Genomic DNA, 72,089 nt, shown 5'->3' on the forward strand with positions numbered 1-72,089 from the left:
ATTTGCTGTTGGCAATCACGTACTCCTAAAGGTTGCACCTTGGAAGGGTATGATCAGATTCGGCAAGAAAGGAAAGCTCGCGCCTCGTTATGTGGGACCCTTTAAGATACTGGAAAGGATCGACAAAGCGGCCTATAGACTCGAACTACCGGAAGAACTGAGTAATGTTCACCCGACTTTCCACGTTTTGAACCTCAGAAAATGCCTAGCCGACGAGGAGTTACATGTACCTCTTGAGGATCTACAAGTGGACGAAACATTACACTTCGTGGAAAAGCCTGTCGAGATCGCGGGACGAGAAACCAAGGTACCCAGACACTCACGCATTCCTATTGTGAAAGTTCGCTGGGAAGGCAAACGCGACGCCGAGTTCACCTGGGAACTTGAAAGTGACATGAAGGCGAAATACCCGCAACTGTTTGATACGTCTACTTCTTAAATTTCAAGACGAAATTTTCTCAACTAGGGGTGGCTGTAACACCCTTTTTTTCCGAAAGTCAAAGCCAACGCCAAGGTCAAAGTCAACGACCGACCGCGCGACTTGACTGGTAACCTATCTTGTTTTCTTGTTGAACGTTAGTTGTATTATGTGGAGTATTGTTAATAATCGTGGTTTAATCGACTTATATCTAACCGACATTAATCGATTTACGACTTTGAACGATAGGAAGTGATTGATAGGAAGTAACAATGCGATAAAGATAACCAACATTAATCTACCTAATTGCATGCTAATTAACTTGACGCTAATCGACATAATCGAATCGACATCGAATCGCAATACAAATCGCAGTGATCTACAGGTTCTGGATATTGTTTTAAGTGTGGGTGCTATTTATGTATTATCTGTGCATGTTATTTATGTTTGTGTGGTGATCAATCGAAACGACATCGAACATTCTATCACATCGAAATCTCAATCGAAACTCGAGACGATAAGTGTTTTGTTTAGGTTTATGTATTAGTTAGTTATTGTGTTATTCTATCGCACCGCTTACTCGAAACGCATCGCAATGCTCAACACGCGAATCGAAACGACAACGCGAAATGCCAAGCATCAGATCGAGTGACCGATCGATCGAGTGGCCGACCGATCGGATTGCCATCTGACCGGGTCGCCATCCGATCGGGTCACCAACCTGCCCTTGTGCACCCCTTTCCATTTCGGGAAACTCTATAAAAAGCCTCCTTGTCCTCTCATTTGAGTAGTGTCAGTCCTCTCTTACCCAAAATAGAAGTTTCAGCTCTCTTGCTCTGATTTCTCTTCAATCTTGTAAGTTTCTCCTCAAATCTTTGTATTTCTGTGATCTACACAACATTCCTCATCTTCTTCACCAAACAATCTTCATTTTTAACCATGAAATCCAGGGATTCGAGGTGTTCTAGGATGATGTCACCATGGAGTTCTTATGAACTTCAAGGATGATGTCATTCCTCTGAGAATAGCTCGGATCTGAACGATTTCCACATGAATAAACAATGTTTTCACACGAATCTAAACATTTTTAGAGATTGAAAGGATTGGAAGAAGGTTTCTAACTTTCTTTCAACTCTTTTATACTCAATGATGTCTAAACCGGTAGAGACGGAACTTGCTCTAACCTTCTACTCATGCTTAGTGTGTGTCGGTTCAAGATCTCCAACCTACCGAAGAGGCAACCGATTTCGGGTTGAACATGAACTACCGTCGAGGATAACTGACTGGTCAGGTTGGGGTGGTTCCCATCCGATCGGACAGCCTAGACTTGATGGGGTTCCTATTGTTCAATACGTTATCATACCGTCTCGATCAAAGTTTCAAACTTAACAAGTTTTCCAAACGAACCCGTCTCTTAACGGACAGTCGTCCGATCGGATTACCATTCGATCGGATAGCCATCTGATAGGATGACAAGTGGTAGAAGGCTTGAGGGAATGCTACTCGGACGGATCGTCATCTGCTCGAACCGCAATTCGATCGAATGACCTGAAAGGTAGAGATACTTCCTTGCTTTCAAATGCTACAACAAAAACTTCAAAAGTCAAGCCATCATACACAAACAGCTCATATCCAAACGAGTGACAATCCGAACGAGTGGTTGTCCGATCGGATGACCGCCCAAACGGATTGACAGCCGATCGTGTGACCATCCGACCGGATTGCCACCCGATCGGATTACCACCCGACACTTGGTAATTTGCATCGTTTAACACGTGGATTTCTGTCTACCTGTCTTAGCAACGATAGTACTATATGTTTGCACTCAGCACCTGTTTACTCGGGGGTTGTTAAGGAACCTTTACTTACATGAACACAGTGGTGAACATGTATTGCGAACTGCCCTACGCAGTCAACCCGCAGTCATTGGTATTAATAGTGTCATGTCGATAACTTACGTGCTTCACATTATACGTAGTATGTGCTGGTTATGCGTAAACGATTTCGAACTCTACTTATACTATTAAACTTGTATGCTCACCTTTACACTATGTGTATTGACTTTTACTTTAACGTATGTGACAGGTGTTTAGCATGCTAGGACTCAGGATTTGCTACGATGAAATCGAAGCTAGGAAAGAGTCTAGTAACAAATAAATAATTTAACTATTTGAAATCTAAGTTGTTGGATCAGTACTTGTTTATGAGACAATTATCTGTAATAACTGTTTTATGTGATATATTATGGTATGGGACATGATGTTTAAATATCCGGTAATTAACAGTTGTTGTGGATACTCATGAACAATCTGTTTCGCTCAGTGCCGCGACCCGATGATTCTGCCATCGGTTGGGTTGTGACACATGCAACATGTTAGATGGCCAATTGAGCGTGGCCCCATGCATGTATGGACACTGAAATCTTCCATTCATGTGTTTAGAATTTTGTAATTTTGAGGTTGCATCGCCATGTCAGGTTATGTATGGACCATTATATATATATATATAGTAGAAGTTGGGTGGAAAGTGTGTTTTTCCTAGAAAGTCTAGGAAGCAATAAGAACGCGACATGTGGCATTGAAGAATTTTAACTAAAAGGGCATTTATGTACTTTCACAAACTATTTTTATTTTAGGAAATTATCTTCAATAACTAACTATACATAAATTTCGGAATTTTTTGTTTTCGATTTCTGATCTCACGTAATATCAATCATTTCTTCGTTTTCTTGCTGGAATCTATCAGCATGTTCTTGGTACTGTGTTTTAACAGTTTGTTCTTGGTGATGTGTTTTAACAGCAAGCAGATTCATACAGCTGTGTTTTATTATTCAGATTCATACCGTTGTGTTTTAACAGCAAGCAGATTCATACAGTTGTGTTTTAGCATTCAGATTCATACATTTGTGTTTTAACAGCAAGCAGATTCATACAGTTGTGTTTTAGCATTCAGATTCAAACAGTTGTGTTTTAACAGCAAGCAGATTCATACAGTTGTGTTTTAGCATTCAGATTCATACAGGTGTGTTTTAACAGCAAGCAGATTCATACAAATGTGTTTTAACAGCAAGCAGATTCATACAGTTGTGTTTTAGCATTCAGATTCATACAACTGTGTTTTAACAGCAAGCAGATTCATACAAATGTGTTTTATCATTCAGATTCATACAGCTGTGTTTTAACAGCAAGCATATTCATACAAATGTGTTTTATCATTCAGATTCATACAGCTGTCAGCAATTCAGATTCATACAACTGTGTTTTAACAGCAAGCAGATTCATACAAATGTGTTTTACATCAGCAGATTTCGCCCCAGCTTTCGATCGGCTTCCGGTAACTATTCCGCTGCTATCTATCCTTTCCAAAGTTTCCTGCTTTTTGAATATCTTCCCTGCAACCAGCAAAATACCGTCAATTACAAACAAGAATCACCCGTAATCGCTTTGTAAAACACGCAGTACAATGAAAGCTTGATCTTACGTATATGGAACAAGGAAAATCTCTTATCTTCATCTATGATTTTAGGTATTTTTGGTACGATTTTGGGGGTTTCCAAATTTGGGTTTAGAGAGAGAAAGAGAGAGAGAGGGAAATTGGCGTGTATTAAGGAGATGTGATATCTCTGACGGTTATTTTTGATTGGTTTAAAACACACATAAGGACGAAATTGCCCCTACTCGATGTGCCATGATGGAGACGCCGAGAACATTATCAGGAAGACTATCTAGTTTGAGGATGTCAATTCCTACCGATGTGCCTCTCGGTTTTACTAAGTGTCAGCTTTCAAGACTTAATTGTAGCTGGGGCGTGAGTAATTAGCCCGCTATGCTAGTCTCCCGTTCTATTGCTGCTCAAATAATGATTAGTATTATTGCAATAATAAGGTAGAAAATTGCATTATGTGTATAGCATTGACATGTATACATAAGTTTTGCCAAAACGCGTCCTACTTAGACAAGGACTATTTTGTGTACAATTCGAAATGATCGAGCTTGGTTGTTTTTTAACATATCTCGCCCACGGCAATATTATACTACGACATAAATATTTATGTATTTTTGATCATTTTGAAGAAAATGACTTACGCGTGCCCTTTTAGATGGTGGAGATGATCTGTGCCACCAAATTTCAAGTATCGGCTCATGTTAGTCAACATAAATGCATGTCCATGCCGTGGAAGATGATGTGTATGTTGGGGAGGTTACCAAACACCCCTAGTCTTAGTTAAATGAACACATGCTCATATATGTTTAAATGTGATGCAATAGCGGTTGTACGATCTCGTGCTATAAAGCCTCGGCACATATAAAATGTGGTGTAATATAAAGAGGAAAGTATTGAACCATTATAAGTGACCTGGTTCCGTAAAAAGCTCTAGTAACATGGATTAATGCGACATGCCGGTGTATGTGCGACATACACGGGTGGAGCGGTGGTGATGTAGGCGCTACAGCGGTGGCGTGACTAAATGCGCCACAACCCCATTTATAATAATAGGCAAGAAGGTTGAAAGGTATATCTTTCTGCATGACAGCTGAGAATTTCCAACAGGTACTCTCGTGTTTTGTCGTATATTAAAATAAATTTATAAGTGTAACCAAAGTCGTGGCTTACGATGGTGCTCACCGGTGATGGCGCTGGCATGGAAGGTATCCGCCAGAGAAGGTAGGAGAGAACTAAAAAAATCGGCCGGAGTGGCGGGTAGAATGAAAGCTTCTGCCAGACGTGTGGGTGGATAAAAAGCGACCGCCTGAGTTGCGGGGCGGATAAAAGCATTCGCTAAGGTGGCATGGGTGAACCGAGAGTATCCGTCGGAGGTGGCGGAGTGGATAAGTAATCGTCCGGAAGTGACGCAGGTGGATAAAAACGTCTATTAGAAACGTTCCTGGGTGAATAAAAGCTTCCGCCGGTGGTGGCGGGTTGAATAAAAGCTTCAGCCGGTAGTGGCTGTTGAATAAAAGCTTTCACCGGTAGCAGCGGGTTGGATAAAAGCTTCCGCCGGTAATGGCGGGTTGAATAAACGCTTCCGCCGGTAGTGGTACAGGCGAGAACACAAACCAACCGGTAATGCGTCTAAAAGTGTGCTGGTTAAACAACGAATCACGCTGGAGTGTGCCATATAGTAAGGCGTTTCGAGTTTCGAACAATGCTTGAAAAGGGATTATCAGGCCAAAAATGGCAAAATAAGTGCGCGCCGGGAATGGTGCGGCAAAGAAAGTCATCACCAGAGTTGGCGTAATCATGAAAACTGTCCGTTGGAGACGGCGGGTCAGATACAATCTTGAAGCTTAGCTGAATATGTTGTCCAACAAGATGTTACTAGGCTTATATTCGTCGTTACCAAAACATAGCCTGATGAAGGTGTAACACATGCTGTTTTGAAGGCTAGCTGATAGGTAATGGCGCAACGCATGACTCCCTGCCAAGTAAGTTGTGCATCCAAGAGATGGCGGCGTGTAATTGTAACTCGACAAAGGTGTCGCGTAAATGTTGGCGATGTGCAGGAGGTGACATTAAGGCTGAGACGCTATAGCATTGCCCACTGGAAAACCACGCGCCATTGCTGTCATTCAATGTACTGTATGTATATATATTTTCATGAGGTTTTACTCCATACATACGCTGTTTCGTGTATAATCATATACAATTCTGGTGTCTTTTAGTCCCTATGTAAGGACATTCAAAAATGTCCCTGAACAACCTAAAAATATAAACCCGGACCCCTAAAACCCTAACCAGCTTGAAAAATCAAGAAAGCAAGAAAAATGGGTTTTAGGCGGGCCGCGTAAGGGATAGCTCAACCTTACGCGGGCCGCTACAACTTAATGATCAAACTTGATAAGTTTTAAGGTACTAGGCGGGCCGCGTAAAGCCTAAGGGATATTTACGCGAGCCGCGTCAACTTGAAATCCATCCGGATAAGTATCTGGGCCACGTATAGCCCATCTGTCCAACCTAAGCCCATGACTAACCAGACCTACGCCTAGACTAGGCGGCCACGCGGGCCGCGTAAAGTTTCGCTTATGTTTTACTCGGGCCGCGAGAACACCATTTTTCAGCTATAAATAGGTTAGATCATGAGCAGTTCAGTCGTGTCGATGAAAGTTTCAGAATCAAAGTTATACTGTCAAAATTATAATTTTCATATAAGTGAGGTGCTGCCAGTAGGCTAAACCCTGCTCGTATAAACTTGCAATGTGGGTCATTCTCTTTTTATCAACTGTTTTACAATACCTCAAATTATTTTCAACTATTATAATTACAGGGATTAAGTCGTGGTTATCTTAATCACTGGCTAGTGGGGTATTGTGCATATTACTAATTTCTCACGGGTTAGGCTAATAAGCCCTTACACAGGTTAGGCTAATAAGTCCTAACAGTGACAAAACGTCACTACTTGGGTGACTGGACCCAATAGTGGTATGACCATCGTCACACGGGTGGCAAGGCCAGATAAAAATAAGATAAATGCCATTGTAATCGCTCTTATACTGTAATTTATAACTATGTGTCATTTTATCAAAATGAATGATTCACTCAGTATTTCCCCGCTGACAAAATATTTTCAAACATGTTTCAGGTGACCTACTGTGAATCAAGAACAAGTGCTACAGAGCACTCCCAGGCTTGAAGTAGTGGCTCAAATAAATGAATAAATAAAATATGTTTTGTAAAATAAGGGAATTCCTATAAAATTCCTCTACTGTAAATTACGGGGTTTATCCCGAATTATGAAATAAATAATACTCGGGCATTTTCATGTTTAAAATGATCCTGTTAAAATTTCCGCTGTGCCACAGGTTTCTGTCCTGCGGCTCCTGGACCAGGTCAAACCGGGCGCGGGGGCCGTGACAGAAAAAAAGGTGGTATCAGAGCCACTGGTTTAAGCCAATTAAGTATTTAGAAATACTTAATTTATCTGATTGCCATATTGTGATTGGTGAAATTTTTAGTTTACAAAATTTTAACTTAGGATTGTGTGCGTCTTCGTGTGTGCTAACAGCATGAACGAACTATCAGAAGCCCTACAGAATATTTCTATCCATAGTACAGATATGGATATCACCAGTATTACTACTGGGTGGCAGGCAGATGTGGAGCAGCCTATGGTATTTAAAGCCCAACCTCAGGAAAAACCAAAAGTAGCGAAAAAGAGACATAGGTGGGTGGGTTGGAGGCGTGTACGCAGGAAGAAGCCAGCAACACAGAAAACCATGAAAAAGGAAGATCCAAAGGATAAAGGAAAGGGAATAGAAACTGGGGAGAGTTCCAGGCAAAACCAGGAACCACTATCTTGGGAAGAAGAGTTGGACCGTAAACTAGCACTAGGTGACATCATCGGACCTGCCGATGAAACTCTTTTTAACTACCCAGCAGAAGCCCTACTGCCTGTTAACTTAGAACCTGCCATTCCAGACCCTATTGTTCACCCTAGACCTTTACCAGGAGTACTAGAGGAATGGTGGACTGCCGACTGGCAATTTCAGAACATTATGAATAGCCCTAACACTTTTCTCCCTCAATTCGACCCGGAACCTGCACCGAACCCACCAATGAGTAACGAAAACTTAGCTGAACTCCGCCGCTATGGCGAGGAGTTGGTGGATGCCAGAAATAGGATTCGTGAGGTAGGAGAGCAGATCTCCTGGAAATACGACGAGAGGGAACGTCGTTTCTGAAAATGCCAACCAACAGGGATAGCAAGGGGAGGTGTGGTTGTAGTGTATAATAATAATGATAGTAAAATATAAAACTTGTAAAATAGTTTAAAAATAAAACGTTGTAAGATAATCAGTGTGTACGGACGCATACTATTAAAACTATATAAAATCGAATAGTCGCAAAGTCGACAGTTTTGGCTGTACATGTTTGTGTGATTATTTGTTTCTTTATTTATCTTTTCGTGTTATTTAAGTACTTGTTAATGTACAGAATGGGTAAGCAAAAGCTTTCGGATATTTATCATCAACTAGATAATACCCAAAAGACTAAGAGAACCTCGTCCCAATCAAACTCCTCAAGATATTCAGTGAATACTAATGAAGGAATATTTATTCGTAAGGCACACTATGAAAACCCACTTACTCCCAAAAATAGAGATTGGATTATTAGAAGAAGCCAAGAGAAAATAGGGACGTCCAATTCAAAAGAAGTGATAGTTAATAAGGAGATAGGCAAAAACCCGCCATGGGAAGACGAATTAGATGAAAAATGGTCAGACCTTTATATGTTAGCCACTACTGCAGTGAATCTTGATCCTTAATTAAGATAAGTGGCCAAACCGAGATCGACCATGGTAAATAAATAAGTACGAGGGAATAAAATAAATGCAGGACTTAATTATCATATTTAAAATAATAACGTGTTTTTGAATTTCAGTTGTAATAGATCTATAAGGTTGTTGTGTTTGCTATTTTAAATAAAAGTTTGATTGTACAATATACTAAAATGTTTGTACTAAATAATAGCTCGTGATTGATATACATCCAGATGGAACACGATGTTAATGAACCAGTTAATGAAGTTAACCAATAAGAACACAATAACGAGGATCACTTCCTAAACCGGCAAGACATAGAAAACATCATTGCTCAGGGAATAGTTAATGCTATTCCAGCAATTGCCGTTGCGGTAAAAAGTCCTGTTGAGCCTTCGCAAGCTCACCCTAGTAAACGTACGGACGACGATACTGCCAGTAATAGTATCAACGGAGGCGGTAATAATAATAACGGAATTCAAGCCCCGATATACAAAAGAATGAAAGCTGCAACACCTGGTTGCACTTATAAGGAATTTCTTGCCTGTAAACCAGTTGAATTTGCAGGCAATGAAGGGGCGACTGCGGCACTGCGTTGGTTGGAGAAAACTGAGGCAGTAATCAAAATAAGTAAATGTGCCGAGGAAGATAAAGTCAGGTACGCTTCTCACCTTTTCAAGGAAGAAGCGTTAGAATGGTGGAATATGCCATGAGTTGGGAGGAATTTACACGTCTGATAGAAAGGAAATTCTGCCCTGAATTCTAAAAAGAGCAGATGGCGAATAAATTTCTGAGCCACCGGATGGTGAATGTGGATTGCCGAGGGTATACTTCAAAATTCTTTGAGTATGCCAGAATTGTACCTACTCTGGCTTCGCCGGAACCGGTACTTATATCTCGCTACATTTGGGGCTTAATTAGCGAGATTCGTGATATCGTCAAGGCTGCTAGACCACGCACGATTGACGATGCAGTGGAATTAGCCAACACCTTGACCGACGGACTGGTACACACTCGAGAAGAAAATAGAAGGAAGGAAGTAGCCCAAAAGATTACCCAAGGATTTCGTGTGGGTAATAGCAGTAACTTTAGGAAAAGAGGAACAGGGCGATTTTCTACTGCCCTTTTTGCAGTACCTGCAAAGGAAGGCATTTTGGAAAATGCAAAGGGTGCTGTAACTACTGCAAAATTCCAGGACATCGAGAAGAAGATTTCAGGAAAAAGAAGGCGACAGTCTGCTACAATTGTGGAGAAATCGGGCATTTCAAGCCAGATTGCCCGAAATTGGTCAAACCAGTAGATAACAAGGCTAAACCTGCAGAAGGAAATACTAGGAAGAACGCAAGAGCCTTTCAATTGACTACTCAGGAAGCCGAACTAATTCCTGACGTTATAGCTGGTACGTTCTTAGTTCACGATGTGTATGCAAAAGTATTATTTGACTCTGGTGCAAACCAAAGTTTTATAAATACTTTGTTCTGCCAAGCTCTTAATTTACCTTTAACCAACCTTAGGCAGACTTTCACAATCGAAACGGCAGATGGTAATTCTGTTAAAATAGATAAGGTTTTACGAGAAGGAAAGATAGAACTCTTAGGCCATAAATTTTCTGCAAACCTGTTACCTATGAATTAGCCGGATTCGATGTTGTGTTAGGAATGGATTGGTTAGTAGCCAACCATGCTTGAATTCTTTGTGATAAAAATTCCATAGAAATCCATACACCCACAGGAGAATTAGTAATGATTACCGGAGATAAGCCACAAAAGCCACTAAAATTTATTTCAGTAATGAAGTTGGCCAGTTATTCAAGAAAACAAGGAATAGCATATATGGTTTTGGTAGTTGTTGATACCAAAAGTAAGAAACTGGAGGACATACCAATAGTATCAGAATACCCAGATGTCTTTCCAGAAGACCTACCAGGATTACCACCCAATAGGTCGGTAGAATTTAGAATTCATCTAATTCAAGGAACTATACCGATAGCCAAGGCACCCTATCGATTAGCACCCACTGAAATGCTGGAATTAAAGAAACAGTTAGATGAATTACTAGGAAAAGGGTTTATACAACCAAGTTCCTCTCCATGGGGAGCTCCAGTGTTGTTTGTAAAGAAGAAGGACAGATCGATGAGAATGTGTATCGATTATAGGGAATTAAACAAGGTTACAATTAAGAATCGATACCCATTACCTAGGATTGATGATCTTTTTGATCAATTGCAAGGAGCTAAATGTTTTTTAAGATAGACTTGCGCTCCGGATATCATCAATTGAAGGTACAAGAAGAAGACATACCTAAAACTGCTTTCAAAACTAGGTATGGACATTACGAGTTTACAGTCATGCCCTTCGGACTAACAAATGCTCCAGCAGCATTTATGGACATGATGAATAGAATCTGTAAACCGTATTTGGATAAATTTGTAACCGTTTTCATCGACGATATATTTATTTATTCCAAAAGTCAGGAGGAACATTGCGAGCACCTGCATGCACTCTTAACTTTGTTAAGAAAGGAGAAGCTTTACGCCAAATTCTCAAAGTGTGAATTTTGGCTCCAAGAAGTGCAATTTCTAGGACATATGGTGAATCACGAAGGTATTCACGTAGATCCCTCCAAGATTGAAGCTATCACCAAATGGAAGACCCCGCAATCGGCTACGGAAGTTAGAAGTTTTCTAGGATTAGCCGGATACTATAGACGTTCTATTAAAGATTTTTCTAAAATAGCCGTGCCATTAACCAAGCTAACCTGTAAAGCCGTAAAATTTGTATGGAGACCCAGACAGGAGGAGGCTTTTAGGATTTTAAAGCAAAAGTTAACAAATGCCCCAATCTTAGCATTACCAGATGGAACAGAAGATTTTGAAGTCTACTGTGATGCTTCTATGCTAGGATTAGGATGTGTGTTAATGCAACACAAAAAGGTAATTGCGTATGCCTCAAGGCAATTGAAAAGGCACGAAGAAAACTACACGACTCACGACTTAGAATTAGGAGCGGTAATTTTTTTCCTTAAGATTTGGAGGCATTATCTGTATGGAAGTAAGTTTACTGTCTATACGGATCATAAAAGCTTAAGGTACATATTTGGGCAAAAAGAATTAAACATGAGGCAAAGAAGATGGATGGAAATTCTAAGTGACTACGACTGTGATATTCAATATCACGAAGGAAAAGCAAATGTAGTTGCAGATGCCTTAAGTCGCAAGTATCATGAAAAGCAAAAGCAAATTCGTGCACTTAGATTAAATCTACATTTAGATTTAATGGAACAATTGAAAAATGTACAAGCAATAGCAATCAAGGATGATGTTGAAGGAATGAAAGGAAGAATAAAGGAATTGGAGCAAGGAACTGATGGGATTTGGAGATTCCATAGGAAAAGAATTTGGGTACCCAAACAGGGAGATTTAAGGAATCAAATTTTAGAGGAAGCCCATAAATCTAGGTATAATAATTTCTGGTGGATAAGATGTACCAAGATTTAGGAAATAATAAGATGTACCAAGATTTAAGAAATAATTTCTGGTGGATAGGAATGAAAAAGGACATAGCTAGTTATGTATCTAAGTGTCTTACTTGTTCACAAGTTAAGGCGGAACATCAGAAACCTTTAGGGTTACTCCATGTTGGTGCATATTTGTGACAACAACTTAGTTTTGGTCTTTGGATATCTTGTAATTAGTTAAACGATAAATGGTTAGCGGGTTTAGCTTTGTATTAGTGAAATAATAGAGTTTGGGCTAAACTAAACCCACATTGGGTCATAGGGGACGAATTGGGCTTGTCCATGTAGGAAACCCTAGTCCAACTTGTAAACCTTGTGTTATATAAACACGGTTAGACATTAAGGTTTAGGTTAATCAGCCAAAACAGTCTGTGTGAGAAATTCGTGAGAGGCAATAGGCTTTGGACGAATTTGTGAGAGAGAGTTAGGGTTTTGATTGATTGTGATTCAGTTTGATAGATAATCAATAAAAACCCAGTTTGAAAGTGATTGTTGTTTCTGTTTCTACACGTTTTCTGCTTATTCTGATCAAGAGGATTCCGCACTCTTGATTGGATTGACAATTCTGTGAAAGATCCATACACATCAAGGGGACCTACAATTGGTATCAGAGCATTAGGCTCTTGAAGGCTCGGTTCAGAATTGTTTGCTGCAGAAACAGGGAGATTTTTTGAAAATTTTGAAACCTAAAAAATTAGGGTTTCGAAATTTTTCTTGGTTTGATTTATATTTTCAAAATTTTTTGGCTGTTTTGATCTTCTGGTTTGTTTGTTTGGTGTTTTGCAGGTTTTCTGGAAAGATTCTGTTGATTCTGGAAACGTTTTCGGCTGATAGACTTGAAGATTCGAAGACTGTTCTTCGTGTTCTTCGTGTTTTTCGATCTGTTCTTGATAATTTTTGAAAATTTTAAGCTGATAAGGTTATTTGATTTTGCAGATTTGTGTTGGAGAATCAGAAAAATCTTTTGAATTTTGATCAGATTGAGTTTCTGATTTTACTGGACCAGCGAATTTGGATATTGGCGAATTTACCAGATTCGCAGACTGATCAGCGAAATTGTTGTTTGACCCGGCGAAGTTAAATCCAAAGGCGACTTTGGTAATCGTATAATTTTCCACAGCGAAATTATTACGATTTTCGGCGACTTTACTGGTCGTCGTAATAGCGAGATTATCCAGCGAATTTGGGCGAAATTGATCAGCGAACTTGAACTTGACAGCGAAATAGACCAGCAAATTTAACTTGACCAGCGAAATTAGTTGCTTCCCAGCGAAATTAAACCAGCAAATTTAAAACTAGCAAACTTAAAAGTGGTGGAATTTCAGTTGGCAAGCGTCGGTAAAATTTCAGTGTTTTGCAAATAGAAAGTGAACCGTAACTCATTTGAAGAAACCGTCTGCACCGTTGAATTCGTGGGATTAGGACAAAAAAAAACCTCTGGAAAATCCCGAATTCAGTTTTTGACATTATATATCATTGGATTCGTCTTTTCGAGACGATTCTAAAGGTGTAATTTGGTAACCACTCTTTTCGGAAAAATTTTGTACGGTTTTACCAGTCTGTTACGTTAAAAATGTCGACCATGAAGACTTTGAATGCTCCTAAGATGATGAAGGTGGAGAATTATCTTTCATGGAAGGACAGCTTCAAATCCTTCATTGAATCTCAGGATGCACGCATGTGGATATGTATTGAAGATGGGTAAATAAACCCAGTACATGATTTTGAGGGCAGACCACGTAGAACAGACTATGTGAACATGAAAGAGGCTAATAAGAAAGTGTATGAAGCTGAAAAGAGAGCCTTAGCTGCTATCAGGATGTCCTTACCTGATGGCATCAAGCATACCTTTAATAAGTACAATAATTCAAAGGATATGTGGGATGCATTACAAAGGCGATATCAAGGAAATGAGAGTGCTGCTCAGGCATTCATGGCAGAGATAGTGCCAGTTGATGAGGCTGAAACTACTGTGAGTGATGCTGAATCTGAAGTGAAAAATGCTGAAGCAAAAGTTGATGCTGAAGTAGAGAAGGAGAGTGAAGCTGAAAAGGTTGTTGCTGATGAAACTACAGAAGTTCATGAGGAAGAGGTACAATCTAATTCTGTATGTTTAAGATGTCGTGAATTATAGGGTGAGGTTGACAGGTTGTTAACACAAAACCAAAGTCTGGTGAGCGAGATGTCTAGCATAAAAGAGTCAAGCTTTTTTGCTAAAAGAAATGAATCTCTATACTTGAAGAAGATAAAAGGTTATGAAAGTGAAATCGAAGCTTTAACATGCAAATTAAACGAAAAACTTCAAGTAATAGACTTAGCTCACGAAATGATGGCTGAGAAAACAAAAGAGATTTCTGAGAAATGCAAAGAGTTGTCAGATGCACAACTCAAAATTGTTGAACTTGAACAGAAATTAAGTCAATTCAGAGATTCGTCTTTTGTTATGAAACACATGATGGGTGGGTTAAAGAAGAGTAATGACAAGACTAGTTTGGGCTTCCAGGGCTTTAATGAAGTCCCACCTCCTCTTAGTCATGACTATTATTTCCTGCCTGATGAAGATGAGCTAGCAGACTTTATGGCAACTGCACCAAGTAGTTTCGCATCAAGTCAAAGTGAGGGGTCTGAGAGTGATGATGCTAAGAAGAACAATAACAGGGAACATTTGAAAAAGAAAAATTCACCTCCTAAGAGCAAAAATCAAACTTTTGTTAAAAAGATCAATTTTGTTCAAGGTAGTGATATGAAAAATGAAACGACTGTTATTGAAAATGAATCAAATGTAGAGTTTACTAAAAATAAAAACAAAGAAATATCTGAATCCAAGCAAACTAAACAAAATTCTTCGAAGGCATCATCACCATCTGATAAGGGATCTACCTCAGAGACTCCAGCTAAGAAGTCTTTGAAAAGGAGATCGTGCTTCAGGTGTCACATAAAGGGACATGTAGCTAGCTGTTGTCCTAACAAAAAACAGTGAAGCACAAATTAGTGAAAATCAGAGAGGGAAATCACTAGAGAAGAAAGGTGATAGTGAGGAGAAAGGCTCAAATTCTCAAAAGAAATCTGCTCCTAAGCAACCAGAAAATGTTGCTATTGGTGTAGATAAGGCTGAAAAAGGAACTCCTCAAGTTCCTCGTTTTCAAAGAAATCAACCAAGATTTCAGCCTAGATCTCCACCAGGCAGATATCAGAGACCTAGAAGCAGTTCACCTAGAATGAACAATTATAATTCAAAAAATTTCAGAAGTCAATGTCAATATCAAAATCGATACCAGAATAATGGTGGTCGAACTTTTTATAACAATGGCTTTAGAAATTATAACAATAATGCTTCTTGGAATCAAAATTCAAGGTTTCAAAACCAAAATTTTCAAAGGTCAAATAGTCCAAATGTATATAGGAACCCTCAGGACCAGAGACCTTATGGAAATCAAAACCCATTTCCATCAACAGGTCTAAGATTCAAGACTCCTGTTAGGAGTAATGGATATTGGATGGATGTTCCAATGGTTGGTGAATTTGGACGACCCAAGACCATTAAGGCTTGGGTCCCCCAATCTAACTAATTTCTTAGTTGGTGTGTGCAGGAGCTGCTAAGGAGGATTATCAACTTATGTTGATAATGGCTGCTTCAGGCATATGACGGGGGATGTGAGATTGTTGTTATATATATATATATATATTAAATGATTTAAATTGAAGTTCAAAGTATTGAGTCGACACAGAAGATAACCTGGCAGATTTTTATACTAAAGCTTTTGACATGGCTCGCTTTGAACACTTAGTCGAACTCAACAGGATGAGGAATCCTGAATAACTGGTTTTTCATAAGAATTTTGTAAATAGTTTACTGTTTTTTCTTAAAAATCAAAAATACAAAAAAAAAATTGAAAAATCAAAAACATAAAAAAATAGAAAATCAAAAATGAGTTATCACTGTGTGAAAAAGGAGAAATGATAGTACATCGGCGAGTTAGACTGTCACACTGAAATTGAATCATAAATTGCTTAAGTGTGATAGCAGCTTTATCATATGATGTACCAGTAGGCAAAAGCATGAAATAATCAACTTACCAATGTGATATAAACTTAAATGAACTGAATATGAGTGGGGAACACATCAGTGGTGTATGGTTTAATGACCTTAATTCTTGCATTGATAGATCGCAAAAATCTGAAGTTTTGGGTCTTTATACTGTTATTTCATCTGGGGATATCTTGGCTGTCCTTCTGTTCAGAACTAAAATTGTACATGCCCAGGAAAGAGAGTCACTTGGAATTAACTCATTTCTGTTTGAATGTCTGTATGTTGTCCCGATACACACAATTTTGATCTGATTCTGAAATCTTCTCTGAAAAAAGTCGTGTACCTTCTCTGCTGCATCCAGATATATGCTGACCTGGAGGTGCTAGGCAACGACAGCTTCTGCTGCATCCAGATACATGCTGACCTAGCTGTATGTTGTCGCGCTATAGATCTAATACACCCGAAAGAGGCCCTCAAGTGCCCAAAAGAAACCCAAGAAACCTATATCAAACTGAGAAAAACTCATTTGATTTGTATATTATACCATCTCTGCTAAAGATCTATTCTGTTCTCTTCTCAACCTATTCCCAGTTAAGATTTCAGAAATTTGGATTGGACTTGTGAAATATGTGGTAGGGAAGATACTTGCATGATAGAGTGTGTTGTTTATATTTCCAGGATTTGATTAGTATTTATTTGGGTGTTCATTGTTAAGAAATCAAAACATGATAAAACAGATTATATGCAGACCTAGACACAGTCAGGATATCTTAAAGGATGACATCAGTATACTCACCTACTACGATGAATCTTTGTGCATACCTTGATCGCGGGGGAATATCCTGTTGTGGGACACACTAATATATCAGTAATAAAATTACCTTAACGTATCATACGGTAATGGTACTTGAAATGTTCATGCATTTTGTTTAAGTGGACAAACATACTGGTAATCGTCTTGGACTGCTTTTCACTAAAACATTACATAAAGAATTAACTAAATTGTGTGAAACAGTTTGATTGTGCTGATATGATCTTCTTACCAGTGATTCTCACAAAAATAGAGTGTTTATTGCTTTTGTTATTTACTTGCTTTCAGAAAATATAAAAATCCAAAAATATTGTTTTTTTTTTCTGTTTAAAATTCTTAATGTACGAAAAACTGTTATTCTTGGAGGAATTGTTACTGATAGGGGGAGATGGTGTTAGAAAGTGAGTTCAAAATTTTAAATCAGACAGGTTCTTGTGTGTTGAACAAAAAGTTTTGCGTGTTGGTGATAAATTGGAAAATACTTAATCTGTGATACAGTTTAACTATCTCTTGAATAATAATAATTTATTTAACTTTGTTGAAAAATTCTTATGGTTTCTAGAGATGTTTGTTTTATAGTATACAGATTGAAGCAGTTTGTTGCTGTGAAGTGTGAAGATGAGAGTTTGATTGGATGCATGGTAGAACCTCCTTTCTATATTGCAGACAAGATTGAAGAGTTTGAAGATTGCTGTGCAAATGCTAAACTGGAGTTTACTCAAGTGCTAACGTGTAGAAGATTTGGTGATTGGATGCATCAGCTTAGGGGGAGTCTGTTACTGACAGAAGCTATTGAAGCTAAAGCTATCCAAAGACCAAAGACAGTGCAAGACTACGTGAAGATTGCAAGAAGACTGAAGACAAAGTTTAAGAAGACTGAAGATAAAGTTTTATGAAGCTATTGTCAAGGGGGAGTTTGTTGGTGCATATTTGTGACAACGGCTTAGTTTTGGTCTTTGGATATCTTGTAATTAGTTAAACGATAAACGGTTAGCTGGTTTAGCTTTGTATTAGTGAAATAATAGAGTTTGGGCTAAACTAAACCCACATTGGGTCATAGGGGACGAATTGGGCTTGTCCATGTAGGAAACCCTAGTCCAACTTGTAAACCTTGTGTTATATAAACAGGGTTAGACATTAGGGTTTAGGTTAATCAGCCAAAACTGTCTGTGTGAGAAATTCGTGAGAGGCAATAGGCTTTGGACGAATTTGTGAGAGAGAGTTAGGGTTTTGATTGATTGTGATTCAGTTTGATAGATAATCAATAAAAACCCAGTTTGAAAGTGAATTGCTGTTTCTGTTTCTACACGTTTTCTGCTTATTCTGATCAAGAGGATTCCGCACTCTTGATTGGATTGACAATTCTGTGAAAGATCCATACACATCAAGGGGACCTACACTCCAACAACTAGAAATGCCTGTTTGGAAATGGGAACTAATAACCATGGACTTTGTTACTAAGTTACCCAAAACCAGAAAAGGTAATGATGCGATTTAGGTAATTGTGGATCGATTAACCAAGTCAGCTCATTTTCTACCCATGAAAGAAACTTTTAGCATAGAAAGATTAGCCATGTTGTACGTAGACGAAGTAGTATCCTTACATGGAGTTCCACTCTCTATTATATCGGATAGGGATAGTCGTTTCACTTCACACTTCTGGACAAGTTTCCAAGAAGCCATGGGTACTCGATTAAATTTAAGTACAGCTTATCATCCCCATGACAGACGGACAAAGTGAAAGAACAATTCAAACCCTGGAAGACATGCTCAGAGCATGTGTAATAGATTTTGGTGGAAACTGGGATGATCATTTACCTTTAATTGAATTCTCCTACAACAACAGTTATCATGCAAGCATTGAAGCTGCCCCGTTCGAAGCACTGTATGGACGCAAGTGTAGAACTCCAGTTTGTTGGGCAGAAATAGGAGAAAGTAAATTATCAGGTCCTGAGATTGTACAGGAGACCACCGACAAAATAAAGCAAATCAAAGAAAGACTAAAGATAGCTCGAGATCGCCAGAAGAGTTATGCAGAAAATCGACGCAAGCCGCTAGAATTTTAAGTTGATGATAAAGTACATTTGAAAGTTTCTCCTTGGAAAGGAGTAGTACGATTCGGAAAGAAAGGAAAGCTGAGCCCAAGGTACATAGGACCATTTCAAGTGATCCAACGAATAGGACTGGTTGCCTATCGCCTACAACTACCAGAAGAGTTAGCTGGGGTACATGATGTGTTTCATGTATCCAACCTCAAGAAATGTTTATCTGACGAATCTCTGGTCATACCTCTTCAAGATGTAGAGGTAAATGAAAAACTAAAATTCGTGGAGAAACCACTACAGACAGAGGACAGAAAAATCAAGTTTCTCAAACATAAACGACTTGTTCTGGTTAAAGTGAAGTGGGATTCAAAGAGAGGACCTGAATACACCTGGGAGCGGGAATCAGAAACGAAGCGAAAGTATCCACACTTATTTCAATAAATCTCAAGGACGAGATTTTAATTAAGGTGGGTAGGATGTAAGGACCTTCAAAAATGTCCCTGAACAACCTAAAAATATAAACCCGGACCCCTAAAACCCTAACCAGCTTGAAAAATCAAGAAAACAAGAAAAATGGGTTTTAGGCGGGCCGCGTAAGGGATAGCTCAACCTTACGCGGGCCGCTACAACTTAATGATCAAACCGGATAAGTTTTAGGGTGCTAGGCGGGCCGCGTAAAGCCTAAGGGATATTTACGCGAGCCGCGTCAACTAGAAATCCATCCGGATAAGTATCTGGGCCACGTATAGCCCATCTATCCAACCTAAGCCCATGACTAACAAGACCTAAGCCTAGACTAGGCGGCCACGCGGGACGCGTAAAGTTTCGCTTATGTTTTACGCGGGCCGCGTGAACACCATTTTTCAGCTATAAATAGGTTAGATCATGAGCAGTTCAGTCGTGTCGACGAAAGTTTCAGAATCAAAGTTATACTGTCAAAATTATAATTTTCATATAAGTGAGGTGCTGCCACAATACCGGGTAATAACTCGATCGCTGCTACGATTAAATATCCGATCGATTGAAACTATCCAATGGATGTTTAAGTGCTGCCCGCATTATGGTTATACTTTGTCATTCGTCGTTAATTCGATGGATGTTTAGTATGGCACTTTGTCATTCGTTGTGAGGGTTGTATCTCGTGAGTTATCGTAAATGCTATATTAGTTACTAACCTGGTTCATGTGCATTATTGTTTAAACTAGGTTATTCGGCTTACCAGTAGGCTAAACCCTGCTCGTATAAACTTGCAATGTGAGTCATTCTCTTTTTATCAACTGTTTTACAATACCTCAAATTATTTTCAACTATTATAATTATAGGGATTAAGTCGTGGTTATCTTAATCACTGGCTAGTGGGGTATTGTGCACATTACTAATTTCTCACGGGTTAGGCTAATAAGCCCTAACACAGGTTAGGCTAATAAGTCCTAACAGTGACAAAACGTCACTACTTGGGTGACTGGTGTGACAACTGGCACCAAACCGGTAATTTTCGTGCACTTTAATTATTATTTAATGACTGCAATTATGTGCTTAAATGTCAACATTGACTGATTACATGCTAAACAAGTGAATTCATGCACGTTGTATACTACAAAATATTGCTTTATGCATAAACGAGAGCGTTGCGTCAGAAATACTAGTAAACTCACCGGTAAGACACACTGTGTCAACAGAACTGCAGAAAGCAGACAGACATTAAAATTGGAGCCTAGGTGTAGGTCCAACGGCAAGAATACATTAAAACCCAAGAATACATACAATGGTTTACATATATACCTTACGGAAGATAAAATACGCACTAAAAAGCACCCGAAACGCACTTTAAGTGCAGAATTTTAATAAATTCAGATCTAATCAGCTTTTAGACATATAAATATCATGCAGAAATGTCGTTTTATCACCCAGAATACTTCCCTAAGGGTCGGGAATTGAAAGTGTCACAAAAAGTTATATAAAAGACACTTTACGGATTAATTAAGCACTTTAACGGAACAGTATCAAACCGAACAACCGGTCATAATCCAGAACGCAAAAATATTACTAGAAGCATAGTTTTATTATTTCTGAACTAGTCATGATTCCCGAACACCTTAACACCCAATAAATTATTTAGTAACTAACTTTTGTAACCATATACTTGGATAGGGATTATGAACCAACTAACTAGTTCCAAGTCTCATGTAGACCCTTCCCCCCTATGCCTAAAATCAGCCACATGCCTAATTTAAAAGATCTTATGGAGTTGTTTAATGGATTGTGCTTGTACTTTGGAAGACATTAGACCCCTTGGTTAAAGATCATGTTGGGGGTTTTAAGAACAACACATTAGAACACCATCCATCATATTCACCAACACTTCTCAACACCCTCATCTCTCCTCTCCTTCTTCCCCAATCGGCTGAAACCAAGCAGCCATATCACCACCATCTTTAACACTCAATCATCCATTCCAAGCTTGTATTAAGGTGCTAGGAGGTGGTTAACGAAGCTTGGTGTGTTCGGAAGTTGAAGGACCTTCTTAGTTCGCTATTAACCATCACTTTTCTTCACTTGAACTCTCCTAGCTTTGAGCTAGTGGTAAGTCTCATAGATCTACTCATTTTACATCCTATGAAGGTGGTTAATAGTTATATTAAGATGATATCTCATGAACACTAAAGGATCATAAACAAAGCTTTGAACATAGAGCTAACCTAATGATGAAATGTTGTTGAAATGTGATGAAGTAATGTTAATATAAAGTTGTTTTGATTCTTGTTGATTATATGATGATTTACTTGTTAATGTTGATGTTTGATGTTGTTGTTGTTGTGATCACTAAACATGTTAACGGAATCAATCGAACACGAGTTAGAAAGCTAAAAAGCTGAAACAGTAGGCTATTTGGTGATTACAGCCAATTTCAGTTGGCTGTAACAGAACCGTAACTTAACGAAAAATGTATTTTATGAAGCCCAGATTTATGTATTATGAAATACGGTTCTAATGGCACTGGAATCATAATTTTTGGACTTTGTTTACTATTTTCAAAGACCCGATTTGTAACAGCAGCTAAGGCTGAGTTTTTACAACAGTAAATGGGTGTTATATTTTTAATCATACCTTGAAACCTGAGTAAAACTAGGTCCTGAAATTGGTACGGTAGATGGACACTGATGTCGTAGTAATTGTCCCACTGGAATTTCGTCAATCCGACTTACAATGAATTTTTAATGAATTATTCCGTGGACTGCAGTCAAAAAGTAATGAATCTGATTGCAGTCTGGAAAATAATTTTTTATAAAATATTGGTAATGAACTGGACCCCGATATTTTTACACATTCCTGTGGTGAAGGACTTCCTTGAGGTCTTTCCCTAAGATCTGCCAGGACTACCTCCGCAATGACAAGTCGAATTCCGTATAGACTTGGTCCCAGGAGCCGCTCCTGTAGCCAAGGCACCCTATCGGCTTGCACCATCCAAAATGCAAGAATTATCTACACAACTCCAGGAGTTGTTGGATAAAGGATTCATAAGGCCAAGCTTCTCGCCCTGGGGAGCTCCAGTATTGTTCGTGAAGAAAAAGGATGGAACTCTGCGGATGTGTATCGATTACAGAGAACTGAACAAGCTCACTATCAAGAATCGGTACCCACTACCAAGGATTGATGACTTATTTGATCAGTTGCAAGGATCAAGCTACTATTCCAAGATCGACCTTCGATCTGGATATCATCAGTTAAGGATACAAGAGGAAAGCGTACCAAAGACTGCATTCAGAACACGCTATGGGCACTACGAGTTTCTTGTGATGCCATTCGGACTGACGAACGCGCCAGCGGTCTTCATGGATCTGATGAACCGCGTATGCAAACCATATCTCGATAAATTCGTGATTGTATTTATCGATGATATCCTGATCTACTCACGAACGAAAGAAGAACACGAGCAACACCTCAGAACTATTTTGGAGCTACTGAAGAAAGAGAAACTTTATGCAAAGTTCTCAAAGTGCGAATTCTGGATTCGCGAAGTACAATTTCTTGGTCACGTTGTGAATGAGAAGGGCATTCACGTAGACCCATCCAAGATTGAAGCAATAAAGAATTGGGAAGCCCCCAAAACCCTAACTGAAGTACGTCAATTTTTGGGCTTAGCGGGATATTATCGACGGTTTATCGAGAATTTCTCCAAGATAGCTCAACCGATAACGACCCTTACGCAGAAAGACAAGAAGTACGACTGGGGTGTTAAACAAGAAGAAGCCTTTCAACTACTAAAAAACAAGCTATGCAATGCACCAATACTGTCATTACCCGAAGGCACAAAAGACTTCGTGGTATACTGCGACGCTTCACGACAAGGTTTGGGTTGCGTACTCATGCAACGCCAAAAAGTCATCGCTTACGCTTCAAGACAACTGAAGGTACATGAAAGGAACTACACCACGCACGACTTGGAACTGGGTGTGGTGGTATTTGCCTTGAAGATATGGCGACACTATCTGTATGGTACTCGATGTACAATCTTCACAGATCACAAAAGTCTACAACACATACTTGATCAGAAGGAACTGAACATGCGCTAGCGGCGATGGGTAGAGTTGCTAAATGATTACGACTGTGAGATTAAGTACCATCCTGGTAAGGCAAACGTTGTAGCAGACGCTTTAAGTCGAAAAGAAAGGGTTAAGACCCTAAGGGTTCGAGCATTGGAAATGGCTATTCGAACGAACCTCACTTCACGTATTCGTGACGCACAACAAGAAGCCCTTAAGATGGAAAACCGTAAAGCGGAATACCTCCGGGGTGCACTGAAATATATGGTGCCAAATGAAGAGGGAGCCTTATACTTTAAGAAACGCATATGGGTTCCGCTCTATGGTGGCCTACGAGAAGTCATCCTTGATGAAGCGCATAAATCGAGAAACTCGATCCATCCGGGATCAGACAAGATGTATCAAGACTTAAAAGAATACTATTGGTGGCCGAGGCTCAAGAGTGACATTGTTGTCTATGTAGGAAAATGCCTGACATGTGCTAAGGTTAAGGCTGAATGTCAGAAACCGTTCGGCCTACTACAACAACCAGAGATTCCCATGTGGAAGTGGGAGCAAATCTCGATGGACTTCATAACGAAATTACCCAGGACCCCTAGAGGGCACGACATGATATGGGTGATAGTCGATCGGCTAACAAAGTCTGCGCATTTCCTACCAATCCGAGAGAAGGATAGCACTGGAAAGCTTGCTGAGATATACCTAAAAGAAATTATGACGCGTCATGGAGTGCCTATCTCAATCATTTCACACAGAGATGGACGCTTTGTCTCAAGAATCTGGCGATCCTTTCAGGAAGCCTTTGGATCTCAGCTTGATCTAAGCACTGCATTCCATCCACAAACAGACGGCCAGAGCGAACGGACTATACAAACATTAGAAGATATGCTTTGCGCATGCGTCATGGACCTAGGCGGCAGCTGGGATAGTCACCTACCTTTGGTTGAGTTTTCCTACAACAGCAGTTATCATACAAGCATAAAAGCCGCATCGTTCGAAGCTCTGTATGGCCGCAAATGCCGATCGCCCTTATGTTGGGCAGACGCTGGAGATAAACGCATGGTTGGTCCTGAACTTGTACAAGAGACAACCGACAAGATTACGCAGATCCGAGAACGCATTAAGGCGGCTCGAGATCGACAAAAGAGCTACGCTGATCAAAGACGAAAGCCATTGGAATTCGAGGTGGGAGACAGGGTTTTGTTGAAAGTCTCACCTTGGAAGGGCGTAGTCAGATTTGGAAAGCGTGGGAAGTTGAATCCACGATACATCGGACCATTCAGAATCTTGGAAAGAATTGGTACCGTGGCGTACAAGTTGGAGTTACAGGAAGAACTTAATGGAGTACATGATACGTTTCATGTGTCCAACCTCAAGAAGAGTCCAACACAAGAAAACGTGATCACCCCTGCGAATGAAGTGCATATTGATGATGCTCTCCGATTTGCAGAACAACCCATCGAGGTTACCGACTGGAAAGTCAACAAGACCAAGAGGAGCAGTGTGAAACTTGTCAAAGTACGTTGGAGCTCTAAGCACGGACCCGAGTATACGTGGGAACGTGAAGACCAGTTCAAGGAAAAGTATCCCCACCTGTTCAAGAAGACTCCTGCGAGAGTTAGCTTAGCCTGAATTTCGGGACGAAATTCTTTTAACGGGGGGAGACTGTGACAACTGGCACCAAACCGGTAATTTCTGTACACTTTAATTATTATTTGATGACTGCAATTATGTGCTTAATGTCAACATTGACTGATTACATGCTAAACAAGTGAATTCATGCACATTGTATACTACAAAATATTGTTTTATGCATAAACGAGAGCGTTGCGTCAGAAATACTAGTAAACTCACTGGTAAGACACACTGTGTCAACAGAACTGCAAAAAGCAGTCAGACATTAAAATTGGAGCCTAGGTGTAGGTCCAACGGCAAGAATACATTAAAACCCAAGAATACATACAAGGGTTTACATATATACCTTACGGAAGCTAAAATACGCACTAAAAAGCACCCGAAACGCACTTTAAGTGCAGAATTTTAATAAATTCAGCTCTAATCAGCTTTTAGACATATAAATATCATGCAGAAATGTCGTTTTATCACCCAGAATACTTCCCTAAGGGTCGGGAATTGAAAGTGTCACAAAAAGTTATATAAAAGACACTTTACGGATTAATTAAGCACTTTAACGGAACAGTATCAAACCGAACAACCGGACATAATCCGAAACGCAAAAATATTACTAGAAGCATAGTTTTATTATTTCTGAACTAGTCATGATCCCCGAACACCTTAACACCCACTAAATTATTTAGTAACTAACCTTTGTAACCATATACTTGGATAGGGATTATGAACCAACTAACTAGTTCCAAGTCTCATGTAGACCCTTCCCCCCTATGCCTAAAAATCAGCCACATGCCTAATTTAAAAGATCTTATGGAGTTTTTTAATGGATTGTGCTTGTACTTTGGAAGACATTAGACCCCTTGGTTCAAGCTCATGTTGGGGGTTTTAAGAACAACACATTAGAACAGCATCCATCATATTCACCAACACTTCTCAACACCCTCATCTCTCCTCTCCTTCTTCCCCCATCGGCTGAAACCAAGCAGCCCCATCACCACCATCTTTAACACTCAATCATCCATTCCAAGCTTGTATTAAGGTGCTAGGAGGTGGTTAACGAAGCTTGGTGTGTTCGGAAGTTGAAGGACCTTCTTAGTTCGCTATTAACCATCACTTTTCTTCACTTGAACTCTCCTAGCTTTGAGCTAGTGGTAAGTCTCATAGATCTACTCATTTTACATCCTATGAAGGTGGTTAATAGTTGTATTAAGATGATATCTCATGAACACTAAAGGATCATAAACAAAGCTTTTAACATAGAGCTAACCTAATGATGAAATGTTGTTGAAATGTGATGAAGTAATGTTAATATAAAGTTGTTTTGATTCTTGTTGATTATATGATGATTTACTTGTTAATATTGATGTTTGATGTTGTTGTGATCACTAAACATGTTAACGGAATCAATCGAACACAAGTTAGAAAGCTAAAAAGCTGAAACAGTAGGCTGTTTGGTGATTACAGCCAACTGAAGTTGGCTGTAACAGAACCGTAACTTAATGAAAAATGTATTTTCTGAAGCCTAGATTTATGTATTATGAAATACGGTTCTAATGGCACTGGAATCATAATTTTTGGACTTCGTTTACTATTTTTAAAGACCCGATTTGTAACAGCAACTAAGGCTGAGTTTTTACAGCAGTAAATGGGTGTTATATTTTTAATCATAACTTGAAACCTGAGTAGGACTAGGTCCTGAAATTGGTACGGTAGATGGACACTGATGTCATAGTAATTGTCCCACTGGAATTTCGTCAATCCGACTTACAATGAATTTTTAATGAATTATTCCGTGGACTGCAGTCAGAAAGTAATGAATCTAATTGCAGTCCAGAAAATGATTTTTTATAAAATATTGGTAATGAACTAGACCCCGATATTTTTACACAATAATATCTGGGTCGCTTAGGATATTCTGTAAAAATTTGGAAATTTTTGGAATAAGTTAACTATTTTATTAAAATGCTCGAAAACAGCCCAGTTTTGGATATTTAAGTTGAAATGACATAAGTTGTAATTTGGGTGTCTAAATGTCGAGTATGTTATCTGAGGAAAAATATATATATATTTGTTGATTACTAAACTTTGTGCTAAATGTATGTGGTATGTATAATACGTGATAGTGCATTAGGACTTGCAAATACACATACAACATATTTAGACAAAATACATAATTCGAGTGCAAAATGCAAAATACAAGAGACTTATATTTATTTTCGAGAAAATAATATAAGTAAGACACTTAGTTAAAAATACAAATTATTTTTAACACAATAGAACATATACAAAAGATAGTGACTTGTACTTGTGCGATACAAGTCTAGTGACTAATGTTAAGAAAACACGTATAGGTCACGACGTTAACTAAGCAAATCCGGTGAAGTTTACGACGCAAAGGAACGCAAAGTTGTGAGTTCATGCTCCCCCTTTTCTCTTAACTGTTTTCAGTTTTATAACTTCGGGGGTGAAATACATGTTACAAATATTACTATGTTTACAAATGGTATGATAACAAGAAACACACTTAGTGAGAACGAGTACCAAGTGTGATGAGATATAAGAATACAAGAAACGCACTTGGTGAGAACGAGTACCAAGTATGACGCGTTATGAGAAATGATACGAGAAATCGTGTAACGAATAGGGTACATAAGCACCATTAATCAACAATATACCTAGACCACAGAACAAAAGGTTAGATCTAACGGGTGTCGGGCAGCCACACTCTTGGTGAGAACGAGTACCAAGTAGTGCTTTTGTGGCTCAGAATATGCCAACTAGAAAAATGCCTAAGGTTTGGTGACTTCCTATGTCGTGTCACATGTTAATGGCCTTGCAACCCATTAACATCCTGATACATACAGGAATACTTTATTTACATAAGATTCATACCATAATAAAACTTGACTTATACTTGAGTACGTGGTGTACACAAGTAAACCTGAATTATACATGAGTACGTGGTGTACACATGAATACTTGAGTTATACATGAAAACTTGATTTATACATAACACAAACTATGTTTTCATATAGAGTATACAAACGTGAAATACAAAAAGTGCATGAATTCACACCAACATTATGTTGACGTTTTTCCAAAACTCACATGTATTTCAGGTAACTAGAAGTGGATGTGCGCGCGGCCTTACTCATGCTTGTGGATGTCGCTTATGTTTATCATTAAATAAAGTTGTAAACTTTTTAAGACAATGTTTTATGCTATCATCGCGATGTAAACGCTAAACTTGTGTTTTCAAATTATGAAATGTTTGGTATTTGAAGTTATTTTTATGAGCATGTAGTATGTTTACCTCTCGTATGCAATGAGAACCTTTCATGATCACACCTCATGCTTCCGCCGCAGAAAGGGGTGTGACAACTGGACCCAATAGTGGTATGACCATCGTCACACGGGTGGCAAGGCCAGATAAAAATAAGATAAATGCCATTGTAATTGTAATCGCTCTTATGCTGTAATTTATAACTATGTGTCATTTTATCAAAATGAATGATTTACTCAGTATTTCCCCTGACAAAATATTTTCAAACATGTTTCAGGTGACCTACTATGAATCAAGAACAAGTGCTACGGAGCACTCCCAGGCTTGAAGTAGTGGCTCAAATAAAATGAATAAATAAAACATGTTTTGTAAAATAAGGGAATTCCTATAAAATTCCTCTACTGTAAATTACGGGGTTTATCCCGAATTATGAAATAAATAATACTCGGGCATTTTCAAGTTTAAAATGATCCTGTTAAAACTTCCGTTGTGCCACAGGTTTCTGTCCCGCGGCTCCTGGACCGGGTCAAACCGGGCGCGGGGGCCGTGACACCCTACTGGTACTTTTAAGTGTACCAGATATGTACATGGATTTAGCGAACGAGATCACAGATTCACGGAGACATATTACTTCTCGTGCGACATCTATTATCTTGTATAACTCAACCATTAAAAACATGCTTTTCCTAAATTTAATATAGCGATGAGATTCAGAACCTGTCGTTCGTGACTCATATGTACATAGTTGTGTTCGTCATATCAGTAAGTCTAGTTCAAGATTGTACGTCCGGCGAATACGATGACCCAACAAATGAGGCGGTATGGAGAGAAGTCATGTAGCTAGTTCTGGTCCGTTGTCATTAGACGACGTACAATCATTCCCCGATTTGGCTATACAGTACGAGGCGCCATCACCATTGTTCGCCGCTTCACTTGTTATGATCTAGCTTGCTTGTTTGTTTGTCTTTCGAAACTATATATGGATCGAGGCGTCGAGTAAAATGTTATTAACTGGTTGTATGTGAGCTTTACATGCCTTTTATATGTAGATGCACAATAACGTTTTGTTGCCCTGTCAAAGTTGACGCTATCGAGGAGGTCCTCAGTCTATTTATTTTTCAGAGAACTGGAAACACCCTGTACCGATGCAGACGTAATGAGGCGTATGCTTGGCTGTTAATGGTTATACACTGAGCTACACAATGATGTTTGCAACATGAGCGCCATGTGAGGTAACACTTACGCCCTTAGTGTAATGGAGCGAGAAGACACTCAAAAAGGGTTTAGCTCTGCCAACATGATTTGTCCGGCAAACAGGGTAATGTGGAGCAAGTAATACTTGTCCCGTTAGGCTTCCCGGTTAAGATTTAATAGCTTGGGCGGGCGAAGGAAAGATCCCGACTTGAAGAAAGAAGTCCGCATGAGCTAACGGAATGTTAAAAGGCGTCGGCCGGTAATCGCAGGATGAATAAAAGATTCCGTCGGAGATGGCGGGTTGAGCCATAAGCTTCCGCCGGAGTGACAACTTAAGGAAAAACCATCCGCTGGCGTGGCGGGTTGAGGAGAAAGCTTCTGCTGGCGTGGCGGGTTAAGCAAAAGCTTCCGCCGGAGTGGCGGGTTATGGAAAAAGCTTTCGCCGGAGGTGGCAGGTCGAAGGAGAGCTTCCGCCGGATGTGGCAGGTTGAACAAGAGCTTCCGCCAAAGGTTGCGTGACCCCGCAACCCAAACAATAAGGCGTCCCAAGTACTCTGGTTAAATAATGAATCATGCCCGAGCATGCCGTACAGTAAGATGTTTCGAACAATGCTTTGAAGGGCATGTTCAGGCCAAAAAATTCGTTGATGAAAGAAGTGCACGACTCGGGATTGTGCGGTAAAAATTTGCTCGGGTATGATATGTTTGTATATAAAAATGTCAAATTCGTAAGGTTCCATGGATCCCTTAGAAGTACCCGATTGTTTTCAACTCATACCAGCAAAGCTTTTCAAAATATGCCAAAATCCAAACATCCAAAAATTGTAAATGGGTTTCTGACGTACATCTCTGAATTGCCTTGTTCCATGTCTCACTTTTAATTTATTATTTTTTCTTGCAAATATCTTGTATGTGAGAATTGGGTGAATGGCAAAAGACGACAAATTTGTAATATCAATTTTAGAAGGGTAGGAGCTTACCTCATTGACCTGGTAAAGGGTTATTTAAAAAATCCCCTTTGTCTGTACCGTGAGAAGCTTACCCTCTTCAACAGATCTACGGTGGATGTTCCCAAATCTGGAGATTATCGTGGAGAAAACGAGATGTGATCGTCGCCGGTCCCATGGATGGCGTCAATGAAGAAGAATTAACCTGTGCAGGTCGGTACTTCTACGATGATGGATTTGAACATGGCCACACCTCGTCTTCTCCGACTTATCCTAAACCTGCAAATAAGAGGAAGAGAGAAAAACGGGGATGTAGAGACGACCGGTAGGGGAAGAATCCCTTATTTTCAGCTACAAAAGTGTTTGCCCCATATTGCATGCCCTAATAAGGAGGTGGAGACCTCGTTATATAGGAGATATGGGAAAACCCTAAACTCAATGGGCCAGGCCCAGTTAGGGGTTGTCTCTACAAGCCCACAACCTAGTGTAGTATAAACTAAAACGCGCTGCGCTTCGCGGGTTAGTACGCAATTATAATAAATAATTAATATAAAAGTGATAAATAGGAGGAAGGTCCGACTACTCGGGTCGGGTCCAGTACCATACCTCGTCAAAGTTATTTCACCGTTGATCTTTGGAGGGTTAAATATAACTTTGGGAGCAAGTTATCTATAATACTATAAAAAGGAGAAGTTATGTACAAAAATGTAATTTTGCCATATATACAAGTTTTGATACAGTATGTACAAATAAGTCCAAGCAGATAGAACAGAAAATGAAACAACTTTTTAAGACGCTCCAGGGGTAAACTCGTGAAATCCTTCTCCTGCATTTAGAATCAAGAATCCCAATAGTCAAAACCGTCGGAGTGTAAGAGGATGCCTGGTGTTCCCGGAATGTTGATTCATCATGGCAGTCCTTCAATCGCATGACTTACCCCTTCAAGAAACCATCACTCTCTGGTTTGTATTTGCTTTTGTTTTCTTCAATCCCACAACTGAAACTGAAACGGCCGATTAAATATCTCATTATCAATTGAAATCAACAGATCACAACTTGAACCAGACGATTACATCTGTTAGGTTTCCCCTCTCTGTTCTGATGAAGATGGTGGTGCCAGGAAGAGGATTGCGGCTATATTACGAGTATCATCTCTTTCATAAAACCTCATCAGAACCCTATTTTTCCTTTTCATGAGGTTTATACTCTGGTAAAGTATTCACCACCTGATTTACTTCATTGTTATGTTCTTCTGAATGATTCGAATTCAAGATACATGTTAATTTTTGTTTTAATTAAGACTTGCGAGTGTAACCTAATTTGAACGATTTGTAAATGTCTCGTATAAATGTCGCTTGAAGTTTTTGTTGATATTACAATCGCCCGATGACTCTATTTTGGTGTTCTGAGAAGATTTTTGTTCATATTGGTACGGGTCATTTCATTGAGGTTTATGTTATTTTTTTCCTGTTTAACATTTTTGGTTTGTGTTGCCTTCAGTGGCGGATCTAGGATTCCGACCAAGGGGTAACGTGTTATAAATAAGCCGTAACGAAATCGAAAAAACGTCAAATTTTTCTAAAATTTACACTAATTTTTCCAAATTTTTTCCGACCAAGGGGTAGCGGGGGTTACCCCTACCAAAGAGGTAGGTCCGCCCCTGGTTGCCTTTATAAGTTAACTACATTTGTTTTTTTAGAATTAGGGTTTGTATATGGTGGACAAACAGGTTAATGTAAGTCTCCGGTGAACTAATTGGCGTGTGGATGGGTGGATTAAAGGCTGGGATAATATACGTCGATGAACAACGAATCTAATTCGTTCATGCCACTCACAACATCTCTGCACAGGTGCAGGGTGATATTTTTTCTCTTAAAGAATACCTATTTTATATCAATTCAATAGAACTTTTGATGTTAGCTTAAAAAACCAAATCACACGCGTCTGATAAAAACCGAGCAGTTATCAAAAGAATCAAATGCGTTCTTCTGAGAGTGGATAGCGGACACTACATATGCAATTTTTGAAAAGAACGCGCCAAATCTGGAATATGAACTTTAGTTTACTCTTTTTTAAGTTAATTTTTATCATTTTTAGCCAACTAATATTGACTTTAACAATCTTTGAAAGACAATAAGTTGTACTTTGTGCAGAAGTAGCAATAATACTCGTCTGAATAAGACCAAGCTACCCTGAAGTACAAAAAGGTTGAGCCGCTCCTGCCACTACCATCATAAAATAACACCCTCAAAACACCGAAATGACATCGTTGTGGCTGGAACTCCTGTCAAGCAGAATCGCAACAACTATTGATCATGTCGGTGAAGACCTTCTTCAAAACATATTTGGCAGACTTCCGGCCTCCGCTGCTTGCGTTAGCCGCTCGTGGAACCTTGTTTGCAATCACATCCTATGTTGCCCCAAGCTCCCCTCCGCCTGCTTGGTCAACCCTTCCCTTCAAGTAGGTTATTCCGGGCCCTTACGTTTACAGCAATCATAAATTATATCAGGAATTGTGTTATTCGAGTATTCAACCATTCTCTATTATTTATGCCTTAATATTCATTACGTTGCTATAGAAGGTGTGGTGAATAAAGTACTATCAGAGCCAATTCGTCCTCACTTTGCCATTGCTTATGTTGGTCCTTTTTTCGGTTTGCAAGAGGCTCACCAACTCGTATGTTATTTGGACTTCAAAACTATTGAAAAAAGAAGATAATCATGAACGGTTTTCTCTCCATTGATTAATTATTTTTATCGATTTCACGGATGAATTGCAGATTACTGCAAAACTAGGCTCCAAGGTTCCGGTTGTGACTAATCATCCTGCTGGAGTTATAGGAAGAGAAGAGTTTATAATGAATTCAAAGAGGTTTACTTTGTTTTCGATTTTTCTTTTTTTACTAAAATTTGTTGCTTGTCTACGTGAAGAAAGTAATGAATCAAATAACCTACAGATTTGGTGGAAACGTAGTGATATCCACGGCTGGAATTATAGGTAGAGAAGAGTTTATAATGAATTCAAAGAGTCTATTGCCGATCATATGTATCAAATGGCACTAATGGCTTTAATTGCTGATGATCTTCCCGGTATTAACAGAGAAAGGTCTTATTTTTATTAATCTTTGCTATTGTTTTATTACCATTGAACCTACTTACAAAATAAAGTCATAAGCTTCGTTTACTTTAAATAGGTGCATCAAGATTGCTGATAGGGAAGCACCAGCCCAGACCCCAGTCACATCAGGCCCGAGTCAGAAGTGGGTTAACTTAGCCCAGTTGGATCCAATGCAAGACACTTAAAGCCCTACTCAAGTCCAGCCCCACGTTTTGTTACACAACTGCTAATCTAGTGTTTTATTTTAATTAATGTCTTTTTTTTATTTGTTTGAAGTTGTCGAATAGTCGTTTACAATTCCAAAAGTGTAGGAAACGTGGGTGATCATGTAGCTGGTATTATTTTTCTTTTCAATTATGTACTGGAACATTGGAAATGAAACGGCAGTTTTTGAGTTCATAAATTTTTATTCTCTGCAGCCAGCCAGAGGGTAATTTTGTTCATTGCTATTCTAAAATTGGCAGGTTTTAGAAGGTGATCTTGGACGGCTAGTCTTGTTCTCGTGGTGTGACTGTAGCGGGAATTCAGATTAGTTTAATTCTGCTCTCAGCGAAGCTTACGGGTGGTGTGACTGTATCTCGTGAGAACCGTTGTTAGTGTTTGTTATTTTCGGGAATTTTTCGATCCAACTAAGCTGATTGCCATCATTTGGTATCAGAGCTATGGATACCCGAAACAGTACCGAGATAAAAAAGATTTTAGAAACCATGGAAAATGATAAGAAGGAGATGGCACAGAGAATGCAAGCGATGCAGGAACAAATTCAAGAGTTAATTGTTTCACAGAGCCATGGGGATGACTCCACATCAGGTGGGTCAGTTAACAAAGGAGGATCAGGTGGATGGCATCCAAATGATATCAAAGTTGATATCCCCGAATATGACGGTAAACTGGATTCTGACGAGTTCGTCGAATGGCTGAGAACTGTGGAACGGGTCTTCGATTACAAGCAGACCGCGGAGGATAATAAGGTTAAGATCGTTGCCCTTAAACTCCGCAAATACGCCTCCACATGGTGGTCAAATATTTGCCTGCAGCGAGAACGACTAGGAAAAGAGAAGATTCAGACCTGGGCAAAGATGAAAACGAAGATGAAGCAAAAATTTCTTCCCACTTACTATGTCCAGAATAGTTTTTCTCAATTACATGCGCTGAAGCAAGGAATAGGTACGGCTGAAGAATACTCTCGTGAATTTGAATACCTTTTGATGAAGTGTGATGTGCCTGAAGATGACCCTCAGACTCTGGTTTGCTACCTAGGAGGACTGGAATCCAGAGTTGCAAATGTTGTGGAGTTACATTCATACCAAACCCTAGCTGAATTAACTTTACTGGCCCATAAGGTTGATTCACAACAACGGGCCAAAGGGAAGCTTGAGCCCAGTAAGTCCTCTTTTAAGCCCACTCCATACCAAAAACCCACATCAGCCATAAAATCCTCGACCCCACCTAATGCCGCCAAACCATCGCCTACAACCAGTACCACCATCGAACTTCCCAAAGCTCCTCGCCGTTGTTTTCGTTGTCAGGGGTTAGGGCACATCGCCTCGGAGTGTCCCAACAAACGCATCATCTCCCTTGCTGATTTTGAGCTTGCTGGGGGTTATGATTTTGGGTCTGAATCACTTATTGCCCCCACTTCACCTGCTGAAGAAGAAGACCTGGTGAGTGGTCCAGATGACGACCCTGTTTTGGTTGTCCGAAGGACGCTAAATGCTTTGTCAGCCCCACAAGAGAACCTTCAGAGGGAATCGATTTTTCACACCCGCTGTACAATCTCTCAACGAGTATGCTCAGTCATAATCGATGGGGGAAGCTGTACCAATGTTGCCTCCCAGACCTTAGTCACCAAATTAAACCTCCCCTCTCAACCACATCCTTCCCCATATGTTATCCAGTGGCTGAACCAGGGTAAGGGCATTCGTGTATCCCACCGAGTCCTACTGTCATTCAGTATCGGCAAGTTCTACACCGATGAAATATGGTGTGATGTCGTTCCGATGGACGCGTGTCACGTGTTATTAGGGCGTCCCTGGCAGTTTGACCGCCGCGCTGTCCATGACGGATACCTCAACACTTATTCCTTCACTCATAACAACCGTAAAATCATCCTTACCCCTATTACCCCTTCGACACCCTCCTCCACACCGATACCAAACCTGAGTACACTCTTACAATCTGAACAACATGAATACCATTCCGCTAAAGAACTCGTGTTGTTAGGACTCGATGATGACGAGTCTCGACTCCAACCTGTTCCGCACCCTCTTGTTCAGTCCCTATTAAAAGCCTATGCCCAGGTTTTCCCCGCTGAGATTCCCCCTGGCTTACCCCCTAAACGCTCCATACAACACAAAATTGATTTACTCCCAGGCTTGGCTTTGCCCAATAAACCAGCCTATCGAACTAATCCACAAGAAACAAGTGAAATCAGAAAGCAGGTTGACAAGTTGTTGGAAAAGGGTCTTATTCGCGAGTCACTTAGCCCGTGTGCAGTTCCTACCCTACTTGTACCTAAGAAAAATGGGGAATGGCGGATGTGTATGGATAGTCGGTCCATCAATAAAATCACCATAAAGTATCGTTTTCCCATACCGAGGCTGAACGACTTGTTAGATGAACTCCACGGGGCCACGGTGTTCTCCAAGATTGACTTGAGGAGCGGTTATCATCAGATACGAATTTTTGAAGGGGACGAGTGGAAAACGACATTTAAAACTAAAGACGGATTATATGAATGGCTTGTCATGCCTTTCGGTTTGTCAAATGCGCCAAGTACTTTCATGCGTTTGATGAACCAAATTCTAAAGCCATTTTTGGGTAGTTTAATTGTGGTCTACTTTGATGACATCCTGGTGTACAGTAGAACATCAGATGAGCACCAATCTCATCTTTCGGAGCTGTTTAAAACACTTGATAAGGAGAAGCTTTATGGGAACTTGGATAAATGTGAGTTCTTTACTAACCAAGTCACTTTTCTTGGCTATTTAGTTTCTGAACAGGGAATCCAAGTTGATGACAGAAAGATCCAGGCTATTCGTGACTGGCCAGTACCAACCTCAATTCACCAAGTTAGAAGTTTCCATGGCCTTGCTTCTTTCTACCGTCGTTTTATCAAGAACTTCAGCACCGTGGTGGCTCCATTGACCGAAATCACCAAGTTCAAACAGTTTACTTGGACGCCACAGGCCCAAACAGCCTTCGAAGAGCTCAAAAATCAATTATCCTCCACTCCCGTCTTGGCGCTGCCTTGTTTTAATGAAGTATTTGAGGTTGAATGTGATGCGTCTGGGGTGGGTATAGGAGCTGTTCTATCACAGTTGGGTCGTCCCATCGCCTACTTCAGTGAAAAACTTAATGATGCAAAACGGCGCTACTCAACATACGACAAAGAATTTTATGCCATTATTCGAGCCTTGGATCATTGGCAACATTACTTGGTTTCTAAAGAATTCATTTTGCATTCAGATCATGAGGCATTGAAGTATATTCAGGGCCAACAAAAGCTGCAACCTCGTCATGCTAAATGGGTGGAATTCTTACAAGCGTTTACCTTCATCATTAAACACAAGTCAGGCAAGCTAAACAAAGGCGCTGATGCACTTTCTCGTAAGTATTCTTTGCTTACTTCTCTACAGCCCAAAATTATTGGATTTGATCTTTTGCAAAATGAGTATCAGTCGGATCCAGACTTTAGAGAGTTATACGCGAGCTGCCAGCATCAGGCTAAGGGTGAATACCATGTGTTCAGGGGATTTTTATTCAAAAGGCAGCAGCTTTGTGTCCCACGCCATAGCATTAGACTCGTAATCATACAAGAAGCTCACGAAGGGGGACTCGCGGGCCATCTGGGGCTTGATAAAACAGTACAAATTCTGCACACTCATTTTTTTTAGCCCAAATTGCACCGTGATGTCGAGCACTTCATCAAGCGTTGCCTACCATGTCATCGAGCTAAAGGTCATTCTTCCCCTCACGGTTTGTATATGCCATTGCCGGTTCCAGTTGCCCCTTGGGAGGATGTTAGTCTTGATTTTGTCACCGGATTACCACGAACCCAACGCCACAAAGATTCTGTAATGGTGGTGGTCGACCGTTTTTCTAAGATGGCCCATTTCGTGGCTTGCCATACTACGAATGATGCTGTCCAGATAGCTAACTTATACTTTAAAGAAATTAGGGCTGTAAACGAACCGAACGAACACGAACAAGGCCTTGTTCGTGTTCGTTCATTAAGGAAATAAATGTGTTCACGAACGGTTCATGAACACTTACCGAACGAGATTTTATGTTCGTGTTCGTTCATTAAGGAAATGAGCGTGTTCGCGAACAGTTCACGAACACAAATAAATTTGGTGAACGCAACGAAGAATAAAGATAGATGGCCCAGAGAGTAGCACTCGAACTTGAATCCATTATTGTGGAACGGAGGTCGATCGTATTCGTGGATGTAAATAATGAGAAATGAAAGGGAAATGATGCATAAACAAGGTGAAAGTGAGTTTTCTAGTTTAATTGTTAGGGAAATAAAACAAAAAATAATATAAAAAGTACAAATAAAATATAAGAAAGTACAAAGTTCTTCAATTAAAACACAAACATACGAACATAAACGAACGCAAATCAACGAATGTTCACGAACATCTTACCGAACGTTCACGAACACAATCGAACGAACGAGACCTCTGTTCATGTTCGTTCATTTAACTAATCGAACGAAATTTCTTGTTCATGTTCGTTCGTTTATTAAACGAACGAACATAAACGAACTTCCCGCCGAACGGTTCACGAACTGTTCGCTGAACGTTTGGTTCGTTTACAGCCCTAAAAGAAATAGTTCGCCTTCATGGAGTACCAAAAACAATGGTTAGTGACAGAGATGTTAAGTTCCTTAGCCACTTCTGGTTGACTTTGTGGCGTAAACTCGGCACCAAACTCAAATTTAGTACTTCGAGCCACCCTCAAACCGATGGCCAGACCGAGGTCACCAACCGCACCCTCGGGTCGTTACTCCGTGCCCTCATTACCTCAAATCTGAAACAGTGGGAAGACTTATTGCCCCGTGCCGAGTTCGCATATAATCGAGCCCCTAACAAGACCACAGGCATCAGCCCCTTCATGGTTGTCTATGGCCTCAACCCATCCACACCACTCGATTTGGCTATACTCGACACCTCTACGAAGTTCAGTCAAGAAGCTAGTGAATTAGCTGCTGATATCAAATCAATTCATTAGCGAGTTTATGATAAAATTACAAAGAACAATGAGCTTCTCAAGTATCGACGTGACAAGGGTCGGAAACACGTTCTTTTTAAGCCTGGTGATCTTGTGTGGTTGCATTTCAGGAAGGAGCGTTTTCCCTCTAAACGCCGTTCGAAGTTAAGCCCTCGGTCGGATGGTCCGTTCAAGGTTCTTGCTAAGGTGAATGATAACTGTTATAAGATTGATCTTCCGGGAAATTCTGGTGCTTCAGCCTCTATTAATGTAGCTGACCTTCAGCCGTATTATGAGCCTGATGAATCGCTTCCAAGTTTGAGGACAAACTCGTTCGAAGACGGGGAGGATGATAGGGAAGCACCAGCCCAGACCCCAGTCACATCAGGCCCGAGTCAGAAGTGGGTTAACTTGGCCCAGTTGGATCCAATGCAAGACACTTAAAGCCCTACTCAAGTCCAGCCCCACGTTTTGTTACACAACTGCTAATCTAGTGTTTTATTTTAATTAATGTCTTTTTTTTATTTGTTTGAAGTTGTCGAATAGTGGTTTACAATTCCAAAAGTGTAGGAAACGTGGGTGATCATGTAGCTGGTAGTTATTTTTCTTTTCAATTATGCACTGGAACATTGGAAATGAAACGGCAGTTTTTGAGTTCATAAATTTTTATTCTCTGCAGCCAGAGGGTAATTTTGTTCATTGCTATTCTAAAATTGGCAGGTTTTAGAAGGTGATCTTGGACGGCTAGTCTTGTTCTCGTGGTGTGACTGTAGCGGGAATTCAGATTAGTTTAATTCTGCTCAGCGAAGCTTACGGGTGGTGTGACTGTATCTCGTGATCAGAACCGTTGTTAGTGTTTGTTATTTTCGGGAATTTTTCGATCCAACTAAGCTGATTGCCATCAATTGCCCTTGTGCATGACATTGCCGAAGGTACATGTTTATTACTTTTATAATTTTTTTTGTCATATTTGAGCTTATAAATGATATACTAATCTTCATTTTATAGCTATCGTGGGCGATATAACACCATCGGATGGTGTACCTAAAGTAGAAAAGAGCAGACTTGAGGAAGCGGCTTTAAACGAGATGTGCGAGGTTTTTGGTGGTGGAAAGAGGGGTACTTTTAAGTTTTCATTACTTGTTATCAAAGATCGATATATTTATATTTTTATGAAATGGGTTTGAACCATTTATTTTTTATAACCTAAAGCCGAAGAAATAAAGGAACTTTGGAGGGAATACGAGGATAACGCCTCCCTTGAGGCTAATCTTGTTAAAGATTTTGATAAAGTACTCTTTTTATTAATCTTTTCCTTAGCTCATTGTATAACAATTAATAAAAATGTTATCTTTTTGTGACACTTATTCTTGATATAAACAGATTGAGATGATTCTGCAAGCACTTGAATATGAAACTGGTACGTTTAGGTCACGATCGTATTATTGCTTACAGTAATATTGGACGACTTTCAACCCATTTAACTCATTTGGAAAACATTTGAAGTAAATAGTTAGAATCAATGGTCTGGCCTAAATATTGTTGATGTGGGCAAATTTCTTCAGCTTTTTTTTTAAATAAATGCATTTGTTTATATTGTTATATATGTTTTACATTTTATATATGTATAGATATAAATTCTGCATGATATAAAATTACCGATATCCCACCGCGATAATCTATATCTCAAATTTCGGCCCTTGAACGCTATTTGATTTTAGATCGCTATAACTGCATAGCCCTTGACCAGTTTGGTCAAAACACGTTTTGACCCGAACCGAAATGATTTATTTATGAAACGGTTCATTTTGACCCGTTACCCGCCCCACCTTTTTTTTTGCCAGGCTTACAAAAAATGTATTTGTTTATCTTGTGCATGCTCTCTGCATTCTTAGCTTATTATACATGTCCTTGTAATGTTTGCATTGATGTTTGTACTGCAGGGAAGTTTCAGACCGAAATCGGCAAGAGTTAGGCCGCTGAGATCATTGCCAGGAGAAATTCAAGACTGGCAAAGATGGGGTTGATGTACAAGATCCTGATCAAGAAGTTCAAGAATCCGACTCTTTAAGAAAGAAGAGTAAGATACGTTATGAATAATCAAGCTTTATCTTGTGATGAAGAGGATAATGATCTGACCAAAAATGATGTATTAATCATTGCAAAAGAGGTATTTTTTTTTTCAATATACACGTCTACAGTGAGACTTAGCTATTAAATTTGGAGCATTCGTTGGTCGTTTAAATTTTTTTAATACTTGGCAGTTTTGACGCGTTTAACATGTTCAAGTTGTTTCATTTTATCTTGTTTTTTTTTTTACATTTGACCCTTTATAAAAAGACAACAACTAAAATTGATATGCTCTTAAGTAAATGATATGGTGCAGTCCCCTGGATTTCGTTGTTGTAAAACTTATGGGAAGTAATGGTTTTGTCAAAGCATTTCGTTGTTTTTTTTTTATAAGCAAGTTAATTTTATTAACATATTACAAATAGCATTTTGTCAAAGCTTTGCCTCATAGGTTTATACTGGGCGCATTTTTACATGTTGAAAAGGTGTAAATGTGTAATAAGAAATAGATGTTGAAAAGTCGATTTTTTTTATTAAAGTCAAAGGGTTTAAAATATCGTCTACCATCTATTATATTATTGTTTTTTATGTCAATTATTTTATTCATATTCAATTGCTCCTCGTGAATTGATATAATAGCTTTACTAAGACTATCCACATCAAGGATGTTTGTAGGTGATTTTTGGCTTATGTGGAGGGCATTTGTGAGAGGGATAAATTAGTGGATGTTGTAGAGGATGACATGGAGGGTGTTCATTCTTAAGGATTATTGGAGAAGAATGGTGAAGAATGGGGGAATGGTGGGTCCTTTCTTTTTTTTTATTTAGTTTAAATTTAATAAAATAATTATAATAAGGTTGTTTGTGGGAAGGATATATATGTTATTGTTGTGGGTAAAAAGTGTTTGTGAGAAGAATAAGTGAAAAGCTGATGTGGCATACTGATTAGGCTGTTTGTAGAAAGGATAGCCTTTCACTGATGCGGATAGTCTAACATATTATTCGTATAAATAAAATCCGTGAAACTCGTCATGCAACATGCGACAAAAAAACATAAATACCCGCGGCAACGCACGGGCATTCCCATTAGTTTATTAAATACTTTGGTGGTTACGTATGGCTTGGTGATGAGAAGTGATTAGTGGGTAGGTATGTAAAGTCATAAGTTGGTCATCGAAATTAATTTTAACAATTGATCAAGCACCTTTAACTGAAAACATAACATTTAAAATTCTTAAGACCAAAACTTTCAAAGTGAATACAATAATAGATTTAATTAAAAATGAGTAATATGTCAACCTATTTAATTTCTAATTTCAAAAGGAGTAAATTACGTTTTTAACCCTTGTGGTTATATTATTTTTACTATATTAGTTTAAAATAAGATTTTTAACATATGTGCTCCCATGGTTTTTATAACTAAGTATTTTGACCCCTGAGTCTAACTCAATCCCAAACTCTAGTTAATTATTAGTCACATGGCAGACACATGATGGGCATATTTGTAATTTCCCCTCGTCCTTTTTACTGACGATATAAAGAAAACCCTAGGCATAATTTATCACTTCATCTTCTTCACGAGTTCTTCTCAAACCCTAATTTGATCTGCATATGTGGGTTTGGTCTGCATATCCTAAGTTGGGAAGGGTTGGGTGTTGCCCCCTTCGCAGCCCATGATCTTCGATTTCCCCCAATATTCAATAGCCTTTACATTTGGGATCGAACTCAGATCATCTCATCTGATCTTCCGATTGCTTGTGCTTGTTGACTGTACTGCTCTGTTTCTTCTGTTATCCGAGCGAATCGACTAATTTGGTTTGGTTGCCTAATATGCTCGATTAGAAATCACAAGTCAGTCATCTATGAGTTGGTTTAGTTGCCGAATATGCTCCGATTGCTTGTGCTTGTTGACTGTACTACTCTGTTGTAACGCTCCGCGTTTTCATAATTTTCCTAACTTAGAAATCGAGTCTTAAAAATCTATTTTTAGAAGCTTGCTTCTTTCAAAATTTATAATCCGTTGCATTGTCGAAAATCTTTTATCTTTATTTTTTTTATTCGTTATAAATATAGTTAATTTTTCATTGTTTAATTAATTAATTAATTAATTTTACAATTTAAAAAGTTTATTTTTATAATAATCTAGTTAGTCTCGTTAAATTTTAAAGTTAGTAATATAAACTAACCTAGTTGGTTAACTGTAAAGTTAGATCCTTTTAAAAACATCATGACATAAGTTGGTTTATTAAAGTCAAGGGACTATTTGTGTATTTACTTAAGTTATAAAATACCCCAAACCCTTCATTCCCTAACCCTAGCCGACACCCCTTTTTTTCTCTGCCATTTCTCCGGTCACCGGAGTAATTCCGGCCGATATCCGGCATGTGCAACCACCACACCATGACCACCCTCCTCCTCCCTCTTTCACGCACTCCCACACGACCTCTCTCTTCCTCGCGGTTCTTCTCCGACAAGGAAACCGACAGAACCGGCGTGACTAGTGAACCACCAGCCACTTTCTCGCTCTCCGGCCACACCCGACAACCCCTCTCCACTCTCGCTCATCTCTCTACTCTCAGAACTCACACACTCATAACCTGAAGATTTGCCGGAACTCGGAGGAGACGACCGGAGAAACCCGAGGTTACCGAGACGTTGCCGGAGCACAAGCAGGAACTATCGAACCATCGTTTGGTATACCTTTCTTATTTCTTGGTTTCCTTCGTTTAATTTAATCCTCTGCTAGAATGCAATAAATCTCCTTTTTTTATAACCTTTCATAATTGGAAACTTGCATAAGAGTGGGTGGGTTTTTCTTTTTGGGTTTGTTGTATACTGAAGAAGATGACCAATTAAGTGTAATACACGATTTCCTTTTTTTAATACATGTATTAATAGAACCGAACTCAAGAAAAATAAAAAAAATGAATCATATCTGCTACATTGGCTTGATGGATGTTTGATGTTGTTTAATCAAAACAGGGGTCACGGGTTCGAACCCGGACCTTCGTCCTGGCTGCCGCACATTATGCTTTTTTTTTTCTCTTAGGCCATCTATGGCAACTGACAAGCTTTCTTTTATTTTTATTTACCCTATACTTGAATTAATTTATCACTAAAAAAAAAGATAAAGTTGAAAGAGTTTATAACACATTTTCAACCAAATCGAACACCATAGCCCACAGGTCAGTTTTGTTAGCTTAAAATTATTTTCTATGAATATAACTAACACTTTAAGTTTACTGAATGTGAAGCTAAACCTTCAATTTATAATCTTTCTAGATAATATGTAAATCATTATATAAAAGAATGAATATGATTACAACTTCATATGTTATTGATAGCATAAGTAAATTTAAAAACAAAGGTATAAACGGGTAAAACACGTAGCCCTGTGGATCGGATGCGGCAGTTCGAGTCGTGTTCAGGCCGGTTTTTGGCCGTTTATTTTGGACTTTTAACTTTAGATTCATTTTCTCTTTTGTTTAAAAATAAAAAAAAACGTTATAATTTCTTTTCATTTAATTCTTTTAGAAACCTTTATAAATCCTTAAATTCTTTATTGGTTAAACGGTTTATAAAATAAATTCTTTTTATGTTTTCTCTTTTATCTTAAGCTCTAAAATTAAATAACTACCAAGTTATTAATGAGATAAATTATAGTAGCCAATTAATTGATTTATAAACCTTAAATATTATGAATTATAATTACCCTATAAGTATTAATGATATCATTATTCTATATTTAGGATAATCGCTTACGCCCGTCCTCTTGAAATTCTCCATCCTTACTCGTGCGTTATTTCAAGAAATTCTTATACGCAATCAATGTGAGTATACTCGTATTTCCCCCTTTTTACTTTTACCACTTTTGGGGTGTAACATGTTTACTTATCAAAAACTTACACATGAACATTTTGCTTAAACACATGAACATTCCTATAACATGCTTGTATACGTGATGGCTTGATACTTTAAACTTGGGTGATTCTTATGTGTTGAACTTATCATTAACTTCGTACGAGCCTAACCGTGACATATGTAGCGCTATAGGATTGACGACCCGCCCGTAGACTTGAGGTTATGTCATGAGCATGTTGCGTCTCTTTTGGTTTGATATGTTAGACACATGCCATATTTAAATGTTTATCTTGAATCACATGCTTGCTATGAGGAATTGTTTAAAACTTATCTTTTGTTATGTACGTACCAAACTTGTATACTCGCCTTTGCTTTTGCATTGAATTGTATTTTAAACATGTTACAGGTTGATGATGACGATGCTATGAAAAGAAGTAGCGTTGATGCCTAGATACACATATAGACGTTTAGGTTTAATATGTCGTATCAATTTTGCTTATGTTATCATGTATTTCTTTTGAAGTTGTTGTTACTTGAGTTTATGTAATGTTGACAATTGAAAGTTATGAAATGAAATGGGAATTATTTAATTATCGTCACAAATAGTGTTATGATGTCTCGAGCAATCTTCACACTTCGTCTCATCCCGATGTTTCCGCTATTGGTTGGGGTGTGACAGATTGGTATCAGAGCCATAACTATAGGGAATTAGGAAGTAGGAATGCTTTAACCTAGTCTATAGTTTTAGCTTTATTCTTATGTTTTGCTTGAAACTACTACATGATACTTTATTTGTTTCTTATTTATGCTCTTTTGAACATGTATGTCAATTGTGTGTAATATTTGACATGTTATTCTTGTGTATTAATACTTGTTTTATGTGTTAACACGTGTTTCATTGTTCGATTATTTATGAGTTATTCTTGACATATTTCTCTATGTGTTAATATTTGTTTTATTGTCCAATTCTTTGTGTACTATTCTTAATATGTTTTCATATGTGTTTAGACTTGTTTGTGTATTCCCTTAACATACGTCCTTTCTAAGGCATTTTACTCGATTTTCTTAAACTTAAAAACACTCGTATTATACAAACGAGACGAATTTACCAAAATAGGCGTGAAACCCACAATTTGGTAAACGACTCTCATTCCGTTTAATTCTATTTTGCACGAAATTGCACCATTAAGTTAGAGTGAAACCCACATCTCAATGGTAATTTCAATTTTTAAATTTCAAATTCTAGTGGACCCTCGTCACCGTGTCGAAATTAAATTTTGACCCGACGAGTACCAACCACATTAGGGTACGAAATCGTCAAGTTAGGAGTGAAACCCGCACCTTGTCGACTAGTTCCGCTCCTTAATTTTCAAAAAAAAAAAAATCCGGTCGAGTCTCGAATTTTCGATTGATTCGGGAACATGTAGTAACTGGAAGGGTGAATACCGTTAACCGAGAGATTGGCGAGAGTATTCCACCTATTAGGCCAAATCATGTTTCTCAAATTCAAAATATTTTCGATCGCTTTGGTTTAGTCAAAGTTCCGTTTCGAAACAATCCAACTTTTAATCAAACCCATGTTTTACTATTATCAATCTTATATAAGTACAATTCTCTCGTTTTAAATTCAAATTTATTTTCGAGATCATTTTCTCATACACACATCATACTAAATATTTTCATACATTTATACATATGCATGATTTCAAAACGACACTCAATTTTGTTTATATTCTTTGTAACACCAAAATGGAGACATATCATCAAGGTAGGGGTGATTTCCTTACTTTGACGATCAACTCCACTCCTTTCTTAAAACGACCTCACCGACAAGTTAGGGGTGATTCCCTTCCCTAGGTGATATTTACCAAAATTTTGCGTTCAAAAGAGACTTCATCATACAACACAATCATATTTTACACTTAAATCGTTTTTCATTCGTCAGAACCCCTACTTATGCGAATTTCAAAAAAAAAAGATTTTTTTTATTTTATCAAACGAATTCCTTAATCTATTTCACGCAAATCATATACACGAAAATTCTTAATCATGCCTTGAAACGTTTTATTACCCTAATTTTAAAACCTTACGAAATGCTACCTATCAACTTAATCGGTCAAATGAATCTCTTGCCCATGAACTTCATACTCAACTTAATCACTAACATGCGCCCATATTTATCATCATATCAAGGACTTTGTTCGCAATCGAAAATCAAACTAGCCATTTCATTGCCTATAAGATCTCATAGTTATCATAAATCATCTTTCTAAAGCCTTTTCAAAATTAATGGACAGTTTTTATTAAAACACTTTCCAACGATCACTAAGTTCATTATGTTAAATTTCTTTTTTAAAAATCAATGTTTTCACAAGAACCTCCAAAATTCAAAATTTCTTGTTTGAGGGCAAATGAAGCAAACTTATTATTTTCGAAACCTTTTACATACACCGCTCAATATGTCATTTAAATTCAAAACACGTGGGCAAGAAGACTTTATAGGGACCAACGCTTTTCAACTAACGTAAATTCTTTTGAAACAAGAGTAGCATTTCTGTTCTTATACAAAGTGTATCTCGTATAAACGATAGATGTTTTACATACTTATGGGCGTTCACGAACTAGATTTTACATTCCAAATCAAGCTTAAATTATTCTGATTCGATAAACTCAACGCGTTACTCAAATAACTATACATGCATATCATCGCACATGCTTTATTCTATGTCTCACAACGATTTCCTTATATCATTCGTTTTACATACTCAAACATCTCAATCATCTTACGTGCTTCAACTTTTCGCATACAATACGTGTCATACGCGAAATCATCGTTATTTATACTTAATCATATTTAAAATTATACTCATACGTCTTATTTTCACACTTATACCCATATTTATACTTATACTTGTGATCATACTTATACTTATATGCATACTCATCATTCATACTTGATTCATACATTCGTACCCAAATGCGAGCGGGATCCGAGAGATTCGCTTACGTGGGTCCCATACATGCTTATATACTACATTCGTATACGTACTCATTCTTATTTTCAAATTGTGAATACCCTGGTTCATACACAATTAGTACAAGCTATGCGGATCATGCGACGATCAATATAATTGTGGGTGCACACGGGATTATAGTGATAAGCGTATGAGAACCATAGAGTGTACTACTGTGTATGGTGAGACACGGAACGTAACATGACACCGAATAACGAAACAGACGTCACATGGTCAAAATATGGTGGATACGCCACTGGTACTTCCTATATATAAGTGTTTTCACCATGTTACCAAACTTTCGTAAAACGTGCCACGAGAAATTCAGTGTTTTACAAACCTTTTTGGACCTTGTGCAAACTTTAAAAAACTCACAAACGCATTATATTCGATTATCCTCGACGAGACTTCATTCTTAGCACGCTACTTAAGTCTATCCGATATTTATGTTATTCTTATACTCATAGTCGTTTATTAGATCAATCATTCACCCTTATACCTCGATTGTTCTCCGTTGTCTCAAACTCCAATGCCTCAATTTTAAACAATCCTCTTCAGTTGCCAAACACTCTTTCGAGTCTTCCTCTTGAATAAATTTCGGGACGAAATTTCCTAAAGGAGGGGAGACTGTAACGCTCCGCGTTTTCATAATTTTCCTAACTTAGAAATCGAGTCTTAAAAATCTATTTTTAGAAGCTTGCTTCTTTCAAAATTTATAATCCGTTGCATTGTCGAAAATCTTTTATCTTTATTTTTTTTATTCGTTATAAATATAGTTAATTTTTCATTGTTTAATTAATTAATTAATTAATTTTACAATTTAAAAAGTTTATTTTTATAATAATCTAGTTAGTCTCGTTAAATTTTAAAGTTAGTAATATAAACTAACCTAGTTGGTTAACTGTAAAGTTAGATCCTTTTAAAAACATCATGACATAAGTTGGTTTATTAAAGTCAAGGGACTATTTGTGTATTTACTTAAGTTATAAAATACCCCAAACCCTTCATTCCCTAACCCTAGCCGACACCCCTTTTTTTCTCTGCCATTTCTCCGGTCACCGGAGTAATTCCGGCCGATATCCGGCATGTGCAACCACCACACCATGACCACCCTCCTCCTCCCTCTTTCACGCACTCCCACACGACCTCTCTCTTCCTCGCGGTTCTTCTCCGACAAGGAAACCGACAGAACCGGCGTGACTAGTGAACCACCAGCCACTTTCTCGCTCTCCGGCCACACCCGACAACCCCTCTCCACTCTCGCTCATCTCTCTACTCTCAGAACTCACACACTCATAACCTGAAGATTTGCCGGAACTCGGAGGAGACGACCGGAGAAACCCGAGGTTACCGAGACGTTGCCGGAGCACAAGCAGGAACTATCGAACCATCGTTTGGTATACCTTTCTTATTTCTTGGTTTCCTTCGTTTAATTTAATCCTCTGCTAGAATGCAATAAATCTCCTTTTTTTATAACCTTTCATAATTGGAAACTTGCATAAGAGTGGGTGGGTTTTTCTTTTTGGGTTTGTTGTATACTGAAGAAGATGACCAATTAAGTGTAATACACGATTTCCTTTTTTTAATACATGTATTAATAGAACCGAACTCAAGAAAAATAAAAAAAAATGAATCATATCTGCTACATTGGCTTGATGGATGTTTGATGTTGTTTAATCAAAACAGGGGTCACGGGTTCGAACCCGGACCTTCGTCCTGGCTGCCGCACATTATGCTTTTTTTTTTCTCTTAGGCCATCTATGGCAACTGACAAGCTTTCTTTTATTTTTATTTACCCTATACTTGAATTAATTTATCACTAAAAAAAAAGATAAAGTTGAAAGAGTTTATAACACATTTTCAACCAAATCGAACACCATAGCCCACAGGTCAGTTTTGTTAGCTTAAAATTATTTTCTATGAATATAACTAACACTTTAAGTTTACTGAATGTGAAGCTAAACCTTCAATTTATAATCTTTCTAGATAATATGTAAATCATTATATAAAAGAATGAATATGATTACAACTTCATATGTTATTGATAGCATAAGTAAATTTAAAAACAAAGGTATAAACGGGTAAAACACGTAGCCCTGTGGATCGGATGCGGCAGTTCGAGTCGTGTTCAGGCCGGTTTTTGGCCGTTTATTTTGGACTTTTAACTTTAGATTCATTTTCTCTTTTGTTTAAAAATAAAAAAAAACGTTATAATTTCTTTTCATTTAATTCTTTTAGAAACCTTTATAAATCCTTAAATTCTTTATTGGTTAAACGGTTTATAAAATAAATTCTTTTTATGTTTTCTCTTTTATCTTAAGCTCTAAAATTAAATAACTACCAAGTTATTAATGAGATAAATTATAGTAGCCAATTAATTGATTTATAAACCTTAAATATTATGAATTATAATTACCCTATAAGTATTAATGATATCATTATTCTATATTTAGGATAATCGCTTACGCCCGTCCTCTTGAAATTCTCCATCCTTACTCGTGCGTTATTTCAAGAAATTCTTATACGCAATCAATGTGAGTATACTCGTATTTCCCCCTTTTTACTTTTACCACTTTTGGGGTGTAACATGTTTACTTATCAAAAACTTACACATGAACATTTTGCTTAAACACATGAACATTCCTATAACATGCTTGTATACGTGATGGCTTGATACTTTAAACTTGGGTGATTCTTATGTGTTGAACTTATCATTAACTTCGTACGAGCCTAACCGTGACATATGTAGCGCTATAGGATTGACGACCCGCCCGTAGACTTGAGGTTATGTCATGAGCATGTTGCGTCTCTTTTGGTTTGATATGTTAGACACATGCCATATTTAAATGTTTATCTTGAATCACATGCTTGCTATGAGGAATTGTTTAAAACTTATCTTTTGTTATGTACGTACCAAACTTGTATACTCGCCTTTGCTTTTGCATTGAATTGTATTTTAAACATGTTACAGGTTGATGATGACGATGCTATGAAAAGAAGTAGCGTTGATGCCTAGATACACATATAGACGTTTAGGTTTAATATGTCGTATCAATTTTGCTTATGTTATCATGTATTTCTTTTGAAGTTGTTGTTACTTGAGTTTATGTAATGTTGACAATTGAAAGTTATGAAATGAAATGGGAATTATTTAATTATCGTCACAAATAGTGTTATGATGTCTCGAGCAATCTTCACACTTCGTCTCATCCCGATGTTTCCGCTATTGGTTGGGGTGTGACATCTGTTTCTTCTGTTATCTAAGCAAATCGACTGATTTGGTTTAGTTGCCTAATATGCTTCGATTGCTTGTGCTTGTTGACTGCACTGCTCTGTTTCTTCTATTTATCTTTTGAATTTTATGAATATTTGCTTATTTCAATTAATTGATTCATGAAAATTGAAAGAAATCAATGGCTATGATGAAATCTAGTATGGATTTAGGGCGATATTGTATGTAAATTGAGCTTAATTACCATTTTCAAAAGTCATTAAAAGGGGGAGGAGAAATTGCCATTATACCCATCTAGTGCTTGTCATATGACTAATAATTAACCAGAGTTTTGGGTTGAGTTAGACTCAGGGGCCAAAATAGTTAGTTATAGAGAACATGGGGCACATATGTTAAAAAACTCTTATTTTAGGCTAATACAGTAAAACTGATATAACCACAGGGGCCAAAAACGTAACTTACTCATTTCAAAAGTGTGAAACATGCTACACTATTATATCAAGCGTGTTAAACAATTCAACATGAACAACTGTTTAGTTGTTTGGGCTATGTTGGTCAGCTTGTTTAAGTTAAGCATGCCAGCTTAAACAACTGTGTAGTTGTTATGTTTAATATATTGTTGAATATTTTTAATTGAAGTAAAATATATTTATTTGTTATTTTTAATTGTAGTAAAATATATTTATTGTTAATGATAACAAAATTGAATGAAAAATTGTTATGTGATAACTATAATTAAACATAATAACAATTATACAAAATAGAAGTTACCTATAGTAAAATATATTAATTGAAGTTCTCCATATAATATTTTTATTTAGTTAATATTAGTGGTGGCAAAGTGAACGAGTTGGATGGGTTTGGTAATGGGTCAAGATGAGTTTGGGTTAGGATGAGTATTTAAAAAAAAAGGTCGGATGGGTAATGGGTCAAGATGGGTTTGGGTTAGGATGTGTTTAGATTAATATAGGTTTGGATAAAGATGAGATGAAAAAATAATTAAAAAATAAAAAAAAATAAAACAAAAAATATAAAAATATAAAAATTCTAAAAAATCAAAAAAAATCTAAAAAATTAAAAAAAAATACAAAAAAAATCCTAAAAAATAAAAAAAAAATGTAAAAAATTCTAAAAAGTAAAAAAAATTATAAAAAATAAAAAAATTCTAAAAAAATAAAAATTCTAAAATATCCTAGAAATCCAAGATTTTAGATACAAGGATCTCAACTGGAAAGGGGGAATCCAGTTTGCAATTTGAAACTTTAAGATTAAATTGTTAGATGATCCATATAGATACTTTAACCTCACTAGTTTGATAAAGTGAGCTTCTGTCATAATACCATACCTGCAAGCAAATTATGAGAAAAATCTAAATGATTTAGGTATTCTCTTAGTGAGTTGATTTCCAGACAAGTCGAGGCTAATAAAATTTGTTAAATTTTGAAGGGAATCTAGAACTGAACTTGAAATACCACAACCTCCAATATCTAACGAGATGAGATTACTACTGGACAACTCTTGAAATATTAAGAAAGAATTCATGAAATCATTCATGCCGACATGAAGCAACTCAAGAGAAGTCAGATTGCGGAAGCTAGGAATACGACCATGAAAATCACACCAAGTTAAATCCAGTGAAACTAGACTAGTTACACCTCTTCTATCAGTCTTTGTATGCAAAGATAATCCAGTCTCCCTAATCCTTGCTTTGTTTCGGCTTTGCTCACTAAGATTCACTTTGTTATAATTCTCTTTAGCCTTAAGCATACTAACCAACTTGCGCCTTTTATACCGTTTCCAAGCAGCTTGTATATAACAAGCAGCCCAAGTCCTCCACTGGTGTGAGTGAACCCGAAACGTATGCCTCAGCAACTGATATGACTGTCCGCGTAGACAATGGTAGGATGTCGGTTGAACGTGTCCAGCGCCCATGTCAGCAACTCCTCCCCGCAGAAGTCCCCGGACCCAATCTGGCATTGGTTCCAAAAATCCGTTCGGCCTCCACCTGTAGTGTTGGAGTCTAGCTGACCATGCATAAGAGGTGCATATCAACTCATTTTGCAAACTAAACTGCAATTTTACTAATGGTTAGGTGAAAAATACTAGTGTTAATTAACCCGACATAAACGGATTTGAACATAATGAATCAATTAAAAGAACACAAAACACTAAATGTTTCATCCGTTAATCAATTCACCCAAGTTTACATTCAAAAAATCATGCAATTTTCATACATGCATTTTATCGAACAGGAGATATGCATACATTCAAACATGATACAGTTTGTGTCCATTTGTTCAGTTCAGTACCAAAATCGAAATTTTATACAATGATTATCATGAATTCTAGGATCCAATCTCATTAAGTATTAACATCTTTAATGAACATAAAAATTCAATTTCCAAATCACAAACATATAAATCTTACCACTTCCATGTTCTAGAGATGAAATTAGGGCTGTGGAATACTTCAATTAGATACGAAGACGAAGCAAACAATTGGAGATGAAAACGAAACTGAACAATTGGAGATGAATACGTGTTATGATTTTTGAACAATCAGCCTATTCGGAGATGAAGATGCGTTTTGATTTCTGAAAAAATGAATCGATTCTTGAGTTTGAAACGAATCGTTGATGTGTCTAAACGATTCTGTGAATGAGGCACATGATAACTAATTACCTATCATGATCCATCCCTAACAAAAGTTTGAAATGAAGCTGGAGTTTTGAACTTGAAGACCTGTTTATTTTTTAGGTAATTAACTAATTACCAATCCTGATCCATCGTTAAGTTTCAGCAAACCCATCCTGACCCACGAAATTCCTTTTATAATTTATAAACATACCCAGTTTAGGGGTGTGCAATAACCAAACCGTTAACTGAAACCGAACCGACAACCGACAAAACCAAACCGAAATTAACCGGAAGTCGGTTAACTGATATTTTTTTACCATCGGTTAACCTGTCACACCCCAACCAATGGCGGAAACATTAGGAGCGACACTGATCGAAATAGATTGTCCAGGAGAAATCCATAACAGCTAATTACCAGATATTTAAATATTATGTCCCATACCATAACATACCATAGTAAATAGTTATTACAGACCAAATATCTCAAAGACAAATAACATGTTCCGACAACTCAGATTTAAATTGTTTGTTTGTTTCTAGACTCTCTCCTAACTTGATTCCACAAAAGCTAGCAGACAAGCAAGGCATCCTAAACACATGTCATATACGTTAAAGTAAAAGTCAATACACATAGTGTAAGGGTGAGCATACAAGTTTGTTATAGCATAGTAGATGTCACACCCCCATTTCCACGTGTCACCGGTGGGCCCGGTGTGGGGTACAGTGACGTAGTTGGCATCGCCATAGACAATCAACACAATATAATAATGCACAGCGGAAGCAGAATAGAAACATTTCAACTTTTAAATAAAGTGTAATAATAAATATCACAGTAGTTGAAATGGATCCACAGGCGGATCAAATAAAATAAGAATAAAATAGTTCAACAGATATGTGTCGTCCGAGTTTGCGAGACTATTGTGGACGCTCTTTAGGAAACAGCCAGCCTATTTCCGTATAGTACCTGCACTTAATCTTTTGGGAAAATACGTCAGTTTACACTGGTAAATACAAATCGACTGACTCATTTTGAAAATGATTGAAAATTTATTTAAATGCACAAGGCATAAATATTTTTATTAACTTGGGATAATCATATAATATGAACTTGTGAACGAATTACATGCACTTATCTCTCTGGTGGCCCGGGATCTACTGTCCGGGCTAGAGATTTAATTGACACACCACATTAAAGAGTTATACACGACGGGTGTACGCCTACACCCCGTGCTCTGGTCGTGGCCATCTCGTAAGATAATGCCAAGGATATCCGGGACACGGTCAATAACCCCCCAAAGCCTTTAAGTAAGACAAAACTGTTTAAACGAAGTCACACAAGCTATTCAAGACTGTACACCCATAGGGCGCAGGACTTGTGCGCCCGATCAAGCGGTATTTTAAATACCGTACCCCAAGCCCGTATAGGGAAAATAAGTCAAAATGTATTTACCTGAGCAAGTATAAGTCACAAACGATAAGTGGTGGTAGCTTTTACCGGGCTTCCTAATCTGGAACAAAGGTTTATAATTAACCTATTAGATTCCTAACGGCCTTTTATTTAAGCTTAAGCTTTGACCGGTTAGTTTTTGGAATGATACGGTTTACGCACGATTAAGCGAAAGACCGGATAGAATGTGATTTAGACCCGACAAGTCTGAATACTTGTATAATATGGGTATACTAAATACATTCTGGATTTTGAAATAAAAATGATATTGTTTGACCCGTTTCGGTCAATTTACGCAAACTAGTTACGTAAACCGAACCGAACGCGATAAGGGCGATACGGGTAGACAAATGATTCAAATGCAAGTTCCCTGATGTAATATGCTCAAAATATGATATTATATCAGTAAGTTATGTTCTATATTGCCCGGAATAATTTTAGACCCAATTTATGCCTTAGAAGGGCATTTTGGTCATTTAAAATAAAATAAAAGGGTAAATTTAGAAATCTGTGTTTCGGGTCTGGTTCATACAGTAAATATACTTAATATAACATATTATATCAGTAGGGTATGACCCATATATCAAATTTATTATTTAAAACCAAACTATGCACCGTAGGGGCAATTTAGTAATTTCACAAGGGCTAAAAATGCCAAAACTGGAAACCTGAGTTCAAAATATTATACTTACTGTTATTATATGAAAATATGTAATTTACATCAGTAGGTATAAGTCTTATAGGTTTAAAACAAGTATAACGCTTACTATGCGCTTAAAACGCTAAATATGCGATTTAAGGGCGTTTTCGGGTTTTCAAATTAAATCTGAGATTTTTATATTTCCAGAATACTTAAAATAATTTATTCATCATATAAAATCAGTAGCAAAAGGTTTCGGGTCAAAAGAATGTGTAAAACTCATTTTATGGCTAAAACGGTCAAAACCGACATAAGCCGAAATGACTAGGCGACCTAGGATCCGTTCAGCCAAAAATTAATTAAAAATCACCAAAATTCCCTGAATATTATAATACATCAGTTGGTAAAAATTTTTGTACCAAAACGTGGCCAGAAACGGGTTCTACGCAAAAAGGACCGTTTATGTAAATTTATAATATAGTTTTACGCTAATGGCCATAACACACAATCTGGACCACCAACTGATCCGAAACTTTCGGTGCAAGTTTATATAATAAAAATAAAGATTTCTATCCTTTCACTTTTCCGAAAATCCCGTTTTAAATCAAAAAGGGCAAAATAGTCAACTTTATGCATAAACCGGAAACAAGCATTCGAATAGGCTAAGCATAGACTCAGTCAAAGAAAATTCCATAAAGTTTAACTAAAATAAAAATAGTCAAAAATACTTTCCAATACAGATCTTGAACATGCATGTACGAATCCGAATCGATAGTCTACGAAATAATCGTTTTACAAGACTTTCGGTTCCGATTCGTGTCTATACTATAGATTGTCGAGTTGATGATGATTAAAACACATTCTTATATGTGTTACAAGTTATTTTTAATGATCAATCAGGTTGCATGTCATCTATATCATTAATCATGTCATTTTTCACAAAAATCGCTTCTGTTGACTTTTTAGAAATAGGTTTGACTCGACATTAAGCATGCATGTAGTGGGAATCAGTTAGTACCCTTTAGAGGGTTTGTTTCCCACATAAATACCAATCTATAACAAGTTTCAATTCGAGAAATGACTGAAAGAAATCCGTTTAATCAGAAAGTCAAAGGTTATGAACACCCCGTTTGACTTTTACTAATAATCAAAGCAAAAACGGATTATAGAACGAATTGAATGCTTACAAGAGTCCTATAGAGGTTTAGTGAACACTAAAAGTCGGCCTTGTTGCTCAGATTTCCTCCAGAAAGCTTGCTTGAAGTTCTTGAATGTTGAGAGCACTTGTTACTATGAAAAATGATCAAGAAATGTGATCAAGACCTGATTTAAAGCCATAATTTCGAGGTTCCTGTAGTAGTAGGCATGCATGGCATGTTATTGGCTCAATTGGAGGCAAGATACAACTGTAATGCACTTGAATTCGGACTCAAATCAACCAAAATACGATTTCTGGTCGCTGGGCAACCCACGCGGCCCGCTTGGGCTTTCCCAGGCGGGTCGCCTGACCCCTGGTTCAGCCAAACAACTTTCACACATTGGCAGCTTTGACCCCTGAACTTGTACGCGATGTTTCGGCTATTTTTCTCGACCCGTAAACCCCCAAACTTGGTTTTTAAGAACCTTGGGACTTTTACCAACATGGTAATATCCTCGGATAACTTTGCGCTCAACCGAAAAGTCCTGAAATTCGACGTTGACGCTTTTAGTCCCTTAAGTACGGTTTTGGCCATAACTTTCTCATACCTTGACGAAACTTCACGAAATTTTTACCACATATTCTAGTGAGTATATTTTAGCTATACAAAGCCTCGGGTCTGCCAAAAGTTCACTCAGAGGTATAAATTGAACATGTTGACACTTTTGGCCCCTATAGTTTACAATACTTCACTTTTGGGCAATTTCCGCGTCGTATGATCCATGAACCATCCGTTAAAGGTTATAAACATTATGTGGGGTTATCATAGAGCCTATTTATCCCTTGTTGACACTTTGGACCCTTACGTTCCATAGTTTTCACTGTTTGTCACTTTTAGTCCCTCTAAAGTATGTTTTCACATAACGGAACCTTATGACACGTGTCAAGACATTATTGGACGAAATTTTTCGAGGTGTTACAGTAGAGTTCGAAATCGTTTACGCATAACAAGCATGTACAACGTATAATGTGAAGCACGTAAGTTATCGACAAAGATCCTATCAATACCAATGACTGCGGGTTGACTGCATAAGCAGTTCGCAATACATGTCCACCACTGTGTTCATGCAAGCAAATGGTCCTTAACAACCCCCGGGTAACCAGGTGCTGAGTCCAAACTATAGTACTATCGTTGCTAAGGCAGGTAGACAACAATCAATTTGTAAACATAACAAAAAAGCATTCATCGAGTCACATATAACATGCGGTAACGGTTAGCGTTAAAAGTATTAAGTAGTGTCAATGGATCGGGCGGTAATCCGATCGGGTGGCCGGTCGATCGGGTGACCATTCGATTGGATTGTTACCTTGTTTGGAATGGATGTGTTTGTGTATGATGGTTTGACTTTTGAAGTTTTCGTTGTAGCATTTGTAAACAGAGAAGTATCTCTACCCTTCAGGTCGGTCAATCAAACGGCGGTTCGATCGGGTGACGATCTTATTAGTAGGACACCTCAATGAGAACAAGTTCACAACAGTTTGACACTCGATCGGATTGCAATCCGATCGGGTGGCAGTCCGCATTGAATCGTGTTGAAAATTGTCTAAGTGTCGAGGTTTAAACATCACATGGTCGGATGGTAATCCGTTTGATGTTCAAACATCGAAGTGAAAATCCTTGCGCTTAGGATCCGCATAACTTTTCTGCCTATCCCTGGCAGCTTTCAAACGATCACGGATCTGAACGATCTTGTCTGTCGTCTCAAAGACGATATCTGGTCCAGACAACTGGACATCTCCAACTTCTGCCCAACAAATGGGCGATCTACACTTCCTACCGTATAGGGCCTCAAAAGGCGCAGCCTTTATGCTGGAATGGTAGCTATTGTTGTAGGAGAATTCAATCAGTGGTAAGTTCTTATCCCAACTACCACCTAAGTCGATCGCACATGCTCGAAGCATGTCTTCCAAAGTTTGAATAGTACGCTCACTCTGACCATCAGTCTGAGGATGGTAAGCCGTACTAAAATTCAAACGAGTGCCCAACGACTGTTGGAAACTCTTCCAAAAATGTGACGTATATCTAGTATCTCTATCAGAGATAATCGATATAGGTATACCATGTAGCGCTACTATCTTATCGACGTATAATTGAGCTAACATATCTGAGCTATACGTCTCTTTGATGGGTAGAAAATGAGCTGACTTAGTCAGTCTATCTACTATGACCCATATGGTATCATTTCCCTTTTTCGTCTTTGGCAACTTGGTGATAAAATCCATTGTCACCATTTCCCATTTTCATTTGGGAATTTCAGGTTGTTGGAGCAAACCTGACGGCTTCTGATGCTCGGCCTTGACTTGCGCACAAGTCAAGCATTTGGCCACATACTCGGCCACGGACTTTTTCAAACCAATCCACCAGTAGTTTGATTTCAAATCCTGGTACATCTTATCAGCTCCAGGATGAACGGAATATTTAGAGCTGTGGGCTTCCTGGAGGATAACATCCCGAAGTCCTCCATATACTGGAACCCATATTCGTCCGTTTAGTCGTAACATTCCATCTTTGTCGTGGGATAACTGCTCCTCAGTTACTCCCAACTTTTCTGCAGGATAGTTAGCTTCCAGCACAGCTTCCTTCTGTGCAGCTAACACCCTTTCATTCAAACTATTCCTTATCTCAATGCGCTTGGCATTGATTCTGATTGGCTTCACCCTTTCCTTTCTACTTAAGGCGTCGGCAACCACATTTGCCTTGCCTGGATGGTATCGTATCTCGCAATCATAGTCATTGAGAGTTTCCATCCATCGCCTTTGACGCATGTTCAATTCCTTCTGATTGAACAGATGCTGAAGACTCTTGTGATCCGAATAAATTATGCACTTGGTTCCATACAAGTAATGTCTCCATAGCTTCAAAGCAAATACAACTGCACCCAATTCCAAGTCGTGGGTGGTGTAGTTCTTCTCGTGCACCTTGAGCTGTCGAGAAGCGTAGGCAATGACTTTGCCTTTCTGCATGAGTACGCAACCCATGCCAGTGTGTGATGCGTCACAGTACACCACAAATTCATCTATACCATCGGGCAATGTCAATACTGGCGCATTGCTCAGCTTCTGCTTCAGAATGTCAAAGGATTCCTGCTGCTTAGGGCCCCAATCAAACTTAATCTTCTTACGGGTCAATGAGGTTAGGGGCGCAGCAATCCTTGAGAAGTTCTCGATAAATCGCCTATAGTATCCTGCCAATCCGAGGAAACTGCGAATCTCGGTAGGAGTCTTCGGCTCCTGCCAATTCATGAATGCTTCTACTTTAGCGGGATCTACTTGGATACCACGCTCGCTTACAACATGTCCAAGGAATTGGACTTCTCGAAGCCAAAATTCACACTTCGAGAATTTGGCATAAAGCTTCTCTTGATACAGAAGTTTGAGAATACAACGAAGGTGTTTCTCATGATCAGCTTGGCTCTTCGAGTAGATAAGAATGTCATCAATGAAGACGATGACGAATTTATCTAAATAGGGTTTGCAGACGCGATTCATGAGATCCATGAACGCGGCTGGTGCGTTGGTGAGCCCAAACGGCATCACTAGGAACTCGTAATGTCCATAACGAGTCCTAAACGCGGTCTTGTGTACGTCTTCCTCCTTGACCTTCAACTGATGATAACCTGACCTCAGGTCAATCTTGGAGAAGTAACTTGCTCCTTGTAACTGATCGAACAGATCGTCGATCCTGGGTAACGGATACCTATTCTTGATAGTGACCTTATTAAGCTCACGGTAATCGATGCATAGACGCATCGACCCATCCTTCTTCTTAACGAACAAGATTGGCGCTCCCCAAGGAGACGAGCTAGGTCTAATAAAACCTTTGGCTAAAAGCTCATCTAACTGCGTCCTCAACTCCTTCATCTCCGTTGGTGCCAATCTGTATGGTGCTCTTGCCACAGGTGCTGTGCCTGGTATGATATCTATCCGAAACTCTACTTGCCTATCCGGTGGCAAACCAGGTAGCTCTTCAGGGAAAACTTCAGGATATTCCGAAATAACAGGAATATCTTCAATCTTCGGCTTCGGCTCATCAATGGTAACTTGTGCCATATAAATGACACATCCCTTCTGCATGCATCTGGATGCTTTGAGCATGGACACTTGCTCGGGCAATCCATGCTGGGTATCTCCTTGAATAGTAAGCGACTCACCAGACGGAGTCTTCACTATCACTTGCTTTCTATTGCACAGAATCTGGGCTTGGTTACTTGACAACCAATCCATGCCTATCACTATGTCGAATCCAGCTAACTTAAAGGGAAGCAAGGATAACGGGAAAGAATGATTCCTAATGGATATAACACATCCATCTAAAACAGTTGAGGCGGTTTCTATGGTTCCATCGGCTAATTCCACCTCATATGTCACACTTAAGGTTTTAACAAGAAGGTTCAACAGTTTACAAAACTTATTATCTACAAACGACTTATCAGCCCCCGAATCAAACAAAACTCTAGCAAAAATATCGTTTACAAGAAACGTACCGGTAATGACGTTATCGTCAAGGACTGCTTCCTTTGCGTCCATTTTGAAGACTCTCGCATTAGTCTTCTTCCCTTCCTCGGCCTTCTTTGCAAACTTTGGGCAGTTGGGCCGAATGTGACCTTTTTCGTTGCAACCAAAACACGTTGCATCCTTCATTTTCTTGCAATCCACAGCCTTATGATCTGTGGACTTGCAGATTCCACATCGTTTCTCCGAAGACTGGGATTTCGTTTCTAACCGACACCTCCCAAAGTGGTGCCTCCTGCAGATCTTGCATCTGGGTTTCTCACCCGACTGATGATCATTTTTCCTAGACCCCGACCCTTTCCTGTGGTCGTTGTTCCCTCTATGTCGCTTTTCAGATCTTCATGAGGTGTCATCCTCACGTTTCCGTTTGTTCTCCTCAGAGCTCTTCATGGCTCTCAATCTAACCACGTCTTGAGTGAGGGAGAGGGATAGATCCGCTACGGATCTAAATGTAGTAGGTCTTGAAGCTTTGACGCTGGCTTTAATCTCCGGTGCCAGACCCCCAATGAATCGAGCAATCCTACGCGGCTCCGGGGTCACCAAGTAAGGCACTAAACGAGACAGCGTGTTGAACGTAGTAAGATACGCTTGACAATCGAGGTTCTTCATGACTAAGGATACAAAATCCGATTCAATTCGCTCGACCTCGTGCTGCGGACAGAAGTTCTCTTTGATCAGTGCTACAAACTGATCCCAAGTCATGCTATACAGAGCGGTCTTTCCAGTAGCTTGTAGAAGTAACTTCCACCACGCTAACGCATCTCCTTTAAATGACTGGGACACGTACTTCACGACGTCCCTATCAGCACACCCGCTGATATCAACTACAGTGTCCATCTCGTCGATCCACGTCATACAATCGACGGCTCCCTTTTCCCCAGTGAAATCTCTGGGCTTGCAGGATACAAAATACTTGTACGTACAGGACCTGCTGTACGTGTCATGCTTCAGCTCAATCTCCTGCTTTGGGACGCTGCTGTGGTTGGAGGAATGATTATCATCCTCAACTTTCTTTGGCTCACTCTTTTTAGATGGAGGCTTACTATGAGCCTCAGAATGAGTCTTGGGCTTTGCGTGTGTTTCTGTTCGGGTCCTACTCCGAGTACCACTAGATTCCTTGAACTGCCTATCCATAGCCTTGGCGACAGCATTATCAATCAGTGCTTGCAATTCTGCACCGGTAACGTGAATCTTTGCATTATCTGAGCGTTCCCCAGAATGATTGTTGGTTTCTTCCGATTTGGCCATCGTAGCTTTAAGCTACAATAAAGGACAAGGTCTTATTTAGAACCTAACAGTATTATCGTTCTAGACGATTTATTAACCATGGTATCAAAAACCTTAGCAGTTAATTTAATAAATTTCATTCAGGCTCTTTTTAGCAATCAAGGAATGAAAATATATATACATTGGCACCATAGGCCTAGTCACATGGACAATTACTAAATTATAAATTTAGATTTTTATAGGACTATAAATTGTATAATTAAACAAATAATCCTTTACTAGACAGAGAGTCATAAACCACAACTGTCATTATATAACATAGTTATGACCCGTAGGTATCAAGCCATTAATAGACTTGTGTACAGATATAATCTGTAGATATTTCTTTACTAGGCAGGGAGTCATAGACCACAACTGCCACTATATGACCTAGTCATAACCCGTAGGTATCAAGCCATTAATAGACTTGTGTACAGATATAATCTGTAGATATTTCTTTACTAGGCAGGGAGTCATAGACCACAACTGCCACTATATGACCTAGTCATAACCCGTAGGTATCAAGCCATTAATAGACTTGTATACAGATAAAATCTGTAGATAATTCATTAAAAGGTGGGTCGTGTGATTCTACAGATCACGCTTAGCCCAGAATGTTAACATGTTCTCAGATGTTAACAGGGAGTTGAATCTTTTCAACCAGGTTTTACCATCAGGGCCAGGCCTGTTAATAAGGCATTCAGGCTAGGTTATACCTTACTAAGATTCTTATAAAATGGCAAATCAAATAAAAATTGATATTTTCCATTATCTTAATATTATTCATGCATATAAATAAAATGATAAATTCAAATTAACCATTTAAATTTCCAATAAAATACCAGTACATATTTGCCCTAAACGGGACTTTGAAATAACATGGATGACATGAATAACAGGCCCGCGCAGGGGCTAAACAAGTAACAACAATAACAATACAAAATAAAGCAAACCCACGCAGGGGTCAACAGAATAGCATACCCACGCAGGGGTAGAGAAAGATAGATATACCCACGCAGGGGTAGAGTACTGGAATAAATGTCCACGCAGGGACATGAGTACATGAAATGATAATTGAAGGATTCAACGATCCTTCTTGCTCTTACCCTTGAGCAAATCGAATACCTTCTTAAACATGCCACTGGTGCGTCGGCGATCCTCTCGCATATTGTGCTGAAACTCGCGTCGCATGCTATCAATCCCCTGCAGGATCTCCTGAACCTGCGGCGGCGACATCATAGGCGCCGGCGGAGGTGGTTGGAAGTACTGCGGCTGCGGCGGCTGGTAAGGCTGCGGCTGCGGTGGCTGTTGGTAACCCGGAGGGTAACCAAAAGTAGACTGCCCAGCAGCCCAAGTGTCTCCCAATGGACCACTGGGTGGGAGTGAGCTGTAGTTCACAGCTTGCCAGTAAGGGTCTCCTGTGTAATCATAACCCTGAGGGAAAACATGCTCGAACGGGTTGAACTGAGCGGCACTAGCATAAGCCGGAATCGGCTCTCCAAAATTCTGCGGCGGCAGAGGCGGGATCGGAACAGAAGTAACCTCCGATACGGGATGCTGAGACTCCCCTGTCTCGGACTCCCCGGGTAGAGACGTGTAGCGGCTGCTACTAACACGTGGAGGGGTGCCTATGCGAATCCCTCCGCGCGTAGACATGCGCGCATTCCTCCTCGGCCTCTGAGGTGGAGGAGGTAAAACTGGCGGCGGCGGTGGTGACGGAGTGATCACGTCACGCCACAGGGCCTCAGATAGGTCCTGCGGTAGAGGCGGCTGCTGCTGGAGCTGCTGCTGCTGCGAGGGGTGCTGTGAGTGCACCGGCGAACCATGGAGCGATTGGAGCATCGGAGTACCATGGAGTGATTGAAGCATTGGAGAGTTGTGGCTAGGGGTGAAGTACCAATCATGCTGCTTAAACCTCTCCTGGAAGCTGTCCCCACCATTATAGGGTGATCCCCTAAATGGCGACCCATCCGATATCTCAATCGGATGGTTAGGCGTACCTGATGGTGGTAGCGAGGGGTCCGTATCCTCGTCGACGTCCATCTCGTGACCACCAGAAAAGTGGTCCTCCGGTCCAAGTGGGTTATGGCCCACTGGCTCCTCCACATAAGCATTAGGGTTATACAAACCCTGGTAGGCTGGCGCTGGATACTGGTGCGGTGACTGCTGTAAAGGTATGTAGGATCCATGCGAACCATGGGGCCCATTCTCCGAGTGGGGCCCAAACGAGTGGGGTAAAGACGGTGAAGTGCTGGCGGACACTGAGTGTCTAGCAGGCTCGGCGAAAGACCTCCAAAGGTCGTTGGCGGCTGTGTTGTGCGTGGCGGATGGTGCTCGCCTATGTGAGGGCCCTGCCTCATGGTCGTGGGTAGTAGCAAATCCTCCTCGACCTCTCATTCTTGGCGGCATAGTGACCCTGTCAAAAATCAAACAAGTTGCACAACAATATATATAAGACAATGCAATAATAAATAAATTAAACGAAATGTCGAACATTTCCTAAGTTCTTTGTCTAGACTCGAAAATCGAGGAATGTGCAATTGTGTAACTGAGATTAAACACAAAAGACTAGTGTTTAATTCACTCAGCGTTGGCTCTGATACCAACCTGTCACACCCCCATTTCCACGTGTCACCGGTGGGCCCGGTGTGGGGTACAGTGACGTAGTTGGCATCGTCATAGACAATCAACACAATATAATAATGCACAGCGGAAGCAGAATAGAAACATTTCAACTTTTAAATAAAGTGTAATAATAAATATCACAGTAGTTGAAATGGATCCACAGGCGGATCAAATAAAATAAGAATAAAATAGTTCAACAGATATGTGTCGTCCGAGTTTGCGAGACTATTGTGGACGCTCTTTAGGAAACAGCCAGCCTATTTCCGTATAGTACCTGCACTTAATCTTTTGGGAAAATACGTCAGTTTACACTGGTAAATTCAAATCGACTGACTCATTTTGAAAATGATTGAAAATTTATTTAAATGCACAAGGCATAAATATTTTTATTAACTTGGGATAATCATATAATATGAACTTGTGAACGAATTACATGCACTTATCTCTCTGGTGGCCCGGGATCTACTGTCCGGGCTAGAGATTTAATTGACACACCACATTAAAGAGTTATACACGACGGGTGTACGCCTACACCCCGTGCTCTGGTCGTGGCCATCTCGTAAGATAATGCCAAGGATATCCGGGACACGGTCAATAACCCCCCAAAGCCTTTAAGTAAGACAAAACTGTTTAAACGAAGTCACACAAGCTATTCAAGACTGTACACCCATAGGGCGCAGGACTTGTGCGCCCGATCAAGCGGTATTTTAAATACCGTACCCCAAGCCCGTATAGGGAAAATAAGTCAAAATGTATTTACCTGAGCAAGTATAAGTCACAAACGATAAGTGGTGGTAGCTTTTACCGGGCTTCCTAATCTGGAACAAAGGTTTATAATTAACCTATTAGATTCCTAACGGCCTTTTATTTAAGCTTAAGCTTTGACCGGTTAGTTTTTGGAATGATACGGTTTACGCACGATTAAGCGAAAGACCGGATAGAATGTGATTTAGACCCGACAAGTCTGAATACTTGTATAATATGGGTATACTAAATACATTCTGGATTTTGAAATAAAAATGATATTGTTTGACCCGTTTCGGTCAATTTACGCAAACTAGTTACGTAAACCGAACCGAACGCGATAAGGGCGATACGGGTAGACAAATGATTCAAATGCAAGTTCCCTGATGTAATATGCTCAAAATATGATATTATATCAGTAAGTTATGTTCTATATTGCCCGGAATAATTTTAGACCCAATTTATGCCTTAGAAGGGCATTTTGGTCATTTAAAATAAAATAAAAGGGTAAATTTAGAAATCTGTGTTTCGGGTCTGGTTCATACAGTAAATATACTTAATATAACATATTATATCAGTAGGGTATGACCCATATATCAAATTTATTATTTAAAACCAAACTATGCACCGTAGGGGCAATTTAGTAATTTCACAAGGGCTAAAAATGCCAAAACTGGAAACCTGAGTTCAAAATATTATACTTACTGTTATTATATGAAAATATGTAATTTACATCAGTAGGTATAAGTCTTATAGGTTTAAAACAAGTATAACGCTTACTATGCGCTTAAAACGCTAAATATGCGATTTAAGGGCGTTTTCGGGTTTTCAAATTAAATCTGAGATTTTTATATTTCCAGAATACTTAAAATAATTTATTCATCATATAAAATCAGTAGCAAAAGGTTTCGGGTCAAAAGAATGTGTAAAACTCATTTTATGGCTAAAACGGTCAAAACCGACATAAGCCGAAATGACTAGGCGACCTAGGATCCGTTCAGCCAAAAATTAATTAAAAATCACCAAAATTCCCTGAATATTATAATACATCAGTTGGTAAAAAGTTTTGTACCAAAACGTGGCCAGAAACGGGTTCTACGCAAAAAGGACCGTTTATGTAAATTTATAATATAGTTTTACGCTAATGGCCATAACACACAATCTGGACCACCAACTGATCCGAAACTTTCGGTGCAAGTTTATATAATAAAAATAAAGATTTCTATCCTTTCACTTTTCCGAAAATCCCGTTTTAAATCAAAAAGGGCAAAATAGTCAACTTTATGCATAAACCGGAAACAAGCATTCGAATAGGCTAAGCATAGACTCAGTCAAAGAAAATTCCAGAAAGTTTAACTAAAATAAAAATAGTCAAAAATACTTTCCAATACAGATCTTGAACATGCATGTACGAATCCGAATCGATAGTCTACGAAATAATCGTTTTACAAGACTTTCGGTTCCGATTCGTGTCTATACTATAGATTGTCGAGTTGATGATGATTAAAACACATTCTTATATGTGTTACAAGTTATTTTTAATGATCAATCAGGTTGCATGTCATCTATATCATTAATCATGTCATTTTTCACAAAAATCGCTTCTGTTGACTTTTTAGAAATAGGTTTGACTCGACATTAAGCATGCATGTAGTGGGAATCAGTTAGTACCCTTTAGAGGGTTTGTTTCCCACATAAATACCAATCTATAACAAGTTTCAATTCGAGAAATGACTGAAAGAAATCCGTTTAATCAGAAAGTCAAAGGTTATGAACACCCCGTTTGACTTTTACTAATAATCAAAGCAAAAACGGATTATAGAACGAATTGAATGCTTACAAGAGTCCTATAGAGGTTTAGTGAACACTAAAAGTCGGCCTTGTTGCTCAGATTTCCTCCAGAAAGCTTGCTTGAAGTTCTTGAATGTTGAGAGCACTTGTTACTATGAAAAATGATCAAGAAATGTGATCAAGACCTGATTTAAAGCCATAATTTCGAGGTTCCTGTAGTAGTAGGCATGCATGGCATGTTATTGGCTCAATTGGAGGCAAGATACAACTGTAATGCACTTGAATTCGGACTCAAATCAACCAAAATACGATTTCTGGTCGCTGGGCAACCCACGCGGCCCGCTTGGGCTTTCCCAGGCGGGTCGCCTGACCCCTGGTTCAGCCAAACAACTTTCACACATTGGCAGCTTTGACCCCTGAACTTGTACGCGATGTTTCGGCTATTTTTCTCGACCCGTAAACCCCCAAACTTGGTTTTTAAGAACCTTGGGACTTTTACCAACATGGTAATATCCTCGGATAACTTTGCGCTCAACCGAAAAGTCCTGAAATTCGACGTTGACGCTTTTAGTCCCTTAAGTACGGTTTTGGCCATAACTTTCTCATACCTTGACGAAACTTCACGAAATTTTTACCACATATTCTAGTGAGTATATTTTAGCTATACAAAGCCTCGGGTCTGCCAAAAGTTCACTCAGAGGTATAAATTGAACATGTTGACACTTTTGGCCCCTATAGTTTACAATACTTCACTTTTGGGCAATTTCCGCGTCGTATGATCCATGAACCATCCGTTAAAGGTTATAAACATTATGTGGGGTTATCATAGAGCCTATTTATCCCTTGTTGACACTTTGGACCCTTACGTTCCATAGTTTTCACTGTTTGTCACTTTTAGTCCCTCTAAAGTATGTTTTCACATAACGGAACCTTATGACACGTGTCAAGACATTATTGGACGAAATTTTTCGAGGTGTTACAGTAGAGTTCGAAATCGTTTACGCATAACAAGCATGTACAACGTATAATGTGAAGCACGTAAGTTATCGACAAAGATCCTATCAATACCAATGACTGCGGGTTGACTGCATAAGCAGTTCGCAATACATGTCCACCACTGTGTTCATGCAAGCAAATGGTCCTTAACAACCCCCGGGTAACCAGGTGCTGAGTCCAAACTATAGTACTATCGTTGCTAAGGCAGGTAGACAACAATCAATTTGTAAACATAACAAAAAAGCATTCATCGAGTCACATATAACATGCGGTAACGGTTAGCGTTAAAAGTATTAAGTAGTGTCAATGGATCGGGCGGTAATCCGATCGGGTGGCCGGTCGATCGGGTGACCATTCGATTGGATTGTTACCTTGTTTGGAATGGATGTGTTTGTGTATGATGGTTTGACTTTTGAAGTTTTCGTTGTAGCATTTGTAAACAGAGAAGTATCTCTACCCTTCAGGTCGGTCAATCAAACGGCGGTTCGATCGGGTGACGATCTTATTAGTAGGACACCTCAATGAGAACAAGTTCACAACAGTTTGACACTCGATCGGATTGCAATCCGATCGGGTGGCAGTCCGCATTGAATCGTGTTGAAAATTGTCTAAGTGTCGAGGTTTAAACATCACATGGTCGGATGGTAATCCGTTTGATGTTCAAACCTCAAAAGTTGAAAATAAAAGTTAAGTGTGGGACCAAGGTGCAAGCCGATCGGGTGGCTGTCCGATCGGACGACAATCCGATCGGACGACAATCCGATCGGACGACAATCCGATAGAAAGGTGTTGGAGTGCATGTAGATTAAGAAAGTACAAGATTTAGGTTGAAAACTTACAAGAATCGCGAGAAATCGGATGAAATAGAGGCTGGAATGAGCTGGTCGAGTGAGAGGCTGTCAACATCAAGTGATGCGACATATGGGGTTATTTATAGATTTTCCACAAAAGGAAAGTGAGGAAAGTGGCTGGTCGATCGGGTGACAGCCCGATCGGGTGGCAGCTCGATCGAGTGGCAACTCGATCGGGCGGCAGCCCGTTCGGGTGACAGCTCGATCGGTTGACCACTCGATTGGAGAATCTGGTGCGATGAGTTTTGCTGTTTCGATTCGCGTGTCGAGCGTTGCGATGCGACAGAGTTTCTCATTCAAATTACTTTTAATCCCAACTACTATATCTAACATACAATCATCATAATTAACTTGCGTTTAGCGTTTGCGATTCGATTGTGATTGAGTTGCGATTGCGTTTCTATTGATCACCACACATAACATTAATAAACATGCACAAGTAACACATAAAAGGCACACACACGTATAAACCATAACCAGAACCTATAAATCACTGCGATTCGTAATGCGTTCGATGTCGATTCGATTAATAAGTCGATTAGAGTCAAGTTGATTCGTATGCACTTAGGTAGATTAACGTTAGTTATCTTTATCGCATTGTTACTTCCTATCAATCACAGTCGTAAGTCGATTAACGTCGATTAGATATAAGTCGATTAAACTTCGGTTGTTTATAAATACTCCACGTAATACAACTAACATAACATAAATACAAGAATAGATTGCAGTCAAGTCGCGCGGTCGGTCGTTGACTTTGACCTTGGCGTTGACTTTGACTTTTGGAAACACGGGGTGTTACACTCTCCCCTAGTTGAGGGAATTTCGTCCCGAAATTAGGCTGAAGCCATAACAAACATCTGCGGGTACTTCGCCTTCATGTCGCTTTCGAGTTCCCAAGTGAACTCTGCGCCTCGTTTGCCTTCCCATCGCACCTTTACGATAGGAATGCGCGAGCTTCTGAGATGCTTGGTTTGGCGGTCCATGATTTCGACAGGCTTCTCCACGAAGTGCAGTGTTTCGTTTACTTGGAGATCTTCTAGAGGAACGTACAAATCATTCTCAGCAAGGCATTTCTTGAGGTTTGACACATGGAAAGTCGGGTGGACGTTATTAAGTTCCTCTGGTAGTTCGAGTCTGTAAGCCACTTTTCCGATCCTTTCCAAAATCTTAAAGGGTCTAACATATCGAGGCGCGAGTTTCCCTTTCTTGCCGAATCTGACCACACCCTTCCAAGGTGATACCTTTAGGAGTACATGGTCGCCAATGTCAAATTCAAGGGGCTTGCGTTGTCTATCGGCGTAACTTTTCTGATGACTCCGAGCTTTCAGCAGGTTGTCTCGAATTTGGAGGATCTTGTCAGTCGTTTCTTGCAATAGCTCAGGTCCGGTTAGTTGCGAGTGCCCGATCTCATGCCACACAATAGGCGATCGACATTTTCTTCCATATAAAGCCTCAAATGGTGCCATTTGAATGCTGGAATGATAACTGTTATTATACGAGAACTCGACTAAAGGTAAGTATGCGTCCCAATTACCACCAAAATCTACGACACACGAACGGAGCATGTCTTCAAGAGTACGAATCGTTCTCTCAGTCTGACTGTCGGTTTGGGGATGAAATGCGGTACTTAGATTAAGCGTAGTACCGAGAGCAGTTTGAAACGTTTCCCATAGACGCGAGGTAAACCAAGCATCACGGTCAGAGATGATGTCGCGAGGCGTCCCATGTTGACAAATGATCTTATCGGTGTAGATTCAGGCTAATTTTTCTACCTTATAGTCTTCTCGTATTGGCAGAAAATGAGTTGATTTGGTCAAACGGTCAACAACAACCAAGATGCTGTCGTAGCCTGATGACGTGCGTGGAAGTTTTGTTATAAAATCCATGGCAATACTTTCCCATTTCCACATAGGGATCACGGGTTGTTCAAGCAAGCCAGAGGGCCTTTGATGTTCGGCCTTGACCTTTGAGCAAGTCAGGCACTTCTCAACATAGAGCGCGATATCCCTCTTCATGCCCGGCCACCAGTACTTGTAGCGAAGGTCCTGGTACATTTTAGCGGCACCGGGATGAATAGAATATCGAGATTTGTGGGCTTCGTCCATCAAAATCTGTCGTAAATCGGTCCGTTTGGGGATCCAAATTCGGTCCAGATAATGGAATATCCCATTCGACTTATTCACCAGATAGGCCCCATC

At 39.1% G+C, this 72,089-nt stretch overlaps 3 long non-coding RNA genes and 1 pseudogene across 4 annotated transcripts; all 4 read left to right on the forward strand.

The window, feature by feature from the left end:
- Window positions 1–31,400: 31,400 nt before the first annotated feature.
- On the forward strand, window positions 31,401–33,033 carry LOC118490642. 2 transcript variants are annotated; one of them, XR_004889738.1, is made up of 5 exons: window positions 31,401–31,639; window positions 31,726–31,887; window positions 32,039–32,106; window positions 32,407–32,527; window positions 32,831–33,033. It is a non-coding gene; the product is annotated as an uncharacterized LOC118490642 (long non-coding RNA). The 2 variants fall into 2 exon arrangements; XR_004889737.1 differs by having other exon boundaries at window positions 31,726–32,106.
- A 56-nt stretch (window positions 33,034–33,089) lies between these two features.
- Window positions 33,090–41,181, forward strand: LOC110871741 (annotated as a pseudogene).
- Window positions 41,182–43,277: 2,096 nt separating this feature from the next.
- On the forward strand, window positions 43,278–45,542 carry LOC110870741. The gene is made up of 3 exons (XR_002553212.2): window positions 43,278–43,772; window positions 44,828–44,908; window positions 45,346–45,542. It is a non-coding gene; the product is annotated as an uncharacterized LOC110870741 (long non-coding RNA).
- A 3,313-nt stretch (window positions 45,543–48,855) lies between these two features.
- Window positions 48,856–51,121, forward strand: LOC110870742. Its single transcript, XR_002553213.2, has 3 exons — window positions 48,856–49,350; window positions 50,407–50,487; window positions 50,925–51,121. It is a non-coding gene; the product is annotated as an uncharacterized LOC110870742 (long non-coding RNA).
- The last annotated feature ends 20,968 nt before the right edge of the window (window positions 51,122–72,089 follow it).

This window comes from Helianthus annuus, chromosome 3 (genome assembly GCF_002127325.2).
Source record: "Helianthus annuus cultivar XRQ/B chromosome 3, HanXRQr2.0-SUNRISE, whole genome shotgun sequence".
NCBI lineage: Eukaryota > Viridiplantae > Streptophyta > Magnoliopsida > Asterales > Asteraceae > Helianthus > Helianthus annuus.